This window comes from Thalassophryne amazonica, chromosome 6 (genome assembly GCF_902500255.1).
Source record: "Thalassophryne amazonica chromosome 6, fThaAma1.1, whole genome shotgun sequence".
Taxonomy (NCBI): domain Eukaryota; kingdom Metazoa; phylum Chordata; class Actinopteri; order Batrachoidiformes; family Batrachoididae; genus Thalassophryne; species Thalassophryne amazonica.
The window spans coordinates 69,325,911-69,397,999 of record NC_047108.1 but is presented as its reverse complement, the minus strand read 5'-3'; the positions used below and the strand labels follow the sequence as shown (position 1 = coordinate 69,397,999).

The window sequence follows — 72,089 nt, the reverse complement described above, 5'->3', positions numbered from 1 at the left end:
CATTTTTGATCAGGATATGTCATTCAAAGCGCATATTAAACAAATATGTAGGACTGCTTTTTTGCATTTACGCAATATCTCTAAAATCAGAAAGGTCTTGTCTCAGAGTGATGCTGAAAAACTAATTCATGCATTTATTTCCTCTAGGCTGGACTATTGTAATTCATTATTATCAGGTTGTCCTAAAAGTTCCCTAAAAAGCCTTCAGTTAATTCAAAATGCTGCAGCTAGAGTACTGACGGGGACTAGAAGGAGAGAGCATATCTCACCCATATTGGCCTCTCTTCATTGGCTTCCTGTTAATTCTAGAATAGAATTTAAAATTCTTCTTCTTACTTATAAGGTTTTGAATAATCAGGTCCCATCTTATCTTAGGGACCTCATAGTACCATATCACCCCAATAGAGCGCTTCGCTGTCAGACTGCAGGCTTACTTGTAGTTCCTAGGGTTTGTAAGAGTAGAATGGGAGGCAGAGCCTTCAGGTTTCAGGCTCCTCTTCTGTGGAACCAGCTCCCAATTCAGATCAGGGAGACAGACACCCTCTCTACTTTTAAGATTAGGCTTAAAACTTTCCTTTTTGCTAAAGCTTATAGTTAGGGCTGGATCAGGTGACCCTGAACCATCCCTTAGTTATGCTGCTATAGACGTAGACTGCTGGGGGGGTTCCCATGATGCACTGTTTCTTTCTCTTTTTGCTCTGTATGCACCACTCTGCATTTAATCATTAGTGATCGATCTCTGCTCCCCTCCACAGCATGTCTTTTTCCTGGTTCTCTCCCTCAGCCCCAACCAGTCCCAGCAGAAGACTGCCCCTCCCTGAGCCTGGTTCTGCTGGAGGTTTCTTCCTGTTAAAAGGGAGTTTTTCCTTCCCACTGTAGCCAAGTGCTTGCTCACAGGGGGTCGTTTTGACCGTTGGGGTTTTACATAATTATTGTATGGCCTTGCCTTACAATATAAAGCGCCTTGGGGCAACTGTTTGTTGTGATTTGGCGCTATATAAAAAAATTGATTGATTGATTGATATATTTTAATTTGTTTATGCCATTTCAAATGCAAGAAATACCAATAAATAAATAAATAAAAACTTCCAAAATTATCTTCCTTAAACCCAAAAGCAAATCTGTAAAACTTGATGTATATTAATTAAAAATATAAAAGCCAAGATGATGGGTTGCATAAGTAATGCTACACTTTGGTATGATACATGTAAATAATAATCAGTTTTATTGCCAGTTCTCTTCAGACAAGTCAGGGGATGGATACATGAACATTTCCAAGTCACTGAATATGTCTTGGACTTTATTTACATCAATTATAAAGAAATCAAACATCAAATCATCAAATCTAGGCTTTCATCTTAAATGTACTTTCTGGCAAATTTCAGCTGAACTTCCAGGTCTTCTTTTTAAGAAAATCCTCCTCTACACCACTTCATCAGGAAGCTGTATTTTATATTTTTAATTAATTCATATAAGTTGTAGAGCTTTGCTTTCAGGTTGAGTTTAAGGAAGATTTTATAATTTTTTTTTGTATTTAAAATGGCATAAACAAATTAAAATGTGTGAAATACCAGGTGTTCCAGTACTTTTGAAGGCAACTGAGAAACACTCAGGGGCATGTGTATTTTTAAGTGAAATGCATCATCCTGGTGTCACTCAGAGAGCAAAGTTAAGACATTTTTTTAAGTCCTTCCAGTCCTTTTTGGACTTATTAAACTAAAGATATTCTTCTAGATTGTGTTTCTTCAAATAACCAAACCAGCTGTCTTTACTTATCAGTAAAAGACTCAAATTCTAGATGTGTTTGTGTTGTTGAATGTAACTGCTGTGAAACAATCATTAAATAAAGTGCTACTGATGTAATTCACAGACTTTCTGTCACCGCTCTCACAACACAACAGCACTGTTGTGAAGCCCAGAGCTTTTATACAGAACAGAGGAGGAATAAAGTAGCTGTATTTCATTCAGCCCGAGCATCTTACATCTCATATAAGCCAACAGAGCATGAATCAGCTGCTGACTGGTAGACTGCTTCACCTAAAATCACCAGAGAAACACACATATATAAGACAACCCGAATTAAAGGAGAATTTTCGATTTTAACAACCTGGACCTCATTTCTGGCATAAAATACAGTCGTTTACTCACCTAGCAGTCAATTAGCACTGGTACCACAGTCTCTTATACAAAGAGACTGGTAGCGTGTTTTTGAAAACATGGCTGTGATTGGTCCATCTGATACGTCGGCCGCTATTGGCTATCACGCCACGCTCTGTGATTGGCTGTGGCGTAACCGCCGAAAATGTAAGTTGGTTTCACTCCTCCAGAGACTGTGGTACCAGTGCTACATTGTAAACAAAGGCTGCAGCCAATCAGAGAGCGGCGTGTCTCAGCCAATCAGCAAAATGGCAGAATCCTGACTAAAAGCCATGTCACCAAATAACCCGATACCGACTCCTTTGCATTGGCTGGAGGAGTGGAACCAACTTAGCAGTCAATATGTGTCACCGATTTCAAAATGGCTCCTTTCAACCAGACATGTCAATCATCTGGAGTGGCACCTAGGGTGTCCAATCAGATTTGGGGGGGGGGGGGGGGGGGGGAGAGTCCAGTACCACCTTCCTCTCCTCTCCCCTCTAGCTCTGCCCATGCCAGGAACTGTTCAATATTTGACATTTCCTCTTACACCGTGGACTCACTTCCTGTTTCAGTCTGAACTTGTCACTGAATTCCTGTGAGATCCCATGAGATCTCGTCTGTTGACAATCCAGGAAATATTCAACATGTGACATTTCCTTTTTTAAAAAAAAAAGAAAAAAAAAGAGACAAACAAAAAGTTACACAGAAACCTTACAAAGGATTAAATACAAGAGCAACAACAACATACCAAAGAACAGGTAAATAAAAAAAAAAAAAAAAAAACAGATCAAAACTAGGGGGGAATTATTTAAAAAACACATCTGACATTTCCTGTTTCATTGTGAACTCAAAATTTGGCACTTCCTCTTTCAGTCTCAACCTGCCACTGAATTCCTGCGAGATCCGATGAGCTCTCATCCATTCGCCCTATTGAGGTTTCAAATCCCGCAAAATCTCATAAAACTTCGGAGAGGTCACCGCTCTGCAAGATGTCAATAACATTGAGAACTGCATTGAAACACTCTGATAAGGCTGCATCACTGCACACGGACAACAGCATTAACATTGCAACATAAAACTCTTTGTATATTGTGCCTAAAACTCTCATGAATATGTTATCTGGGTTTTTAGACGTTGTTATTGTGTTTGTTTTATGTAAACATATGAGAAGCTCAGATTGTTTCTCTGTTATTTTCAATGGGAATTGCTGCGAGCTGCGATCGCTTCCCATTCATGTCATTGTGGGGGAAACTGAAGTTTGCTCTTTAACGTTCTGCTTATTGTCCTTTACAGCACTGTTTGACCTGTTTGTTCCAGAGGAATATATATAAAATGTCTGAAATTCGGTTTCTGTTTATGAGGCTCCATGCCGATTAAACACAGCAGACACAGATTATTTGAAATATTTGTTTTAGCAAGTTTTTAGGGTGTCATGCATGCAGTCTCTTATTAACGTGATGAAAAGCATAAAAAAATACATTTTGGTAGTATAATGTTCATTTGCAATTGTCGTCATGTGATTTCTCTATGTTGTTTAGACAGCAACTCTCTGGCGCGCAAGGGATTATAGGATATCTCAATAGGGCAAATGGTCAAACCAGGAAGTGTCGATCCAGAAAGTGTTCAACATTTGACATTTCCTGTTTCACTGTGGACTCAAAATCTGGCACTTCCTGTTTGGGACAAAGTGTACCGTGAGCAAGAGGTTAATTAAATTATTATGACAGGTGTGTATACGACAGCTTATCTTCGTCCATCACTCTGTTTCTGCCGAAGAAACCCTGATCCACACTTTTATCATATCCAGCTTAGACTACTGCAATAGCATCTTCTATGGTACATCTTCAGAAGTCCTCAATGAACTCCAGTACATTCAGGCTACTTGTTTGATCGCCCACACCTGCTCCCGTGATCACATCAACCCTGTTCTCAAGAATCTCCATTGACATCCTGTCCTGCAGCGGATCCACTTCAAAGTCCTTCTCCTCACATAAGCCCTTCACAATCAAGCCCCATCCTGCCTCACCGGCACACTCCACCATCGCACTCCTTCCCACCGCCTCCGTTCCTCTGATGCAAACCTCCTGTCAGTGCCACTCAGGACCAACAACAGACCTGGGATGATGGAACCTTTCCCATAGATGCCCCTCCCTGTGGAACTCTTTCCCCAAACAAATCTATGACTGTACCAACCGGTCCACTTTCAGGGCACAAGTCAAAACCCACCTTTTTCGAATTGCTTTTAAAGTGTGATTTTGTTTTGAGTGCTTTGCTTTTAAACTTCTAAAGTGTCTTTGAGCATTGTTAAAAGCACTTTATATAACAGCTGAGTGGATCCTTGTCATTTGATTGGTGCTTTGTATGTCACATGACATGGATTAATTCATCCCATTTGTGTTGCATTGCATTTAGAGTGCAGTTTGGTTCCATTTAGAGTGCAAATTTGCTTCCTTACGTTTGGTACCATTGCACTCTGCATACACACACACACACACACACACACACACACACACATGCACGCACGCACACACAAAACAAATCCATTGCGCTGTCTGGAGGCTGTTAGCAGGAAGTTAGAATGAAAAGCTGGACTAATTTCTGACGTGACATTTTTTTCACTGCACTGAGGATGTACACAGTCTTTTTTTTTGTAGTACACAATTGCACAAGCGGACCTGGTTGTGTGAGCGCGCGCGCACATGTGCGGGACAATGACACAAGCGAGACGACAATTTGACTGAGCTAACTGATGATACTAATTCTTGTAACACATATACACACACACACACACACAATATCACAATCGACTCCGCTGTAAGCCATCTGGATGCATGAAGAGCTGTGCAGATCCATCCATCCATCCATTTTCTTTCGCTTTATCCGGAGTCGGGTCGCAGGGGCAGCAGCTCAAGCAAAGCCGCCCAGACCTCCCGATCCACACACACCGCGCCACGACGAATCAGTTTTCTGTCACTTGCGCACAATTAAACTTGGCTCCAAGTGTCGTTCCACAGTTCCTGCTGAAGCTCCTCAGGACGCTCCTGCAGATGTTCCACCTGCTGTTGTAACCAATTAGCGGGAGAACGAGTCTGAACCAGAGCAGTGAGAGGAGACTCACGTGCAGCCAGACAGCTTTGCACCTCCTCCAGTCCGGTGGAGGAAGAAGCGTGCACACAATTAAACCCTGCTACACCACATTCAGTTTGATTGCGGACACCAAGTCGGCTAAAAGTCTAATTTCAGTGATCTTCAGCGTGCTCCTGCAGGTGTTCCACCTGTTGCATGCGCCTGATGTTTGGGAAAATGCACGAGATGAGAGCTGCATGAAGCCACACATCTGGCTCTGTCCGTCTCCTCCTCCTCCTCCTCTCTGCGCCACTCCATGGCACAGAGCCCAACTACGCATGCAGTCACAAAGTTCTTCTGAAAAACTGGAGTGATCTGAATTCGGTTGGATGAATATGGGTGTGTCTGTGGAGACAATTCACCTCATTCACAACATGACAGAACTTAACGATGCGCAGTTACGCGCAATAGCGCGGAACACTATTCTTGATTGTGCGTAATGGTTCCTGATAATTCTCCAGGAACCTGGGGTTCTGGCACCAGGCACAGCATTAATGGCATGAAGTAATGGCACCAGGAATTCTCCAGGTGCCATTAATCGTAACACGTGGTAAAGGGTTGCAGCAGTTCCTGAGGACACCTGACGCCTCTGCCCCGAATCATCACATTCGTGATCAGCGGCCAAGAATGTGTACTTCATCGCATTCGTGACTTGTCGTCGTTATGTGTAAACGCAGCATAAGGGAGCGCCCAGCCACCCTGCGGAGGAAACTCATCTCGGCCGCTTGTACTCGCGATCTCGTTCTTTCGGTCATGAGCCAAATCTCATGACCATAGGTGAGGATCAGAATGTAGATCGAACGGTAAATCGAGAGCTTTGCCCGCCTACTCAGCTCTCTCTTCACCACGACGGTCCGACACAGCGACCGCATCACTGCAGATGCTGCACCGATCCGTCTGTCGATCTCACGCTCCATCCGTCCCTCACTTGTGAACAAGACCCCGAGATACTTAAACTCCTCCACTTGAGGCAAGGACACCCCACTGACCTGAAGAGGGCAAAGCACCTTTTTCCGGTCGAGAACCATGGCCGCGGATTTGGAGGTGCTGATTTTCATCCCGGACACATCACACTCGGCTGCAAACCACCCCAGTGCACGCTGAAGTTCCTGATTTGATGAAGCCAACAGAACCACATCGTCTGCAAACAGCAGAGACGAGATTCTGTGGTTCCCAAACCAGACCCCTTCTACACCCTGGCTGCGCCTAGAAATTCTGTCCATAAAGATAATGAACAGAACCGGTGACAAAGGGCAGCCCTGGCGGAGGCCAACGTGCACTGGAAACAGGTTTGACTTACTACCGGCAATGCAAACCAAGCTCCTGCTGCAGTCGTACAGGGACCGGATAGCCCTTAGCAAAGGACCCCGGACCCCGTACTCCCGGAGCACCCCCCACAGGGTGCCCTGAGGAACATGGTCAAACGCCTTCTCCAGATCCACAAAGCACATGTGGACTGGTTGGGTGAACTCCCATGAACCCTCGAGCACCCGATGGAGCATGTAGCTGGTCCAGTGTGCCGTGACCAGGACGAAAACCACACTGCTCCTCCTGAATCCGAGGTTCGACTATCGGTCGAATTCTCCTCTCCAGTACTCTGGAATAGACCTTACCGGGGAGGCTGAGGAGTGTGATCCCCCTGTAGTTGGAACAAACCCTCCGGTCCCCCTTCTTAAACAAAGGGAACACCAGCCCGGTCTGCCAATCCAGAGGCACTGTCCCTGACCGCCATGCGTTGTTGCAGAGGCGTGTCAGCCAAGACAGTCCCACAACATCCAGAGACTTAAGGTACTCAGGACGGATTTCATTCACCCCAGGAGCCTTGCCACCAAGGAGCTTTCTAACCACCTTGATGACTTCGGCCTGGCTAATGGATGAGTCTGCCTCTGAGTCCCCAGTCTCTACTTCCTCTTCGGAAGACGTGATGATGGGATTGAGGAGATCCTCGAAGTATTCCTTCCACCGCCCGACAACATCCCCAGTCAGGGTCAACAGCTACCCACCCGCACCATAGACAGTGCTGGTGGAGAGCTGCTTCCGACTCCTGAGGCGTCGGATGGTTTGCCAGAATTTCTTCGAGGCCGACCGATAGTCCTCCTCCATGGCCTCCCCGAACTCCTCCCGAGTTTTTGCCTCCGCGACCGCACGTGCTGCGGCATGCTTGGCCTGCCTGTACCTGTCAGCTGCCTCCGGGGTTCCACCTACCAACAAAGACAAGTAGGACTCCTTCTTCAGCTTGACGGCATCCCTTACTTCCGGCATCCACCACCGGGTTTGGGGATTGCCACTGCGACAGGCACCAGAGACCTTGAGACCACAGCTACGAGAGGCCGCATCGACAATGGAGGTGGAGAACATGGTCCACGCGGACTCCATGTCTCCAACCTCCCCCGGGATCTGGGAGAAGCTCTCACGGAGGTGGGAGTTGAAGACCTTGCTGACAGGGGATTCCGCCAGTCATTCCCAGCAGACCCTCATGATACATTTGGGCCTGCCAGGTCTGACTGGCTTCCTCCCCTCCCAGTGGATCCAACTCACCACCAGGTGGTGATCGGTCGACATGTCAGCTCCTCTTCACTCGAGTGTCCAAGACATGTGGCCGAAGGTCAGATGATATGACTACAAAGTTGATCATCGACCTCCGACTCAGGGTGTCCTGGTGCCACATGCACTTATGGACATCCTTGTGCTCGAACATGGTGTTCGTGATGGACAAACTGTGACTAGCACAGAAGTCCAACAACTGAACACCACTCGGGTTCAGATCTGGGAGGCCATGCTTCCCGATCACCCCCCTCCAGGTCTCACTGTCGCCGCCCACGTGGGCATTGAAATTCCCCAGGAGAACAATGGAGTCCCCAGTCGGAGCACTATCTAGTACCCCTCCCAGGGACTCTAAGAAGGTTGGGTACTCTGCACTGCCGCTCGACCCATAGGCTGAGACAACAGTGAGAGCGTGACCTGTCCCAGACCCGAAGGTGTAGCGACGCGACCCTCTCGTTCACCGGAGTGAACTCCAACACATGGCGACTGAGCTGGGGAGCAATAAGCAATGCAACCCCAGCTCTCCGCCTCTCCCCGTGGGCAACGGCAGAAAAGTGGGGCGTCCAGCCCCTCTGCAGGAGTTGGGTACTAGAGCCCAAGCTGTGCATGGAGGTGAGCCCGACTACCTCTAATCGGTATCTCTCAACCTCCCGCACAAGCTCAGGCTCCTTCCCCCCCAGCGAGGTGACATTTCACTTCCCAACAGCCAGGGGCTGTGAGCGCGTACCGGGCGGCCGGGCCACCCGCCTTCGACCGCCACCCAATCCTCTCTGCACCCGACCCCCATGGCCCGCTCTGCAGGTGGTGAACCCACAGGAGGGCAGGCCCACGTCGCTATTTTGGGCTGAGCCCAGCTGGGCCCCATGGTCTAAGGCCCAACCACCAGGTGCTCGCGCGCGAGCCCCAAACCCAGGCCTGTCTTTGATTTTTTACTGGTCATGGGAGCTTCTGAATAAGCTCAAATGATAAGGATCTGTTTTTAGCCATTATATAAAACAAATAATGAATGTTTTTACATTCTTTCAATGGAAGGATTATTTACTTCGGTGAAAGCTGTAACGTACCATTCAACGAGGCGAAGCCGAGTTGAATGGTATGTTCCAGCTTTCACCTCATGAAATATTCATACCATTGAACTCATAAACATTCGTTTTTACTATACAGTTGTGCTCAAAAGTTTACGTACCCTGGCAGAATTTTGTTTTTGGGGGGGGGGGTGGCCATTTTTCAGAGAATATGAATGATAACACAAAAAACTTTTTTTCACTTGTGGTTAGTGGTTGGGTGAAGCCATTTATTGTCAAATAACTGTGTTTACTCTTTTTTAATCCTAATGACAACAGAAACCACCCAAATGACCCTGATCAAAAGTTTACATACCCCTGTTCTTAATACTGTGTATTGTCCCCTTTAACATCAATGACAGCTTGGAGTCTCTCGTGATAGTGATTGTGATAGATTGTGGACGAGGCTCTCTGATGGTAAAGCTGCCATTGAATATGTATTGGACTTTATTTACATCAATTACAAAGAAATACAAACAGTATAGCGCTCTATGGTAAATCTACATGGAGTAGGCAGTTCTGAAAACTGAGTGACTGTGCAAGAAGGAGAAGAGTGAGGAAAGCCACCAAGACACCCATTTCTCCAAACACAGCCACAGAAACCTGAAACTTCTTCTGGGTTGTCTGGCTGTCTTGGTGGCTTTCCTCACTCTTCTCCTTCTTGCACAGTCACTCAGTTTTTGAGAACTGTCTACTCCATACAGATTTACCATAGAGTATCATACGTTTGTATTTCTTCATAATTGATGTAAATAAAGTCCAAAACATCCCTTACCAAAAAACAGTACTGATAAGTATATAAAAAGTAAACTGGAAGTATACTTGAAACATACTTGCATGTACTACTTTTTGGTAAGGGATAGTCATTAACTTGGAAATGTTCATGTATTCATCCCGACTGGTCTGAATAAAACTCGGAATAAAACTGATTATTTACAGATATTGTACCAAAGTGGCCCATTACTTATGCGACCCATCATCTTGGCTTATATATTTTTTTAATTAATTTATATCAAGTGGTAGAGATGTGCTTTGAGTTTGAGTTTATGGAAGATAATTTTAGAATTTTTTTTATATTGAGAAGCCTGATTTGCTTTTTGTATTTGAAATGGCATAAACAAATTGAAATATGTGAAATATCAAGTGACCCAATACTTTTGGAGGGCACTGTAAGTACACCTCTTCTGGGCTATGTTATCAATATGGCAGCACAGCATGGTGGCCTCCATCAGGGGGACCACACCATTTACTGAAACCAATTATTGTTGCAGGTAATGAATAGGTTGTTATGTTTTGTTATAATACATTCATAACAACTGTGTAGTTTGGAATTTTGCTTCCTCTCCTTTTATTTGATATTATTAGCAGCGGAACAGTTCTCAGTCTCACTATATCTAAATTCTGGGTATGCTAGTGAAGCACAGGGCTAGCTGCTGGCGACCACACCGCTGGTGAATTAATGCCTTAGGTGCAGTTATTTCCAGCCAGTTGATTCTGCTCTTTTTCTGTCTGCCAAGGCACTGATGAGACCTGTAATAGATGCTGGCCCTGCACCCCAGAGGGCCGGACTGACCCCAGGATGCCCTGCTTTTTTAAGACTTAGCTATTCAATCACCCGAAGACCTGAGATGGACTGCTTTTTGATTTCAATTAAGGACTCTGTTTTTATTGCTCTTCTGTTTTTTTTTTTTTTTCTCATTCTATTTTCTGTTCCTTCTGTTTGTAAAGAAATTCTTGTACAATCTCTAAAAACCTTGTGTTAGAATAGCCTAAGCAGTGGGTCACCCCTCTGTGTCTGGTCTGCTTCAGGTTTCTTCCTCATTATCAACAGAGGGATTTTTTCTTACTACTGTCGCCTGTGTGCTTGCTGAGCAGGGTTGGTAAGGTTAGACCTTACTCATGTGAAGCACCTTGAGACAACATTGTTGTGATTTGGTGCTAAGTAAATAAAATATATTGAATATATTCCATTTTGACAATAAACATTATACATGCCTAAATTCTACATGCTGTGGCTTTAATAGACCACTCTGATTAAACTTTTTCAATTTCAATTTATTTTCATTTATATAGCACCAAATCACAACAGAGTTGCCTCAAAGTGCTTCACACTGTTAAGGTCTAACCAACTCCCAGAGCAACAGTGGTAAAAACCTCCCTCTGAGGAAGAAACCTCAAGCAGACCAGACTCAAAGGGGTGACCCTCTGCTTGGGCCATGCTACAATCATAAATTACAGAACAATTCATAGAACAATTCACGGAAGAATATACAAGAAATGCTATTGGTGCACAGGACAGGAGGATCGCCAACATGAATACAACTCCCATCTCTGGATGGAGCTGCACCTTAAACAGAGAGAAAAAATAGAATCGGGCATCAGAAAGACAAAAAAAAAAAAAAAATACTGTATAATTTGCCAGCATTAAACAACAAGAAAAACAGAAAAACACTAAGGTGATCGCCGGCCACTACAACTTCACTAAAAGACCCAGAATTTAGGTAAAGTTGAGGCCGCGGACCGCTCCAATTACTAATAAATGAATTAAAAGAGTAAAAAGCGTAAAACAAAACTGTACCAGTATGCTAGCCATATGAAAGGGAAAGTCTCCACAGAACCTGACTGTTTTATTGACGCAGGGAGATCATTCCACAGAACAGGGGCACGATAATAAATCAATCAATCAATCAATTTTATTTATATAGCGCCAAATCACAACAAACAGTTGCCCCAAGGCGCTTTATATTGTAAGGCAAGGCCATACAATAATTACGTAAAAACCCCAACGGTCAAAACAACCCCCTGTGAGCAAGCACTTCGCGACAGTGGGAAGGAAAAACTCCCTTTTAACAGGAAGAAACCTCCAGCAGAACCAGGCTCAGAGAGGGGCAGTCTTCTGCTGGGACTGGTTGGGGCTGAGGGAGAGAACCAGGAAAAAGACATGCTGTGGAGGGGAGCAGAGATCAATCACTAATGATTAAATGCAGAGTGATGCATACAGAGCAAAAAGAGAAAGAAACACTCAGTGCATCATGGGAACCCCCCAGCAGTCTAAGTCTATAGCAGCATAACTAAGGGATGGTTCAGGGTCACCTGATCCAGTCAGGGTGTCTGTCTCCCTGATCTGAATTGGGAGCTGGTTCCACAGGAGAGGAGCCTGAAAGCTGAAGGCTCTGCCTCCCATTCTACTCTTACAAACCCTAGGAACTACAAGTAAGCCTGCAGTCTGAGAGCGAAGCGCTCTATTGGGGTGATATGGTACTATGAGGTCCCTAAGATAAGAAGGGACCTGATTATTCAAAACCTTATAAGTAAGAAGAAGAATTTTAAATTCTATTCTAGAATTAACAGGAAGCCAATGAAGAGAGGCCAATATGGGTGAGATATGCTCTCTCCTTCTAGTCCCCGTTAGTACTCTAGCTGCAGCATTTTGAATTAACTGAAGGCTTTTTAGGGAACTTTTAGGACAACCTGATAATAATGAATTACAATAGTCCAGCCTAGAGGAAATAAATGCATGAATTAGTTTTTCAGCATCACTCTGAGACAAGACCTTTCTAATTTTAGAGATATTGCGTAAATGCAAAAAAGCAGTCCTACATATTTGTTTAATATGCGCATTGAATGACATATCCTGATCAAAAATGACTCCAAGATTTCTCACAGTATTACTAGAGGTCAGGGTAATGCCATCCAGAGTAAGGATCTGGTTAGACACCATGTTTCTAAGATTTGTGGGGCCAAGTACAATAACTTCAGTTTTATCTGAGTTTAAAAGCAGGAAATTAGAGGTCATCCATGTCTTTATGTCTGTAAGACAATCCTGCAGTTTAGCTAATTGGTGTGTGTCCTCTGGCTTCATGGATAGATAAAGCTGGGTATCATCTGCGTAACAATGAAAATTTAAGCAATGCCGTCTAATAATACTGCCTAAGGGAAGCATGTATAAAGTGAATAAACTTGGTCCTAGCACAGAACCTTGTGGAACTCCATAATTAACCTTAGTCTGTGAAGAAGATTCCCCATTTACATGAACAAATTGTAATCTATTAGATAAATATGATTCAAACCACCGCAGCACAGTGCCTTTAATACCTATGGCATGCTCTAATCTCTGTAATAAAATTTTATGGTCAACAGTATCAAAAGCAGCACTGAGGTCTAACAGAACAAGCACAGAGATGAGTCTACTGTCTGAGGCCATAAGAAGATCATTTGTAACCTTCACTAATGCTGTTTCTGTACTATGATGAATTCTAAAACCTGACTGAAACTCTTCAAATAAACCATTCTCTGCAGATGATCAGTTAACTGTTTTACAACTACCCTTTCAAGAATTTTTGAGAGAAAATGTAAGGTTGGAGATTGGCCTATAATTGGCTAAGATAGCTGGGTCAAGTGATGGCTTTTTAAGTAATGGTTTAATTACTGCCACCTTAAAAGCCTGTGGTACATAGCCAACTAATAAAGATAGATTGATCATATTTAAGATCGAAGCATTAAATAATGGTAGGGCTTCCTTGAGCAGCCTGGTAGGAATGGGCTCTAATAGACATGTTGATGTTTGGATGAAGTAACTAATGAAAAGAACTCAGACAGAACAATCGGAGAGAAAGAGTCTAACCAAATACCGGCATCACTGAAAGCAGCCAAAGATAACGATATGTCTTTGGGATGGTTATGAGTAATTTTTTCTCTAATAGTTAAAATTTTATTAGCAAAGAAAGTCATGAAGTCATTACTAGTTAAAGTTAAAGGAATACTTTTTCAATAGAGCTATGACTCTTTGTCAGCCTGGCTACAGTTCTGAAAAGAAACCTGGGGTTGTTCTTATTTTCTTCAATTAGTGATGAGTAGTAAGATGTCCTAGCTTTACGGAGGGCTTTTTTATAGAGCAACAGACTCTTTTTCCAGGCTAAGTGAAGATCTTCTAAATTAGTGAGACGCCATTTCCTCTCCAACTTACGGGTTATCTGCTTTAAGCTGCGAGTTTGTGAGTTATACCACAGAGTCAGGCACTTCTGATTTAAAGCTCTCTTTTTCAGAGGAGCTACAGCATCCAAAGTTGTCTTCAATGAGGATGTAAAACTATTGACGAGATACTCTATCTCACTTACAGAGTTTAGGTAGCTACTCTGCACTGTGTTGGTATATGGCATTAGAGAACATAAAGAAGGAATCATATCCTTAAACCTAGTTACAGTGCTTTCTGAAAGACTTCTAGTGTAATGAAACTTATTCCCCACTGCTGGGTAGTCCATCAGAGTAAATGTAAATGTTATTAAGAAATGATCAGACAGAAGTGAGTTTTCAGGGAATACTTATAAGTCTTCAATTTCCATACCATAAGTCAGAACAAGATCTAAGATATGATTAAAGTGGTGGGTGGCCTCATTTACATTTTGAGCAAAGCCAATTGAGTCTAATAATAGATTAAATGCAGTGTTGAGGCTGTCATTCTCAGCATCTGTGTGAATGTTAAAATCACCCACTATAATTATCTTATCTGAGCTAAGCACTAAGTCAGACAAAAGGTCTGAAAATTCACAGAGAAACTCACAGTAACGACCAGGTGGACGATAGATAATAACAGATAAAACTGGTTTTTGGTGACTTCCAATTTGGATGGACAAGACTAAGAGTCAAGCTTTCAAATGAATTAAAGCTCTGTCTGGGTTTTTGATTAATTAATAAGCTGGAATGGAAGATTTCTGCTAATCCTCCGCCTCGGCCCATGCTACGAGCATTCTGGCAGTTAGTGTGACTCGGGGGTGTTGACTCATTTAAACTAACATATTCATCCTGCTGTAACCAGGTTTCTGTAAGGCAGATAAATCAATATGTTGATCAATTATTATATCATTTACTAACAGGGACTTAGAAGAGAGAGACCTAATGTTTAATAGACCACATTTAACTGTTTTAGTCTGTGGTGCAGTTGAAGGTGCTATATTATTTTTTCTTTTTGAATTTTTATGCTTAAATAGATTTTTGCTGGTTATTGGTGGTCTGGGAGCAGGCACCGTCTCTACGGGGATGGGGTAATGAGGGGATGGCAGGGGGAGAGAAGCTGCAGAGAGGTGTGTAAGACTACAACTGGTCCCAACCCTGGATAGTCACGGTTTGGAGGATTTAAGAAAATTGGCCAGATTCCTAGAAATGAGAGCTGCTCCATCCAAAGTGGGATGGATGCCGTCTCTCCTAACAAGACCAGGTTTTCCCCAGAAGCTTTGCCAATTATCTATGAAGCCCACCTCATTTTTTGGACACCACTCAGACAGCCAGCAATTCAAGGAGAACATACGGCTAAACATGTCACTCCCGGTCCGATTGAGGAGGGGCCCAGAGAAAACTACAGAGTCCGACATTGTTTTTGCAAAGTTACACACCGATTCAATGTTAATTTTAGTGACCTCCGATTGGCGTAACCGGGTGTCATTACTGCCGACGTGAATTACAATCTTACCAAATTTACGCTTAGCCTTAGCCAGCAGTTTCAAATTTCCTTCAATGTCGCCTGCTCTGGCCCCCGGAAGACAACTGACTATGGTTGCTGGTGTCGCTAACTTCACATTTCTCAAAACAGAGTCGCCAATAACCAGAGTTTGATCCTCGGTGGGTGTGTCGCCAAGTGGGGAAAAACGGTTAGAAATGTGAACGGGTTGGTGGTGTACACGGGGCTTCTGTTTAGAACTACGCTTCCTCCTCACAGTCACCCAGTCGGCCTGCTTTCCCGGCTGCTCGGGATCTGCCAGAGGGAAACTAACGGCGGTTAAGCTACCTTGGTCCGCACCGACTACAGGGGCCTGGCTAGCTGTAGAATTTTCCACGGTGCGGAGCCGAGTCTCCAATTCGCCCAGCCTGGCCTCCAAAGCTACGAATAAGCTACACTTATTACAAGTACCATTACTGCTAAAGGAGGCCGAGGAATAACTAAACATTTCACACCCAGAGCAGAAAAGTGCGGGAGAGACAGGAGAAGCCGCCATGCTAAATCGGCTAAGAGCTAATAGCTGCGCTAAGCTAGCGGATTCCTAAAAACACACAGTGAGTAATGTGTAAATAATTTAGAAATGATTCAGCAGAGGGAGTGCTTTAGTTAAGGCACGTGAAGATTACACTGTGAAACAAATCGTTATCTAGTTAACTAGATCAATCTAACTGCGCAGATTAAATAGCTAACAGATACAGCAAAACACCGCTGTGCTCCAGAACAGGAAGTGAAACAATACCGCAGTGAGAGCCAACTACCAATAACAGATGAATTGATAAGAGAAAGCTCTGTGACCCGCAGACTTCTTATTCACCTTAGGGACACAAAGTATAGTCCTGCAGCCTGAGAACGTAAAGCCCGGGCTGGTATGTAAGGTTTAATTAGGTCAGCTAGGTAGGGAGGTGCCAGTCTGAGAATAATTTTATAGGTTAGTAGCAAAACCTTAAAATCTGATTTCACTGGGACAGGAAGACAGTGAAGGGATGCCAAAATGGGTGTAATGTGGTCGAACTTTCTGCTTCGTGTCAAAAGTCTGGCTGCAGCATTTTCAACCAACTGGAGACCCCTAATGTTAGACTGCGGTAAACCAGAAAACAGAACATTGCAGTAGTCCAGTCTAGAAGAGATAAATGCAAAAAGGGTCTCAGCATCAGCCAGACAGGATGGGACGAATCTTCGCTATATTTCACAGGTGGAAGAAAGCAGTCCTAGTAATATTTCTAATGTGGAAGCCAAAGGACAACAAAGGATCAAAAATTACCCCAAGGTTCATCACAGTGTGATGTATGACACACGAGCCGAGGCTGAGTGTTAACTGGTCAAATTGATGCTGATGTCTCACTGGACCAAGAACCATCATTTCAGTCTTATCAGAGTTTAAAAGTAGGAAGTTTCTAGACATCCAGCTTCTCACTGCTGCAAGGCAATCTTCTAAGGATTTTATGTGAACAAGATTACCAGCAGTTATCGGCATGTATAACTGAGTATCATCTGCATAGCAGTGAAAGGTAATCCCAAAACGCCGCAATATGTGCCCAAGGGGTGCTATATAAAGGGAGAAAAGCAGGGGGCCTAAGACAGACCCCTGTGGAACCCCAAATTTCATGTCATTAAGGTTAGAGGTAGTGTTACTGTACAAAACACAGTGAGAACGACTGGTCAAATATGACATCAGCCATGCAAGGGCACTCCCAGTAATCCCAAAATGATTTTCCAGCCTATCAAGTAGAATATGGTGATCCACTGTATCAAATGCAGCACTGAGATCTAACAGCAACAGAACCGTAGTGGTGTCCAAATCCAGTGTAAGCAGAAGATCATTCACCACTTTAGTGAGAGACGTCTCTGTGGAATATTTTCTAAAAGCAGACTGCAGTGGCTCAAAGAGATTATTCTCACTAAGACAGTCTACGAGCTGCCGTGAAACCACTTTTTCCAGAATTTTAGAGAAAAATGATAGATTTGATATCGGCCGATTGTTTGTCTATACACTAGGGTCAAGATTAGGTTTCTTAAGTAACACTATGTAACAAATTTTTATTTTGTTCCTGGATACACAGTGTGTTTTCCTAACCTGTTATGCCTTAAATAAATAGAAAATAGCTGTTATTCCACATAAACTTTGCTTCTGTGATCAGGCCAATGATATTTTGAAATTTGCCTGTTTTCAAGAATATTCTCGTTTCGCCTTCACTACTACCGAGTGGTCTTCTAGAATATTCTTTAACTACTAGAACTGTTCAGAATTATCTAGAAGTTTCAAGAAACTTTTAGAACTTTCTTGAAGTTAAAAAAATAAAATCAAAGTTTGTGCTGAATGTAGTCATTTTTCCATAGACTTCAGACATAAGCAGCTGAAATATAACAGAAGCCAGGAACAAAAGTTGTGTTACATAGTGTAATGGTTTAATCACTGCAGATTTGAAACATTTAGGAACAGATCCAGAAGTTAAAGAAAGATTAATAATTGCCAGCACAGTCGGCCCAAGAGTGGGCCACAGGTCCTTAAACAGTTTTGTTGGTATAGGATCAAATAAACAGGTTGTGCTTTTTGCTGACATTATGAGTTTTTTCAGCATGCCTAGTGAGATACTGTCAAATTCTGTAAATCTAGGTAATACCTCAGTCGTGGCGCCCACATCAATAGCAGGGTGTAGTGGCTGGATTAAGGCATGCCGCGATATGTTTAGTGATGTCTTCTATTTTCTTCCCAAAGTAATCCAGGAAATCTTGTGCTGTAAAAGCAGAGCGAACTACAGGTGGTTGTTCATGCAAAAGTGTTGCCACCGTGTCGAACAAGAACTTTGAGTTATGCTTGTTTTTGTTGATCAAATCGGAGTAGTAAGTCCGCTTTGTAGCCAATAATGCATGCTTATAGTCTAAGATAGCATCACGCCACGCAAGGTGAAATACTTCTAATTTTGAATGATGCCATTTCCGTTCTAGACCTCTCGCTTTATGCTTGAGGTCATGCAGATAATCATTGAACCAAGGTGACTGTGATTTGGGGGAGCACGGTTTTAACACAGGTGGTGCAATCATGTCGTGTAGTTTTAAGCACCGAGTTTAAACTATCCACAAGTCTGTCTACTGACTGGGTATTTGTCAAATGTGAAGCTAAGACATCAGGCAGCCTAGCTTCGAGTTCAGTCTTAGAGGAGTTGATGCATTGCCGTAATGTTGTTCCACTAAACACGGCAGCGAAACTGTAAAGTTAATAAGTGAGTGATCAGACACCACTGATGTAAGAGGCATGATGTCAATATTCATGACAGCAATACCACGCGCGAGAACCAGATCCAGGGTATTTCCACTAATGTGCGGCAAATCCCGAATGCATTGCCGAAATCCTAATGCAGCCACAATTTCTATAAATGATTTTCAGAGGGGATCAGAAGGCTGATTTATATGAATGTTAAAGTCACCAATGATCAGAATGTTATCTACACTAGTTGACAAGTTAGAGATAAACGTACCAAATTCATCTAAGAATTCAGAATATGGGCCAGGAGGCCTATATACAGTGACAAAGTAATACGACTGATTTTTATTCTTCTGACCTTGGCAATGTGTAATATCCTGAGCAGAGCGGAGAATCAGATGCTCAAACGAGTGATATTTGTAACCCCCAACAGCTAATAAGCTAAACCTAGATTTATAAATAAGAGCAACACCCCCGCCTTGCTTCGCATCACGAGGGACGTGACTAAACGTATATGCTGGTGGGCAGGCCTCATTTAAGGGGAGGACAGCTGTAGGTTTAAGCCAGGTTTCACATAGCCCAATCATATCTAAGTGATGATCAATTAGATCATTGATCAACAATGATTTTGAGGACAGTGATCTTATGTTAATGAGACCCAGTCTAAGGACCTCAGTGGGGTTGACAGTTGAACTGTTTGGGTTTAGGGGTGGTTCCAGAGTAGCATATATAAGATGCCTAGAAGTAGGTTTAGGTTTAAGACATTCCACATGCGTTTTAAGTAGCAGACACAAAATCTTTGCTATTGCTGGAATAACTACGGGGCCATCCTCAATTTCAACATCATCCAATATAGTAATGGGTATTACGTTTGGAAAGCATATCCCTCTATGATTTTTATGGACACGACTACGGAAGCAGGCCAGTCTCAACTTGTTGAAATTCCCTCGATGGCAAATAAACTGCACTATCACCACAGTGGATTTTCTGCACTAAATTCCCCGCTAAGCTAATGGCTTCCACACCCACATTTGCCTTGCAGGGTCCCTAATCACCTGCTCCGTGGCCTGCTGTAGATTCCTAATGTTACCCTCCCTGTAGAGCTCTATGTTCGCAGACAAGATGACGGTGCCTTCCCCAGTAGGGTGGTTGCCGTCCGGCATCAGCAAGCTACGGCGGCCCCTGAACGAAGGCCAGTTATCAATAAAGCTAAAGCCTTGCTGTCTACAAAACTGCGCCAGCCACCTATTTAACGATGTCAGCCTGCTAAATGCCTCATCAGTACCCCGGGAGGGGAGGGGACCAGAGACTATTATTCGATACCGACACATCTTTCTGGCAAGGTCATAAGTCCTCTCTATGTCCATTTTTGTGATCTCCGAGTGCTTCATCTTGATATCATTGGTGCCAACGTGAATAACTATATCTCGTCATGTTCCTTCGTCTGTCTTCCCTTCTGCAGCATCAGCACCCTAAGATGAGATGCATTGTCGGGAGCTCTGGCCCCAGGAATACATTTAACATCCGCCGGCGTCTGTAACCTGACTTTGCGGGTGACAGAATCCCCTATCACTAAAGTCCGGTGTTTCAGCCTGGAAACAGGAGTGGAAGTCACTTGTGGGCTCAGAGAATTCACATCTGGCAAATCCAAGGGGGAAAACTGATTCACAGTTCGCACTGGCGAGTGTGATCGGGGTGCCACAACCGGGCACCAAGCCCTACGGGGCTTCCTCCGCCTAGCCACAGTCCGAAAGCCTTCCTCCACAGCCGGCATTTCTAAGCTGATGCTAATGGCTTGCTAGCTGGCCCAACACTAACCTCATCTGGAGTGCCCGTAACATCTAACTCCACTGCGCTAAGAAGCTGCTGTAACTTACGGACACGGCTCTCTAAGAGAGCCACCCTATCTTCCAACATCACGCAGGATTCACGGAGGGTGTAAAGTATAATTAGTGTACTTTGTGCACTAAGAAATTCAAGAATGTAGCCAAGCAAACACGAGCTAAGGCTCTCCTAAGGCTCAAAGATGCAAATAAATGTATTAAAATTCACAACAGTTACACTGAAAAACTAACAGAAGTATTAAACAGGTAAAAAGCAGCAGCTATAAAATACACTAAACAGTTAATTAACAGGAGTGTAAAAAAATGAAATGAAAAAAATGATGACGGGGGTCCGAAATAGCTAACGCAAGCTAACCGCTAGCCGCTCCTAAGATTTTACACAGGAGTAAACTAATTACTTAAAATTCACAGCAGGCCAACTGAAAAACAAACAGAAGTATTAAACGGGTACAACGGGTTGGTAAGGTTAGTCCTTACTGGTGTAAAGTGCCTTGATTTGACTTTCTTATGATCTGGTACTATATAAATATAATTATAAGTGAATAGTATATTGATGTGTATGTCTGTGTGTCGACATGTAGTAGTGAATTTATATTTATGTAAATATGACTGATTAGAATTGTTGGACTTGTACTAGCAGGGGTGGGCGCTAATAAGCTTTGCTTCAGCCCACACCCTTTCGGACTCACTAGTTTTGTCTGTGTTTGTTTGTGGAATTGTTCATTTTTTTCTATTTGAATATTTTGTGTGCCGAATTAAAAAAACTTTTGTCACTTGTCAAACAGCTATAAAAAGTAACGGAGAGGGGAGGGGTCGACCTAGCTAGCGAATGCTAACCGCTAGCGATTCACAACAGGACTGTTGTTAAATAACGTTCAGAGTAGATACAATTAATAACCAGAAGAGTGCTCTCAACAGAAGTAAAAGAAGCGTATACAACCATGTCAAGTTCAGAGTAACATCACAGCAACAAACAATCCGTCAGAAGCAAGTTGCCAGATCTGTGAAAATCAGCAAGCCTTTAATCATTAGTTATTATCACTTACTAGCCCAGTGGGCACAATACGTTGAATCCACATTGAAACAACATACAGGGCAGACGAAACAACGTTGATTTTTGATTGTATTTGTAAGTTGAAACAACATCGTTTTGAACATTGTTCTCTGACATTGACTCACATATGTTCTTCACAGTGATCTGTTTCAATACAAAGCACAAGAAAAATCATTTTTCAACAATTTATTAATATCAATTGCATCAACAGTTTATTACACTCACAAGTTATGCATGGCCATATTTATGATAGTTATGGACAGAAAAAATTAATAATACATCATCATATTTAAGACTAAAACTGTTGACAATTTTAACACAAACACATTATGATAAATACATTTACTGAGACAATTCATATGAAAAAATATTCTGTTTTTTAATCACATACATTTGAAGACTCACTATGACATTAGTCAGATACGACAATGCAATTGAACACACACAACATTTTTGAGAGCATAATATATGATAGATACACCAAAATGAAGCAGTTTTGGAACAGATTCCATAATGTCGGATTAGCAGCCAGAGAGAGACCAGACGTCACAGTGCCTCTCTAATGTGACTGGCTGCCGCCCCCCCCCCCCCCCCAAAAAAAAACACAAATTTGCAAGATTCATAGCATCTATTAGAAAAAATGTTAGTTTCTCAAACCTGTAATCTGGGTCCGGAAAAAGTTCAGGATGGTCCTGTCTATACTTCTTTGATTCTGCTCGGATAGGACAGCTTCAGATTATAGCACAATTGTAGAAATGATGGTAGTACTAAATTTGTGGCATGTCCCTGGCAAGGCTGCCTTTGGCGGTTCCTGACTTGCCCTGGCTGCTGAAGCACTGCTAAAGATAAACAGGAGCCGTAGCGTACAACCAGCCGCTGACAATGGTTCTTACTCTATTCTTCCCTTGTTCCATTCCAGGGGTGTATGCAGTCAGTATTGATTAGGGCATTCCTCTGGTGCCTGGTTCCTTTGTCCTCACCATCGTTTGTCATTAGCACTCTTCAGCTGCAAGTTGAAAATTTCCATAGTTAGTCACAAGCAATTAAATATATTTTACTGTTCAGATACTGTATAATTTTAGTGACATGGTCATAATTGGTATATAACTAAACACCTTATTGGACAGGCCCTATATTTTTAACAAGCTGTTTATACTGCTTGCAGAATTTTCTGATGTTACTTATCAGCTAGGTATACCTCACTAGTAAAAATAGATCAAATAAAAAGTATGACTCCTATGTACCCACTGCTATTTGTTTAAGTTACCGTATTTCCATAAATTGAGCATATTTCATAATATACTGTGTAAAAAATAAAACAGAAAAACTTAAAGTGATGAGGATCTGACAAACAGAAAACAGATTAACTCACTTCTTCAAGTGACTTTACTGGAAGGCCCATTACTTCCAGGCACCACTTGTAATTGGTTCTAGCCCGCACTTCTGGTTTAGAGCTGGCAATTCTTCAGATGATCATCTCAGCAGTGTCCACATTGTTCTCCCTCCTGGTATGTCCGGGAACCGACACTTTCAGGGACGGTCCAAGGATGCAGTGCATCAACTTTCTCATTCAGCTTAATACTGTGAATGATGTCATTCTGTTTCTCCTGGAACACAAAATGTATATAGATCCATATGTTACAACGTTAATACAGAAGTTCTCACTTTACATTAAATCCTATGCTTCACAAATGATTAAGCCAATGCTGTTGACCTTTCATCATGAGCATGGACAAATCTGTGTAAAAATGCAGTGATGAAAGTGGGCCATGGGAGGACACACACACACACACACACACACACAAAACGTGAAATATCTTGGCAAGGGCGGCAGGCCTGACGCTCCTGGCAGGGGGTCTGGTGTTTGTCCCCCCCCCCCCAAAAAAATATAGAATCTCAAATGCATTCTGGTGCCTTCTCAGGTCTATTTACCCTGTCCCAAAAATGTCCAAAAATTCATTTTTTTGTTGGGACGTGAGTTTTTTCACCACAGATAAGGTGATAAACCTCAATAGTATAGCATATAAGTCCTTCTGTTTCAAGTGTATGGTACCATAGACATTACACGTACACACACACACACACAATGCAGATGCAACATTATGCAAGGGACATAGAAATTGAGTTTTTATATAAGGAATTCTAAAACAGATTTTTATTCTTGTTACAGATATTTTTCTTGTTGTATGTGAATTTTAGAATCTACTGGCATTGTACAATGTTATTTAACCATAATAATACAAACCTGTGGATTCACTACTCAGAGGATCGGACTGCTGGTGTGATTGAACTGCAGGCGGACACTCAACCGACTGGTCAGATGGAGGATTCATTGATTTAACAACTCTTATGACAGCAGGCACGGTTGCTGTTGGGGAAAAAAACAAAAAAACAAAACAGGCAATAATCCAAAAATATTATTCATGATCACATTTGTAAAGCACAAACAAACAAGCTGAAATATAGTCATACAAAATTTTCTATGGCGCTAACCAAAGTTACTACAGTCACTTGCCCAGTTCCGGATCATTGCCAGTTCCGGATCACTGCTGTAGTATTTGTGCTGTAGTAATCAGGGCAAATAAGCTAATACTTGGTACCAATGGAAAGACTGATGTTTTGTCTACAAACACCACAAGCTCAACCGGATCCAGCCATCCCTGTGATCAGCAGAGGAATCAAAACATCCTGGTGTGTGTGGTATGCATGCTTTTTCTGACTCACTCATTCCTGCAAGTTTGAAAGTAACGATCTGTAAGACGTCGCAAAGGTGAGTTAGCCATTCAGTGTTTTTGGTGCTAGAGTGGGAAAATACTGACTTACTTGGGTAGAAAATGTCAGTGTGTTATGTCTTACTGTTTAATTGCTGCACGCATTTATCTCTTACGCGAAAATTTGCCGGTTGCAGATCACTGAAGCAGCAGCCTCGTGTCTGTAGTTGTGAGTCATGTGGACTTTGGGGGTCATCTCAACATCACGAACGGGCATGAATGTGGGGGCTTTTACTTTTTAATTCGAGAGAAATCTCACCTCCACACTTCATTTTTTGCTTGTAAAAACATATAACGGTGCCTTCTGAAACTAAGTAAATTCTCATTTAATAAGTATAATTTATATCATTTTGTGTTCAAAACAATTCTTGGGCACAGTGTGTATCATCCTGCATGATAAGGGCTCCAGCCAGATGCCAGGAATGAACCCAAAGTGACACAGAGTGTTGTGATCCAGAACCGGCCAAAGTGATAAATTTTCTGGCAAATATTTGCACCACACATAATGTGGCTTCACACTTTAAGTTGAAGGGCTACACCATCCTGACTTCTTCAGCTAGATAACATCCAAATACCCAATACAACAATACACAATAAAGGACATTCAGTTGCATTATGGCTCCGTATAGCAGGACTTCAAAAAAGTGATCCGGAACTGGGCAACTGTCTGTATAAGTAACTAAATATTCACAGAGAAACAGTGCAAGACAGTTGTGGGAATGAAAAAAAATACAACCCCTGGCAAAAATTATGGAATCACCGGCCTCAGAGGATGTTCATTCAGTTGTTTAATATTGTAGAAAAAAGCAGATCACAGACATGACACAAAACTAAAGTCATTTCAAATGGCAACTTTCTGGCTTTAAGAAACACTATAAGAAATCAGGAAAAAAAATTGTGGCAGTCAGTAACCATTACTTTTTTAGACCAAGCAGAGGGAAAAAAAATATGGAATCACTCAATTCTGAGGAAAAAAATTATGGAATCATGAAAAACAAAAGAACGCGCCAACACATAACTAGTATTTTGTTGCACCACCTCTGGCTTTTATAACAGCTTGCAGTCTCTGAGGCACGGACTTAATGAGTGACAAACAGTACTCTTCATCAATCTGGCTCTAACTTTCTCTGATTGCTGTTGCCAGATCAGCTTTGCAGGTTGGAGCCTTGTCATGGACCATTTTCTTCAACTTCCACCAAAGATTTTCAATTGGATTAAGATCCAGACTATTTGCAGGCCATGACATTGACCCTATGTGTCTTTTTGCAAGGAATGTTTTCAGTTTTCGCTCTATGGCAAGATGCATTATCATCTTGAAAAATGATTTCATCATCCCCAAACATCCTTTCAATTGATGGGATAAGAAAAGTGTCCAAAATATCAACGTAAACTTGTGCATTTATTGATGATGTAATGACAGCCATCTCCCGTTAACCGTTACTGACTGCCACAATTTTTTTTCCCCAATTTCTTATAGTGTTTCTTAAAGCCAGAACGTTGCCATTTGAAATGACTTTAGTTTTGTGTCATGTCTGTGATCTGCTTTTTTTCTACAAAATTAAACAACTGAATGAACATCCTCCGAGGCCGGTGACTGCATAATTTTTGCCAGGGGTTGTATAATAGAATCATAAATTTATCATCATAAAGTCTCTTTCTGTGCACTGACATTGCTTAAACTTCAATTGCCTCAACACCTAATAAAAGACAGGGGTATATGTTTTAATCATGGTCATAAAAAGGTATGTACATTTTAAATTTAGCCTTTATTTCACCAAGTTAGTCCCACTGAGATCTATTTTACAAGGGAGACCTGGACAATTACAAAGTTACCAGTTCACCTAACCTGCATGTCTTGGATGTGGGATGCCTGTACCATGGAAATAGAGACCTGGAATGGACGTCACGTGACTAGTGGCGTGCCGCACGGCGGCCATTACTAAGGGTGGACAGAGCGCCTTGAGCCAGTTAAAGCATCTGTTAAACAGAAGCGAAATGTGGAGAATAAAGGCAGCCAGTGCTTCACCATCAACTGCACCAACTACAAAAACAAATTCTCGAATACTAAAATGAACTGTACACGAGCCTTAATGTAATTACGTAAAACAAATGTCTATTTTAAAGTCGTGATGTCGCAATTTAATATCGATATACTGAGATTATAACTCAGCTCCATAAGTTCTTTTCATTAAGCTGCGTTCACATGCATACAAATATGGAAACAAAAATGTTTAAATATATTTATGTATATATAGTTGCAGTGTTGTTTAATATGATATGTACATGGTGGTCACAGGAGGCATTTAAATTTTAACAGTGTGGTTGGAGGGGATGGAGGAGGTACTTTTTACCCTGACTGAGAGTCAAAAGTAATAAATTCTGAATGGCTTGTAATAAAATGTAGTAAAAATCATATACATGTTGTCGTCATTAAACTACTAGCAATAATATTACAGTGGAAAAAGCAGCAAGGTAAATGAGCACAACGGCAAGGCATACTTCAGATTTATATTTTAATACATAAGGATTGTTTATCCAGGCATGTATGGGTTCATTAGAGCTTTTAATCAGGCTGAATAGAAGTTACAATGCCTCATTCATAAAAATCCATCGAGAATTATGACGGAAAAAAAAACACATCGGCAAAGGCTATACGCCCAACCGTTGGGCAAATAAATATAATGTCCTACCTTATTCGACCAACCGTTGGGCAGATAAGTCATACATTGAACGTTACATGCACAACCGTTGGGCAGATAAATATGTCTTATCTTATTCGCCCAACCGTGATCGTGTATTTGACATTTTCTGTGCATCTAAACAACGTTTTTTTACACCACTTTTTAGGCTCTATTGCGGCATATGTTTGACATTTAATGGGCGCCGTCTTTAATTACTGTGAAAACACCGCAATGGATCAAAACAGACAAACTTCATAAGCATTTTGAACGGAAGCCTGTTAACGACGATGAAATAGTTGTTGAACAAAATGCTGCTTGTTGGCTGTAAGATGGTGTTAGTTTGACATTGTTTCCTGGGTACGATGAGCCAAACACAACCGCTTTAGATCACAGCTCCTCCGCAGGCTGCGAACCCTCCCGCAGCCGGTGAGAAAATATCCACCTTTTTTTCCTCCCGTGTTGAAACTGGAAGTGAGATTACAAGCGCGCTCATTGGTCGGTTGTGGTTGGGCGTATATGCTCGCGTATTTAGTTTACTGACCCAACGGTTGGGTGTATAGCCACTCTCAAAAACATCACAGTAAATAAACAGAATGGCATATTTTTCCCCAATTTTCCACATTTTACAGAAAACTTTTTTTTCCTACCAGGCATGTATGGGTTCATTAGAAAGAGCAATTAAAGGTCTTTAAAATAAGCCTACTTTTATTAAAATCTGTTAACAATTAGCGACAATAGAGCAAGAAAAGCAGCAGTTTGTCATAATTTCTCCAAATTTATGCATTTTACGTGCTTTTTTCCCACCCACACATGCACATTAGAAAGAGCTTTCAAAGGGCTTTAAAACAAGCCTACATTTATTAAAATCCGTTAAGAAATGACGACGCTAGTGTAAAAAAAGCGGCACATTTCCACCCTTAGTAATGGCGCCTTCGTGTCCTGAGCGACGCTAATAGATTGAAGCGCGCATGTCCATTCCAGGTCTATAATTCCATGGCCTGTACACCTTACTGACAACTTTAGGCTCCTGGCTTAATACCAAAATAGATAAAAAAAAAAAAAAAAACCGGACAAAATTTTAATTGGGCCTGTGCCTGCTCGAGGCTAACGTTAGCTCCGTGCTAGTCAAAAATGGGTTGGCTTGGTTCTCATTACTCAATGGCTGGCTCAATCAAGCTTCAAGCAAGTTGTTATTTCTGGCCAAAATGGATTTGTGCTCACATTAGGTGCCGTTACCTTTAAGTGTCTTAATATTCACAGCTTAATTTTCAAAATGGAAAGGCCCCGCTACGTTAAGCTGCTTTGTTCCTTCCTCCTCGTCTCATCCACGTAGACTTCTTTGTGACGAATCCCAGTCGACGAACCCACATTGTTAGTTTCCTCTCCTGCTTAGTGGTCTCTTAACCGTAAAACAGAGGCTGCAGGTGAATTAACTTGTTGAACACAAATTTACCAAACAACACACCGCAACAGAACACTGCAACCGGCAAAGTCGTCTTCTTCTACTCTTTCATTTAAACACGGTGCACTACTGTCACCAACTTTTTGGTGGGTAGCACTGCAAGCAAAAGCAGCTGCAAGGAAAACAAAGTAAGTTAATTTTATATAGATCTATGTAAACAAACCAATTTAAATATAAAATGAATCCATTTGAATTGTATCCTCTGATAATGTTGGTCAAATTTTACTTTAAAAAAAAAATAAAATAAAGCACTATCGTTTCAGACATTTTATATTACCCATTTATTAGTTTTGTCTCATGTTCAGCATGTTTGTTTAGAAACATGTTTGATAATGTTTAAATTACAAATGACCATGAAATTATTTCTCTGTGAACTGTTTTATTTTAATGTCAATGTCTGACTGCTCATACGTGTTGAAAACATTATTTTGTGAATCAATTTTTAATACGTACCTTTAATGTATTTTTCCTTATTTACAAAAATGTTAAAGATATTATGCTTTTATAAAATTTGGCAAAATGTATGTAACTCAGGTCTGTGGGACGTCTGGATAATAATATGTTTCTATGAAAAACCATATTTTTGGTAGCTGACAATCACAGTGTATAATGACTTAAATTATTTTGCAAAAATTGTTATTACAATTAACAGAGTGCATGTTTGTGCAAGTGCCCCAAGACATGTTTCTGAGTTAGCTCTGTCAGTTTATCACATTAATCATGAAATTTTATATTCAGTAGGCCTGAATCTCATCGGATCCGATTTGGATAGGCTCAGGGTTTATACTAAAACACGCCACTAAATATAGATCTACGAGGTCTGTTAGAAAAGTATCCGACCGTATTATTTTTTTAAAAAACCATATGGATTTGAATCACGTGTGATTACATCAGACATGCTTGAACCCTCGTGGGCATGCAAGAGTTTTTTTCACGCCTGTCAGTTACGTCATTCGCCTGTGGGCAGTCTTTGAGTGAGGAGTCGCCCACCCTCTCGTCGTTTTTTCATTGTTTAGGAATGGCTCAGAGACTACTGATTTGTTTGATAATTGAAATTTTCAAAAACTGTAAGGCACAACTGACTGGACACCATTCGATATATTCAGCTGGTTTTCGGTAAAAATTTTAACGGCTGATGAGAGATTTTGGTCTGGTAGTGTCGCTTTAAGGACGGCCCACAGCGCCTGACGGCGATCTGCGCTTCGAGGCGGCAGCGTCTCGCCGTTTCAAGTTGAAAACTTCGACATTTCAGGCTCTGTTGACCCAGTAAGTCGTCAGAGAACAGAGAACTTTCAGAAGAAGTCGGCATGAGGAGTTTATTTGGACATTCCATTGTTAACGGACATTTTGTAATGAAAGAACGTGCGGGCAGAGTCGCATGTCGGGCCGGACCCGACCGCGGGGGGTCGCAACAGGAAAAACACCTCCGCTGGAAACCTTAACGGGCAAGTTGGAACATGCCCAAGCTGTTAAACAATTTCTCAGTTACTCACTTGTTGAAAGCCATCAAAAGCCGCCTGAATTTTACAAATGGTTTTCAACACGGAGGTGTTTTTCCTGTCGCGGCGCACACAGATTCGCCGAGTCATCACAGAAACGACTCGGCGAATTTGCGCGCATGTCTTTCATTACAAAATGTCCTTAAACAGTGGAATGTCCGCATAACGTCCTCATGCCGGCCTCTTCTGAATCTTCTCTGTTCTCTCACGACGTCCTGGGTGAATTAAGCCTTAAATTAGGATGTTTTCAGGTCGAAACAGGCCGACGACGGCGCCTGGAAGCGCTGCGTGACGTCCCGCTCCGTGGGAAGTCCTTACAGCGACAGAAACACCCCATAATCTCTCATCAGCCGTTAAACTTTTCACCGAAAACCAGCTAAATTTCTCGAATAGTGTCCACTCGGATATTCCTCACAGGTCCAGAAAAATTTTTGATAAAGCAACGCGCGCCGTCTCGAGCAGCGTGTGAAACAAAGGAATTCAGCCGAGAGGGCGGGACCACATCTCACTCAAGGTCTGCCCACAGGGAAATGACGTCACCGACGCATGAAAAAACTCACACATGCGCACAAGGGCTCAAGCATGATTGGTGTAATCGCATGTCATTTAAATCCATATAGTTAAAAACATAAAAGTGTCGGTTTCTTATCTAATAGACCTCGTATACACAGTCTATTATAGTGTAGGCTGTTATGTTCTTTACTTTATTGTACTCATACCCGAGTGGAGGGTGGCTATTAAACTTACTGAGTAAACACTTATAACAAAATAAACAACCGGACACAAAACTCACGTCTTCTCTCAGGCTTTATTGAACATCAATCATCGAACGTTACACAGGGGAGAGTAATCAATCACCCTGGTGGTGATCGTAGGTAGGCAAACATAATAGAGCATCGAGTGCCTATTCTAAATCCACCACATCCCCCTTTTTCAAGCAGAGAACATGGCTGACAAGTGACAATATATTCATATATTCAACATATACGAGGTCTGTTAGAAAAGTATCTGACCTTTTTATTTTTTTCAAAAACCATATGGATTTGAATCACGTGTCATTGCATCAGCCAAGCTTGAACCTTCGTGCGCATGCGTGAGTTTTTTCACGCTTGTTGGTTGCGTCATTCGCCTGTGAGCAGGCTTTGTGTGAGCAGTGGTCCACCCCTCTCGTCGGATTTTTATTGCGAATAAACATCTGAACGATTTGGAGCTTTGCTACATCAATTTTTTCCAGAAACTGTGAGAGACCCCCAGGTGGACACCATTCGGAAAATTCAGATGGCTTTCAGGGACGATTTTATGGGGATTACACAGATTAAGGAGTGCTCCAGCCGGTTTAAAGACCGCCCACAGCTGCTGAGAGCGTGCCGCGTTCCGAGCGCCAATCGACAGGCTGAATCAACCAGATCATTTCCAACATGAAGGCTTTGTTGATCCAGGACGTCGTCTGACTTACACAAAAATGTCAGGAGACGTGGACATCAGTAGTTTCCACTGTTACAGGAGTTTTTTTCATGGAAAGAGAAGCGGAGAGATGCGCCACGGAGCCGCGAATGGCGCAGCACAAAACCACCTCTGTGTTGGTCTCACAGGACGGCTTTGAGATGGCTTTCAGACGGCTTTCTGTGGTTTTTCAGTCGTGTGACCATCCGAGAAATTGTGGATGAGCCTGGACATGCCAGAACATGTCCTGTGAGGCTTCATCACGGTGTTGCTTTGCGCCATGCGGCACCGCCGCGACGCGCGGAATTCCTCCGCTCCTCTTTCCATGACAAAAACTCCTGTAACAGTGGAATGTGCCGTTCATTTCCAAACTGGATGCTGTGTTTTATCCGGGACGTCCTCTGACTAGCACAGGAATTCCACGCGTCACGGCGGTGCCGCATGGCGCAAAGCAACGCCGTGATGAAGCCTCACAGGACATGTTCTGGCATGTCCAGGCTCGTCCACAATTTCTCGGATAGTCACACGACTGAAAGCCGTCTGAAAGCCCTCTCAAAGCCGTCCTGTGAGACCAACACGGAGGTGGTTTTGTGCCGTGCCATGAGCGGCACGGTGGCGCATCCGTCCGCTTTTCTTTCCATGAAAAAAACTCCTATAACAGTGGAATGTGCCGAAAAAGTACTGATGTCCACGTCTCCTGCCATTTTTGTATAAGCCAGACGACGTCCCGGATCAACAAAGCCTTCATGTTGGAAATGATCTGGTTGTTTCAGCCTGTCGATCGGTGCTCAGAGCGTGGCACACTCTCAGCAGCTGTGGGCGGTCTTTAAACCGGCTGGAGCACTCCTTAATCTGTGTAATCCCCATAAAATCGTCCCTGAAAGCCATCTGAATTTTCCGAACGGTGTCCACCTGGAGGTCTCTCAGTTTCTGAAAAAATTGATGCAGCAAAGCTCCAAATCATTCAGACATTTATTCGCAATAAAAATCAGACGAGAGGGGTGGACCACTGCTCACACAAAGCCTGCTCACAGGCGAATGACGCAACCGACAGGCGTGAAAAAACTCACGCATGCGCACGAAGGTTCAAGCTTGGCTGATGCAATGACACGTGATTCAAATTCATATGGTTTTTGAAAAAAATAAAAAAGTTGGATACTTTTCTAACAGACCTTGTACACTTCTAAACCATACTCATTCAGTATCATTCAATTCTTCTTATGGTAAATGTCCTTTAGCTTTAGAATTAATTAGAAACATTGCATACTGTAATCAAGGGTAACTCATTTTAAACAATCATCGGCCTCCAGTGAACCTTACTAGGCAATTGAACATTTCTGTGTATCCTGCAAGCAAAAACATCAAAGCATACAATACATGTGTAATACATGTGTCTCTGTGTCTTTCTCTTTTTTTGTTTCATTTCTTTTCTTTCTTTCTTTTCTTTATTTTTTTTTTTTAATTTTTTTTTTGGGGGGGGGGGACACGTGTAAGACTGAAATGTTACTCTTTTGATACCTCCATCACAAAATCCTTGTATCTGGTGGGGCACACCACTGCTCTACCATTTCTGGTGCGGCGCACAGAGGAGTCCTCTGCTTCAGCTGGAGGATCTTGCGGTGGCGGGTCAGCTGGCAGTCGTTGGGGTTGTGTGTCCTCTGAATGTTCATCAGGGTCTGGGTCTCTGAACAGACTCTGGTGGATCTTCCATAGGTGACGCCTATTCCTTCTGAAGATCTGTCCTGCCGGTGTCTGCACGGTGTAAGACCGTGGCTCACCTCTCTTGCGTAGCACTACAGCAGGTTCCCATCCACACTGTGTGCGCATGTGCACTGTGGAACCTTAGGCCAGCTCTGGAAGTGGCTTGGCGTGGCGGTTGTAGTAGTAGTGCTGGCGGGATTGCAGGTCCTGTAGTTGGGTGTGTATGTGCTGTGAGGTGGACTGCTGCAACACAGCACTGGAGCATGGAAGTGTGCTTCTCAGGACCCTTCCCATCAACATCTGTGCAGGAGATTCGCTCAGTCCTGTCACTGGTGTTTCTCAGCTACAGTAGTACAAGATGTGGATCTGTACCAGTTTGCAGTGCTTTTTTCAGGGCATGTTTCACAGTCTTTACAGTTCTTTCGGCAAGTCCATTGGACTGTGGGTAGCCCGGACTGGAGTGTGTCAGTGTGAACCCCCATGCTACAGCGAATGACTTCATTTCATAGCTGCCAAATGGCACATTGTCACTAACAATCTGTTTCGGGATACCGTGTCTGGCAAAAACAGACTTCATCTTCTGTATCACCGTGTGTGCTGATTTGTCTGGGATGTTAAACACTTCTGGAAACTTTGTCAGGTAATCAACTAACAAGGGATAGGACTGACCTCTTAGTTCGAAGATGTCTGTTCCTACCTTCATCCAAGGCAACTCAGGAATGTCATGCGCGATGAGTGGCTCCTTCTGATGTTGTGGCTGCAGCTGCTGGCATGGCCCACACTTTTCCATCATGAGCTCGATGTCACGTGTCATTCCAGGCCAGTAGAGGACTCTTCTTGCTTTGGCCATTGTTCGTTGAATCCCTTGGTGAGCTATGTGTAGCTTCTCTAAGATGACCTGTTTGAAGCTCTGAGGAATGATGATCTTGTCTCCTACCATCATGATGCCGTTCTCTGTGCTGATGTTGTCTCATTGGCCAGTACCTGTGCAGATATTTGTCCATGCTGCGTCTCTTTCTTGGCCAGCCCTTGTCCAATGTCTCGCGCAGAGCCTGCAGCACGGGATCTGCTGCCGTAGCTTCTTTCAGCTGACTGAGTGTCTCTGCGCTCAGCACATCTGTGGCTTGCAGGGCGTGCACAACCATCTCGTTGCACAGGTCGTCGATGTCGTCTGTCTCTCTATTTTCAGTTGCATGAGACAGCGTGTCTGCAATGTACATGTGTTTCCCGGGTGTGTAGGAGATGTTAAGATCATACCTTTGCAGTTGTAGCAGCATTCGCTGCAGTCGGGCTGGTGCTTTGCAAAGCTGCTTCTTCACGATGATCTCTAGCGGCTTGTGATCCGACTGCACTGCTACCGTCTTGCCGTATATGTACTGATGGAATTTCTTGGTTGCAAAGACTATCGCGAGTAACACTTTTTCTATCTGAGCATATCTTTGCTCAGTTTCAGTGAGTGCTCTGGAAGCATAGCATAGAGGGGAACTCCTTGAAGAAGACATGCTCCCAGTCCATCTTTCGATGAGTCTGCTTGTATGGTTAGTGGGAGCCTGTGATCATAAAACTTCAGCACAGGTGCTTTTATGAGGGTGACCTTCAAGCTCTCAAACGCAGCACTGTGATGCGCGCTCCACTGCCACACAGCATCTTTCCGCAGCAGCTGTCTCAGAGGTGCTGTGAGTGTAGCTTCGTGGGGTATGTACTGTGCCAAGTATTTTATCATACCAAGCAGTCGCTGCAGGCCAGACTTGTCAACTGGAGGTGGCATGTTGGTGATTGCTTTTATCTTGCCGTCATCAGGTCTCTGTCCCTCTGGGGTGATGATGTGACCCATGTACCTCACAGTGTTGACCTTGTACTGGATCTTGTTGCCGTTGAACCTCACATTGGCCTCTCATGCTCTCGGCATGACTTTGCTGAGGATTTCGTTGTGCTCTTTTTCTGATGATGCAGCGACGATCATGTTATCTGCAATCACGTGCACACCTGGGATGTCTCCAAAAGTCTCATGGTTCTTCTGCTGGAATACTTCGCTCGCCGACTTGATGCCGAAAGGGAGCCACAGGAAACGATATCGGCCCCATGGCGTGTTGAATGTACACAGCTTCGACGATGGTTCATCAAGCTTGATCTGCCAGTATCCGTCCTTTTCATCCAGAATGCTGAAGATGGTCTTTCCTGCCAGGTTACTCCGCACGTTTTCAGGAGTGGGGATGGAGTAGTGCTGCCGCTTTATCGCCATGTTTAGGTCCCGAGGGTCCAAACACACCCTTAATGCACTGTTCTTCTTTTCTGTCACTACTAAACTGTTCACCCACTCTGTTGGCTCTCTTTCAGGCGTTACCACTGAGCATTTTACCAGGTCTTGCAATGTCTCTTTCAGCTTGTCACGAATGGAGAGGGGAATATTCCTGCACCCATGGACCACTGGCGTGACTGATGGATCGGTGTGTATGTGATGGACGCCGGGGAACTCACCTAGCCCCTTGAAGATGTCTGGATGCATCTCTAGCAGCTCCTCTCTGGTAACTGCAGGCTTTGTGGCGACTGTCTCGATCCTCCTCACCAGCTGTAGATCTGAACTGCAGGGTGGCTTCTGTTTTGGCAGTTCGGCATTTCAGTGACACAACACCTCTTGGGATGAGACGAGCACCCCCAAACGCGACCAGCACAGTGGATGTAGGCTTGACTGGCGGTGGACTCGGCATCTTCTGCACGATTGACAAAGGCAACACGTTCGCCTCCGCCCCTGTGTCCAGCTTGAATTTTACTGCTGCACCACCAACTGTGGCATTTGTGTACCAGGCGTTGTCTTCAGCCTTGCTGCTTATGGCATGCACACCAGCACTTGCGATTGTACCTATGTATACGGAATCAAGCTCAGTCTCTATGTTGTGTGCTGTCTTTGTTTTGGCCTTGCTGCTGGTGCCGGCGCTGCTTGCACGACAAACTTTCGTGAATTGGTTAGCTTTCCCACAACTGTTGCACACTGCTCCGTATACTGGGCACTGATGTGGATCATGACTTCTCCCACACCTACGACAGTCTCCCGTTGCCCTTTTCTTCCCGATCTTACTGTTACTGGATCATTTCTGCCCTGTGCCCTTCTTGAAGTGTATGGCATCTACTTGGCTATCATGACTGTGAGCCGCAGTCGCTTGCATCGCCTGTATGTGTGTCTTGGCCGATTCCGTAGCCCTGCACAATTCTAAGGCTCGAGTCAACGTCAAGTCATTTTCCCGCAAAAGTCTTTCCTTGAGATGAGAGTTCTGTATGAGGTCTGTCCAAAAAGTAACGGACCTTTTTATTTTTTTCAAAAACTATATGGATTTGAATCATGTGTGATTGCATCAGCCAAGCTTGAACCTTCGTGCACATGCTTGAGTTTTTTCAAGCCTGTCGGTTGCGTCATTCGCCTGTGGGCAGGTTTTGAGTGAGCACTGGTCCAGCCCCCTCGTTGGATTTTTATTGTCAGGGAAATGGCAGAGCGACTGCTGCTTTGCTCCATGAAATTTTTTTCAGAAACTGTTAGAGACAGCCAGTTGGAAACCATTCGAAAGATTCAGCTGGCTTTCGGTGAAGATTCTGTCAGCATCACACGGATTAAGGAGTGTTAAAACCTTTTCAAAGATGGCCCACAGCAGTGGAGAGCGCGCGGCACACCGAGCGGCCATCGACAGGCTGGAATGATTAGATCATTTCCAAACTGAACGCTGTGTTGATCCGGGACATCCCTGACAATAAAAATCCAACGAGGGGGCTGGACCAGTGCTCACTCAAAACCTGCCCACAGGCGAATGACGCAACCGACAGGCATGAAAAAACTCACGCATGCGCACGAAGGTTCAAGCTTGGCTGATGCAATCACACGTGATTCAAATCCATATAGTTTTTGAAAAAAATAAAAAGGTCTGTTACTTTTTGGACAGACCTCGTATGCTAAACACCAACTTGTCCCCTATGCATGTCATTTTTACTGATTCCAAACTCGCAATCTTTACTCTTCTGTTTCAGCTCTGTGACGAATTTATCTACTGAAATACCTTCAGTCATCGGATGAGTCCAGAATTGGTGCCGCTCGAATACTAGGTTTTTCTGTGGGCTGCAGTAGTCCCGGAATGCCGTTAGCACGTCCTCCATTGTCTCATTCTCTTCATCCACCAGGCTAACGGTGAGTGTGTTGTACACTTCCAGCGCATCCTCGCCTACGGTGTGAAGAAGAATGGCAATTTTGACTTCTTCGTCCTTGTCCAGCAAACCTGTCGCAGTCATGTACAGTCGGAATCTCTGTTCCCATCGGTGCCAATTTTCAGACAGATTACTGGTCAGAAGAAGAGGTGACAGTGGCTTGAACTGCTCCATCGCTCTCGTGAGCTGCTAGCCGTTACCGCCTAACTATTCCAGTCAGAAACTCTTCTACAATTATTTCGGTCTAAGTGTCTCAGTTCCGCTATTCTGACACCATGTTATGTTCTTTACTTTATTATACTCATACCCGAGTGGAGGGTGGCTATTAAACTTACTGAGTAAACACTTATAATAACAAAATAAACGACCGGACACAAAACTCACGTCTTCTCTCAGGCTTTACTGAACATCAATCATCGAACGTTACACAGGGGAGAGTAATCAATCACCCTGGTGGTGATCGTAGGTAGGCAAGCATAATAGAGCATCGAATGCCTATTCTAAATCCACCACATAGGCATTGTTATTTTTGTTTTATTGCTATTTTTTTTTCTGCACTTAACACACACCAGAATGTAACCTGAAGTATCTATACATCCATTGACACATCCGGTACAGTAGGTGGCGGTATGGACCTAAGGTGATAGTTGCCACCCGCCAATCAAAGGAGGGAAGAAGAAGAAGTGGGGTCGGAAAATGACTGTAGAACATCTGGAATCAACGTTGATTCCAGATGTTGAGCCAACGTCGTGATTAGACGTAGAATATACATAGATATTGCGTTGCTCAACGTCACGACCTGACTCAACATGTTATCAACGTTGATTCAACGTCGGGTGTCCACTGGGAGGGCATTCCCTGGAAGTTACCATTACTTTTCATGGATGCCGAAACTCGAATTATGTCATTATCTGCATACTCCTTTGGTACAGTCTTTCATACTATGGTATTGTTGCACACTGTGGCTGTACACCATTCAGTAGCAGCACCTGCCACATCAGACCATCCATCAGACCTCCCACCCGAGGCCTTCTGAAGGCAGCGTGACATCAGCATGTGCTGGTTGCTTGAACAAAATAATCAAAGATGGCAAAATATATTCCCAGACAGCTGTATTTCTGTATTAATCTGCTTGAAAATTTTCTGTATATTTTATAAAATTAGTGAGAAATAAACACTTTTAAATTCACAATCCCTGTTTTTGTAACCAGATAATACCTCTAAAGTGATTTACAAGACTTAAAGAAATGTTAGCAAGTTAATTAGCAATACAGGAACATCACTGTGATATGTGTTTTATTGAAAAAAATCTATTCAACTTTGGTTTCTTCTAGCAGTCAAGCATGGAGCAAAAGCTCACAGTGACAGGATTTTCTTTGATGAGTGATAGTGGATATGGTTTGTATGCTCATTTGTTGCGTAACTGATAATAATAACATGATTTTATTCAAGGCCCTATGGTTTATCATCGGCCCTCTATCTCTGGTTCACAGCCCTCCATTTCATTTCATTAGTCTTGCCTCGGCCTGCTAATGAAATAGCAAGCTACTAACCAGAGACTGAGGGCCGATGATCAACCAAACACCCTCCAAAATCAAGTTATTGTATAATTAAGGTTAGAAGAACAAGGCTGTGCTAATCTCATGCTAATTTAGCAATGATAAGTTCTGCAGTAACATTATCCATTTTCTGTCATACATTGATAATAATAATAATAACATTTGAATTAGCAGATAACTGTAGCGGTAAGTCTTGATTAGTCTCGGGCTGCTAACAAAATAATAACAAATAAACTGGAACCATAAAAAGCTAACCATAGATGAAGGCCTGATGATAAACCACAGCGTCCCTCCAAAATCATGTTACTGTAGAATTCATCCAACTAATTTCTGTAAATTGAGCAAACTCAAAATGTTTGTGCAAGTTTGTGCAAACAGTTGGCTGAAATTCTAAGTTTTATACACATTTCTCACTTTTGTGTGTTTCTTCCTTTCCATACAGTGAGTAGCTACATTGATTAACTAACTGCTATTGTTACAGTGGCATAAAGTAATTCAAAATGTTTGTCACAATAAAGAATTAAAGGGATTTAGATGGGATACACAGTGCATCAGGAAAGTATTCACAGCTCTTCGCTTTTTCCAAATTTTATTAAGTTACAGTCTTATTCCAAAATAGATTAATTTTTTCCCTCAAAACTCTGCACACAATACCCCATGATGACAATGTGAATAAAGTTTTTTGTTTTTTTTTTAATTTTAGCAAATTTATTAAAAATAAAAAACTAACAAATGACATGTACATAAGTATTCACTTTGCCATGAAGCTCAAAATTGAGCTCAGGTGCATCCTGTTTCCACTGATCATCCTTGAGATGTTTCTACAGCTTAATTAGAGTCCACCTGGGGTAAATACAGTTGATTGGACATGATATGGAAAGACACACAGCTGTTTACATATAAGGCTCCACAGTTGACAGTGCATGCCAGAGCACAAACTAAGCATGAAATCAGGATGGTGCCCCGAGACAACAGGATTGTCTTGAGGCACAAATCTGAGGAGGGGCACAGAAACATTTCTGCTACTTTGAAGTTCACAAGGAGCACAGTGGCCTCCGTGATCCACAAATGGAAGAAGTTCAGATCCACCAGGACTTTTCCTAGAGCTGGCCACACCTCTAAAATGGAGTAATCTTGGGAGAAGGGCATTAGTCAGGAAGGTGACCAAGAACCTGATGGTCACTCTGTCACAGCTCCAGCATTCCTCTGTGTAGAGAGGAGAACCTTCCAGAAGGACAACCATTTCTGCAACAATCCACCAATCAGGCCTGTATGGTAGAGTGGCTAGACGGAAGCCACTCCTTAGTAAAAAGCACATGGCAGCCCATCTGGAGTTTTCCCAAAGGCACTTGAAGGACTCGCAGACCATGAGAAACAAAATTCTCTGGTCTCATGAGACAAAGATTGAACTCTTTGGTGTGAATGCCAGGTGTCATGTTTGGAGGAAACCAGACACCATCAATACAGTGATGCATGGTGGTGGCAGCATCATGCTGTGGAGATGTTTTTCAGCAGCAGGAACTGGGAGACTAGTCAGGATTGAGGGAAAGATGAATGCAGCAATGTTCAGAGACATCCTGGATGAAAACCTGCTCCAGAGCGCTCTTGACCACGGACTGGAGCACGATGGTTCATCTCTCATCAAATGAGTGGCTTCAGGACAACTCTGTGAATGTCCTTGTGTGACCCAGCCAGAGCCCAGACCTGAATCCAATGAAACATCTCTGGAGAGTCTGAAGATGGCTGTGCACCGACCCCCCCCCTTCCAACCTGATATAGCTTGAGAGGTGCTGCAAAGAGAAATGGACAAAACTGCCCAAAGATAGGTGCACCAAGCTTGTGGCATCATATTGAAGAAAATTTGAGCCCATAATTGCTGCCAAAGGTACATCAACAAAGTATTGAGCAAAGGCTGTGAATACTTATGTATGCATGATTTCTTAGTTTTTATTTTTTTTTAATTTCCAAAAGTTTTTTTTTAATTTCCAAAAAGTTAAAAAAAAAATCATGTTGTCATTATGGGGTGTTGTGAGTTGAATTTGGAGAGGGAAAATGAATTTACTCCATTTTGGAATAAGACTGTAACATAACAAAATGTGGAAAAGTGTAGCGCTGTGAATACTTTCCGGATGCAGAGCATCTGCTTTTGCTGCATATGGCGCTGAGTAAAACAAAAACAAAAACTTCTATCTTGACTTCTTCAAGCACTAAAATGTTCATCTAAAATCATTATCATACTGATTCAAAAAAGTTCTTCAAGATGTCCAATATCCAAATGGTGTAAGGTTTAACAGGTTGAGATGACACTGCCAGCAGTGTGTCACATCCCGACCCATTTGGGATGCAAATGATTCTTTCTCAAATGAAAATGTTCTTTAAAAAAGAGCAATAATATTAATAATAATACATTTACAAATACATATGTACACATTAAAACACACTGTACAGTGAGATGGGCCTGCATGTAGACATTTAAACATGAATGCAGCTCTGGTTTTGCTCTTTGTTTTGTGGTATAGAAAAGACGAAGTGTAGACCATTTTCATGACTGAGAGGGCAGCGTCTAAACAGTCCGAATCAAGACAAATGACATGAGTCACCTCTTCAATCTCTGACTTGGCATTTTGAGAATAACAGTGGCTACACAGGGAAAATAAATCCCAGATGATGCATTGAAAAGGAAAAAGGGGGTTGGAGCGGGCGGGGGGGAGTTACACAAAGAGCAAAACACCCAAACAGCAGGAGGGAGGAGATACACTCGCCATCTTGAGTTCTCCACAAGTAAAGGCATCGAGGACAGGGTGAACCCGTGTCTACTTGCACACGTTGACCCATTCTGTGACACGGCACTCCTCACACAGTACGTAGCAGCACCAGTGGAACTGGCAGTGGCAGCGCTCACTGCGCGTCTGTTTGAGGATGTTGTGTCCTCGCCCGCAGCACAGCGACCCACAGCTGTCTGTGCTGTAGCTGGTTTTGTTGCAGGTGCGCCCCTGTGTACCGGGAGAGTCGATGGACACATCGCGCTCGCAGAAGTCTGGGGACTTCTCAAAGTACACAAGCTCTCTAGACATGCTGCGGCGTCGACTTCCGCTCAGCATCCCCGTGCCGCTGTTGGCACTGTTTCCTGTTCGAGGGTTGAAAACCCCATTGTTCTTGTTCTGGGAGTTGACAAAGACAGCTGACAGGAACTTTTCTTTGAGTAGAGAACCCACGAGCCGGAACTCTGGAGACACATGCCAGCAGGTCTTAAACTGGCAGCTCCCTGAGGTGCCGTGGCATTTACATTTCCTCTTCATGTTGTCAGTCACAATCTGTGAAGAGAAGTTAAACAATATTAGAAATAACCCTTCATGGGTGTCAACCATTATGCAACTCTCTTCAAAACATTCTAGTCACCTGTCTTCCCACACGGTTATTATGCATCCTCATGCGAGCGTAAATGTCTCGTGGAGACCCTCGAGAGTTTAGCCAGTCCCGAGAAAAACGGTCCCCAAAGCGGACATCGTGGCTGCAGCCCCCCCACTCCCATGTCTCCTGCACTGAGCTCAACTCATCTGGTAAAGGTCTGAGGAGGGCGGCGGGGTGGGCGGAGTGCAGGTTAGCGGGCAGATCACCATGGTGACCGTTTAACTCTGTGGGTAATGACCGCGTTATACCGATGCCTACCCCACCCTTCTGGAGCGTCTGCAGCTGCAGCTGTGTGAGTTTGAGCCGGATCTTGTCATCGTCCTGGCGACGCTTGGCCTCACAGCCACACCCCCGCAGCTTGCCCATGCTGCAGGCTGAGGCCACAGAGTGTGCCACACCCGCTGCCAGCAAGGCCAGGGAGAAGGCGCTCTCACGAAAACCTTTGAGCACAAGAAATGATAAACCGTGTTAAGACAAATGAATGCCTACTCTAAGCAATCTTTTCCCTCACAACTACCCCTTCCTTCATACTAGCTTGCCTCGGCCTCTCACCCCTGTTGAGGATGGTGTTGTGGTGGGGCAGCTTGCTGTGGCCTTCCAGCGAAGAGCAGTTCCAGCGCTGGTCTCGGAGTTGATGCTGGCATTCGTGGATCGCCACTTGAATGCCCTGCAGAGCCGAGGCGGTCACATCGGGGCTTCGAGCACACATCCTCATCTGACGCTTGCTGAGGCCTGCCAGCCTCAGGCACACAGAGTTAGGAGTAAGTACTGGATCTCCTGCCACCTTCAGGCTGAGGATGTCATTACACAACACCCTGGAGAGGGGGAGAAAGAAAAAGTGGGAGTTCATCAGAGCTGGTCAGGGCTTCATTAGTCAGTGCCACAGCAGCATGTGGTAAGATTTGTAATATAATTAATGATACCTTTGAAACAGGCCAAACAGTAAATTTAAGAAGGATCCACTGTAAAAAACTGAGTTTGCAGAGGAGGAAAAAGTGGAGTTTGTTAAGTGCACAAGTGTTTATATTACTTCTACTCATGTGGTTTAAACCAGAAAAAAAAAAAAAAAAAAAACAAGCAAATGAGCAAAATCCCCAAAGCAGAATGTTATTTGCCAAACGAGGCTTTACACGCAGGGAAAAACTCTCAGAAGATTTTTTTATTGAATTATTAATGCTATACTTCAGACTTGTCAAACGCTAATAAATCACTGAAGCGTAAATCCAATATTCTGATATTGCGTGAAATCAGCCTGGAAATGAAAAGCAGATGACAGTTTTAACCGAAGAATCAAAATATTAAACTCATATACCCCCTCTTCCTAAAAAAAAAAAAAAAAAAAGAAAGAAATGTTTTTTTTTCCCTCAATTTCCCGATCCCCGTGTACCCACACCCCGCGCGTAACATCACTTACTTTATCACAGGTGACATAAGCGCGACTGCCAAAATCAGGAATTGGTCCCAACGGAATTTGTGTGGTAGCTCCATTTTGATAAGAGTCTTTCGCGACGTGACATTAAAACGCTGCTGGGTAAATTCGCGTGTTTGGTAAGAATCGAAGAAAGAATTGAGGATTATCGATGCACCGCCAAACGACCGAAGACTGAAGACGCTGGAACAGAGGAGCTCGGGGGCGAGAGTAAACGGGAGAGAAAGGGGGTGGGGGGTGGGGGAGAGGGGAGGGGAGATGCCTCCACAGGCGGCTGTTTGTAAAATTTTGAACAACATGAAAACCGATGGCTGTTGTAACTTCTGAGAATTTGCTCATTTTGTCCGAACTTAACGACGTCTCCAAACTTTTACGCACGGCCACCCCTCTCCAACACTTTTGCGCAGCGCTTCAGACGCATGACACGCACTTTTTAAACACTGTAACCTATATGACAAACTAATAAAACACTTTAATACATCTGTGGCTACTCCTCGGTCATGCGTGCGCAGAATGAGTGAGGATAATTAGTGTATTAAATGAAACATGAAGGCTGAAGGAAGATGTGGTTGATAAAGGGGTGAGGAGTTTAAATGATGATCCAGGGGGAGGGGAGAGCTGCTGGTTCCACTGTACGACAGGGAGGCAGCAGCAGGCAAGCGGCTCTGCCTGCAGACCCTCCAACAATACAGTTTCTTAGCCGTGCGCGCCCCCGTCACCTCACCACCCCCCTTCCCCCTCCATCAACGGGGCCGCTCTCTTCATTTAACGTTTGAAACAACCTTGTCACGAAAAGTCTTTATTTTAGATTAGAAAATTACGCACTGATGCAGCAACATTTTGTGATATATGCAATCAATCATTCTTCGAAAATGCGTTTTGCAAGATGATGTTCAGGCCCAAAGGTTGATCAGAACCGAATGCAACATTTTCAACGTGTATTTATCCCACAGTTTCATATACAACACAGTTACGTTCATCATAAAATTAAGTTAGTGACACCAGTTCATCTAATCTTCTTCCATTCTCTAAGGTGCAGCAATGAAAAGAGCATTAGCATTCTGCATCGGCGTGTATATCTAAGTGTCTTAAAAAGTGATTTGAAGTTGATTTGTATATAAAAGCCCCCCTTTATCCGGATTGAAGCTCTAATCTGCTTGGTGTCGCATGGCTGCTCCAGGAAACCCGTTTGAGCACCTTCATAAGCAGCAGACGGGAGTATAAACGCAGAATGGCTGGTCATTAAAGCCCCTTAACAAAAGCCCCACTTCCTTTTACTGTCATCTGGAGGAGAGAGCTTATTCAACAACCAGCTGCAATGACTAATGTGGAACATGCAAATTAGCAGATCAATGTCACATAACGAAACACTCACCCGGGGCCAATATGTGGAGAAGTTTGGGGACATTTCGAGTCTGGAGTGGGATGGAGATGCCGCAAAGTGGCTCAAGATGTGATTACACCGAGCTACATGTGCGTCGAGGGAGGTCTGCGGACCAGATGTTCGGACTGGTTCGATCGTACCCTTACTTTTTCCTCTGGGTGAACAAACGCATGAATGTCGAACAAGTAATAAATAAGAATAAAAAGAGTAATAATAATAATAATGATAATGACGATTATAATAATAATGATAACAGTGTGAGTAACTTCTAAACTTCACATTTCGTTGCGCACTCGTCAGCAGCCGCGCATTCAAAACTAATTTTGTCTTCTGGATAAACGCAAACATTGTCACTGATTAAAGCTGTAATAGCACTTGCGGCTGTAAAGAGATTAGTGCAAAAAAGGGCAAACAAATGTGCAGAAATGTCCTTGGCTGCGCTTTTTGAGCGCGCATTGGGAGAAAGGAGGAGGAGATGCGGTTAGGGAGTAGGCTAATCCAACCACGGGGCATAAAAGGCAGTTTTAGATGGTTTATATTCCGTTGGAAATGTATTGCACCGTTACAGCGGCTTCGGGACGCACCCACGGCAGCGTCTGCACCAGACGCGCGACCGCATCGGGGCCACAATTCCGCGCCCGAGACGATGTGGATAAGGATGCGCACGGCCGGTGGGAAAATTCTCAGCCGCTACACGTTCACTGGATTCTGTGATGACCGTGAGATTCCACAAGTAATATGCGCAACACTGTGGATTGCCCTATTTTATCCCTCTTCCTTTCTGTTTCCTTATTCATTGTGCGCCCTATGAAGAGCATTAACTATCCCTCCCTCCAATCCTATTGAGAAAGGGGCTCCGAAAAAAACAGAGAGAGATGAGAGCAGCAAATCCCTTTTTTATTCCCTTCGTAGCGCTCAATAAGAGAAGAATGTGTTGCTTATCGGTCACCGAGGGGATCAAGTCTTCGGGACTGTCCCACGCGTTCAATGCGCCGCGCGGAGCATCACTGAGAAGAGAGACAGAGTGACGAGCACTGCTGCAGCATCCCGCAGGACTCTTCACCTCATTTAACAACCTATAGTCTGTGCGCAACACTCACTTAAATCAATTACAGCTGCCTGCCTGGTGAGTATCATCACACTTTCAGGGTCTTCATTTGCATCTGGCACATTTTAAAGATTTTTTTCTCAGCATATTTGCATGATTTTTTTGGAGGAAAAAATGCTTTCAACAATAATCACAGTTGACTTGTGCTGCAGACGCGATGAGGAGTCTGGCTCTGCTGCTGGGGGTGAAAGCCGCCTGCATCCTGCTGGTGTCTTCGCTTTCCGGCACCGGGGCCGTCAACAACAGCGGCCGGTGGTGGTGAGTCGCGCACACGCACAGTGCATGTGCCGTGTTCATTCAGTGAGTGTAAATGGCGATTTAACGCTGCTTGAGCAGCGCAGAGTGCGCACCGTATACCGCTTTAATTGGACTAAGAAGAAGGTGCGTGCGTGCGCAAAATAATGTGTTCGTTTTGGCACCGCTCATAACTCTCGCAGAAGCTTTCTTTTAACCGGCGTTTCCGATGGATGTTGCAGAAAATGTCGTTTCATTTAAGGTTTACTTTGTTTCTTTAGTGGATTGTAAACGAATTACGTTTGTAAAATGTTAGACATTCACGTTTTATTTATAGTGGATCCCTCTCCCCGTCCTCTCTGTCATTTAGACAGTGTGGTTTGAACATGAGGCAACATTTGTCAGTCCAGTGTGGCATAAATTAAATTTGGGTTTATTTCAGAACTACTGCTATATCCAGAATCACGCGGATCCAATATTTTGAACATCCCAAACTCCTTCAATACTTTATGAAAATGACGCATACTGCAGGTTCGGGTGGACAAATTACACCACAGAATTAAAACAATATATAACTAATAAGGCTGATGGAATAATTTCAATAAAGAGGATATGTGGATATTTGTACAAAACAGTGCTCACGCATTTTCAAATATTTAAAACTTGCTAAAACACTAAAATGAGAAACACATTGTATAAAACACCACCACTATCCAAAAGTGAGGAGAGAGAGAGAGAGAGAGAGAGAGAGAATATTACTAAAGTTCCTAAATCTCACCGCTCATCTGGTTTGGTTTTTAACAGAAAAAAAAAAGATTTCCTCACCTTTCTGACTGTAATAATGGTGAACAGGAGACAGGAATTACATGAAACATGAATAAAAATGTTGACAGAGCTGATAGAAAACACCAGAGGAAAGGAAACCTGCTCCCTGTGTGCCATACAGGTCATATTTCATGTAAATAAATAAATAAATGTCTGACAGAATGGTCAAGTTAGGAATGGAAGCAATGGTGATGATGAATGTGATTGTGATGGGGTGAGATTCAAGGATTCAAGGATTCAAAAGGAGTTTATTGTCATGCACATAGGAACATGTTCCCTGCACAGTGAAATGTGTTTACTGCATTTTTACCCATCCTAATTGCCAGTTAGGAGCAAGAGGTCGCCTTTTTTGGCGCCCGGGGACCAGCTCCAGATGTATATCCCTGCCCTAGGTCACGAGCAGGGCTGAGCAAACCTGGAAGATGGAAGAGAAGGAAGACTTCTGGTGTGAGTTGGAATAGGTGGTGAACAGTATACACCCACTGAAGAAAGAGTGGCGATCAGAACAGCTTTCAGTGGTCATGTTAGTGAAGGACAGCACAATGGCTTAGTGGTTAGCACTGTTCCCTCACAGCAAGAATGGCATGTGTTCTATTCCCACCTGGTCCTTTCTGTGTGGAGTTTGCGTGGGTTCCCTCCAGTTGCTCCGCTTTCTTCCACTTGCAATGACACAGAGCTTAACTGGTGACTCTAAATTAACCATAGGTGCGAGTGTACGTGGCCCGTAAAAAAAAAAAAAAAAAAAAAAAATCTGTGAAATTGACAGTAAAATACCAGTGGTTGCCAGAATATCACTGCATAAAATACAGTAGAACACATGAAAAATTATAGTTGATTGACCTTATTTTTGTTACACACACCTGCTAAACACCTGTGCCAATAATTAAATAATAGAACATAATGGGACATATACATATATTGTTATATCTGAAATTATGTATGAAAGTTGCTATTTTTTTATATGTTAATATATGGTACTTATATGAGTACACTGTAAAACATTACAGCCACGTTTAGTTATGTCCACTTGCTACATCTCTTTAACATAAAGAGCTCTTGCAAGTTTTGGATGTTGAACTCAACTTTACAAGTTGAGTTGTAAAGTTAGGTTCACCATCCAAAACTTGCAAGAGCTCTTTATATTAAAGAGAGGCAGCAAGTGGGCATAACTAAACGTGGCTGCAACATTTTAGAGTGGAGAGACGTGCATGGACGTACACATTATATATGTAATTTACATAATTTGACCTTTTTTTGTATGGGTAGCCTATAGGCCTACTCTTTTGGATATTATGGTTATTTACTGTTGCCATGTCACAGTTCTTCACTATAAATTCCACATATTATGACAGTAAAACAAAGTTGTGTGCTGTTTCTTGATTTTGATAATTCAATATTTTTACTATAATATACTATTTTGAATGTTATCATCTATTACTCTTGCCATTTCACAGTTTCCCCCCAGTGTGATAGACTGGTATCCTGTCCAGGGTGCACCCCGCCTCTCAACCTGTGACTGCTGACAGGCTTCAGCACCCCACCCCCCACCCCCACCTCTTTCCTTAATTGGAAAATGAATGATTGTTGGTGAAGGGAACAAAGGTGATGGATAGGTAGTCTGTCAAAGAGAGGACAATGGAAGGGCAGACAGTGGTGGATTTTACAAAAAGGATGGAAGAGGTTGTGGTGAATTTGATTTTTAAGTTAAGAAGAAAAATGATTTCAGGGTGACATATACGTAAGAGTGGAAGAACATCCACACAGGTGTATTATGTTGTATGCATAAATTGTAGCCTGAAAGACATAAGACTGTAAGGTGGTGACAGGGAAGAGTGCTAGACAGCATCAGATGGTGGCTTAAACGATAACTTTGGAAATGAAGAAGAAGCGAGTGAGAGCTGAAGGATAAGATGGTGGAAGCTGAAGGAGAAAGACCAGTCATGTGAAATTCAGGGATGAGGTGAGACAGAGGTGGGGTGGTGGAGATGACTGGATTACTACTGCAGAAGAGGTGAGGGAGACAGCTGGGAAGGTACTGGGTGTGTGATCTGGACAAATAAAGAATGATGTGGAGACGTGTTGGTGGTGGTGGTGGTGAAATGAAATACAGAAAAGTATCAGGAAGAAGACATTGGTGAAAAAGCATTAGGATTGTAGGAGAGATGAAAGCAAGGAGCAATACAAGGAAATGTGCTATATGGTGGAGAAAGATGTGGCAAAGACTAAGGAAAGGCCATCTAATGAGCTATACATGAAGTTGAACACGTCATACAAGGAAGGACAAAAGACTTGTACTGATTGGCCAGACAGAGGGACAAAGCTGAAAAAGAGGTGCAGCAGGTTAGGGCAATAAAGGGTGATAAATCTGCTGACAGCCGAAGAGAATGTGTTGAGAAGGTGGAGGGAGTACTTTGAGTAACTGATGAATGAAGAAAATGAGAAGGAGATAAGGGTGGAGATGAAGTGAGGACAGCTATGAAGATATGACATGTTGTGGCTCACTCATCTTCAACTCTTTTCTCAGCCCACCGGAGAGTAGAGAGCAGGCTGAGGTGAGCTTGGAGAGTTGGAGGTATGCAATGGAGGGAAGGAGTATGAAAGCTGGTAGGAGCCAGACGGAGTAAATGTGCATAAATGAGAGAGAGGACAGCGTCAACTGCAAGGAGTAGAGGTGGTAAAGATGAGTTTAAATACTTGGGGTCAACTGTCCAGAGTCATGAAGAGTACAGGAAGGGTAGAACAGCTGGACAAGAGTGGCAAGAGTGATTTGGTGAAGGGTATCTGCAAGAGTGAAAAGTTTATGGAATGGTAGTAAAACGAGCTATGTTGCCGGGCTTGGAGGTGATAGTGCTGACAAAAAGACAGGAGGCAGAGCTCAAGATTGGCTGGTGTGAGAGAAGAAGATGCAGAAGTTAGGGTGACATGGAGATGGATGACCCCCTGTGATAACTCTAAAGGGAAAAGCCAAAATAATCATAAAATAATTTAATTTGGGTGCTTTGTGGTTAACTCTGTTGCTTCACAGCAAGTGGAGTTTGCATGTTTTCTCCATGTCTGCAGGGGTTTCCTCTCATGATCAAAAACATACTCTAAAAAATGTTTTTTTTCGCATGTTAAAATATAACGCAATGCTAAAATACCCACGGCCATATGAGCATAAAAATAGGAAAGGAAAATAGGAAAGGAAAAATTGGAAAAATAGGAATGTGATCTTTTGACCTCTTAAAATAGGTCAAGGTTAGCCATCTTTGAACTTGTCCAAGGTCTGTGTCCCAAGAAAGTTCCCTGTGAATTTGAAGACCCTGGCAGTAATAGGATTGGACTTATGCTGAGTACAGACAGACAGATGGACGGACAGATAGACAGATGGACACAAGGCCTTAGCAATACCCGATGGCCATATTTTGTCCTTGGTAATAAAGATGCAGAGGATATTTTTTACTAACTCCAATATAGAAATAGCCTTGCTTTAGTATCATTCCTCATTCTCTGAATAATGAATCGGCATAGTTATTAAATGGTTTATTGTTTTATCTGTGACCTTCAGTAATCAGAATGGTCTTTAATTTTTTTCAACAGGGGCACCAACAGCAAACTGTGAGTGAGGTTCAGGTGTCCTGTTGATGGACACATTGACAGGATGGACACATCATATTGTTTCATCCATCAGCCATTTTCATCTTTTAATGCAACGGCTAAAATAAACATGTAAATGAGATAGAATGATGTTTGTAATTTTATTCAAAATTAAAAATTCTGAATATTTTTGTAAAATGTACTTTCAAAAATCTTAAGCATGATAAAACAATCGTACAGGAGAGTTGCTGTAAAAATAATGAACGATCTTTAAATATCAAATAATTTATGATAATTTATGATATGCATTAAAGACTAAACAAAATTAATGACTGCGCTTTGACTTTAAAGCAAAATTCTTTTAGATGCACTACTTCATGGTTTCACAAAAACATCATGTTGATCAATTCATCATGCACTGATTATTATCTCCTGTTTGTTGTCTTTGTGGAATCATTTCATGGGCTATGAACACAGAAAAAATAATGAAGTTTTTAATGATAAGGATAATGAATTCTTGACTAAAATAAACAGCATTCCTTGCAAATTTTTACTCATATATTTGTGTATTTATGTAATGTAAAATGCATCCAGCAAGTATTCACAGCACTACACTTATTCTACATTTTTTAATGTTACAGCCTTATTCAAAAATGGGTAAAATGAACAGTTTTTCACAAAATTCTACTAAACACAATACCCCATAATTGCAATGTGATTTTTGTTTTGGTTTGTTTTGTTTTTTAGATTTTTTAAATAAAAAAAAACAACAACAAAGAAATCACGTGTACATAAGTATTCACACCCTTTGTAGGGAAGCGCAAAATTGAGCTCAGGTGCATCCTGTTTCCACTGATCATCCTCGAGATGCGTCTGCAGCTTAATTGAAGTCCACCTGGAGTAAATTCAGATGATTGGACATGATTTGGAAAGGCACACACCTGTCTACATATAAGGTCCCACAATTGACAGTGCATGTCAGAGCACAAACCAAATATGAAGTCAAAGGAATTGTCTGTAGACCCCAGAGACAAGATTATCTTGAGGCACAAATCTGGGGAAGGGTACAGAAACATTTCTGCTGCTTTGAAGGTCCCAATGAGCACAGTGGCCTCCATCATATGTAAATGGAAGAAGTTCAGATCCACCAGGACTTTTCCCAGAGCTGGTCGCCCTTCTAAACTGAGTGATCTGGGGAGAAGGGCCTTAGTCAGGGAGGTGACCAAGAACCTGATGGTCACTCTGTCAGAGCTCTAGCATTCCTTTGTGGAGAGAGAAGAACCTTCCAGAAGGACAACCATCTCTGCAGCAATCTACCAATCAGGCATGTATGGTAGAGTGACCAGACAGAAGCCACTCCTTCATAAAAGGCACATGGCAGCCCACTTAGAGTTTGCCAAAAGACACCCGAAGGACTCTCAGACCATGAGAAACAGAATTCTCTGATCTGATGAGACAAAGATTGAAATCTTTGGTGTGAATGCCAGGCATCATGTTTGGAGGAAATCAGGCACCATCCCTACAGTGAAGCATGGTGGTGGCAGCATCATGCTGTGGGGATGTTTTTCAACAGCAGGAACTGGGAGACGAGTCAGGATTCAGGGAAAGATGAATGCAGCAATGTCCAGAGACATCCTGGATGAAAACCTGCTCCAGAGCGCTCTTGATCTCAGACTGGGGTGATGGTTCATCTTTCAGCAGGACAATGACTCTAAGCAAACAGCCAAGATATCAAAGGAGTGGCTTCAGAACAACTCTGTGAATGTCCTTGAGTGGCCCAACCAGAGCCCAGATCTGACTCTGATTGAACATCTCTGGAGAGATCTGGAAATGGCTGTGCACCAACGCTCCCCATCCAATGTGATGGAGGTTGAGAGGTGCTACAAAGAGGAATGGGCAAAACTTCCCAACGATAGGTGCACCAAGCTTATGGCATCATATTCAAGAAGACTTGAGGCTGTAATTGCTGCCAAAGGTGCATCAACAAAGTATTGAGCAAAGGGTGTGAATACTTATGTGCATGTGATTTCTTAGCTTTTATTTTTAATAAATTTGCAAAAAATTCAATAAAACTTTATCATGTTGTTATTATTGGGTGTTGTGAGTAGAATTTTGAGGGAAAAATTAAAATTAAAATGAATTAACTGTAGGCTGTAATATAACTAAATGTGGAAATAGTGAAGAGCTGTGAACTTTCTGAATGCACTGCAAATTTGATATTTGGAGTTTTGCTGACATACTGAAATAAAAATATGTTTATCACATTTGTCTCTGAATAAATTAGTATGTCAGTAACAATTAAAACATTTGCACAACACTTGTTGAAAAATAAAATAAAATAATGTCTGGTCAAGGTCAAACTACACAGAAATGAAAAGTGTGTTCAAGTTCAAAATCTACATTTGGAATCAGAGACTTGGTGTCTCCCTGTGATTTTGGAACAGCAAGTTTCACTGTTTATACCAGTGAAAAGTTAAACATACAACACTTGTACCATGCCAAGATGCAGCTGTTCAAAAGTTTAGAGAGACTCGGAATGCTGCCAGCTCCTGCTCTCTGATTTCTTCTGTCCTTGTGCTGTGCCAGGGGTATTGTCAATGTAGCTTCCTCATCCAATCTCCTCACAAACTCCAAGAACGTGCAGTTGGTCCTGGACCCGAGCCTGGCCCTACTGAGCCGTCGCCAGCGTCGGCTTATTCGGCAGAATCCTGGCATTTTGCATGCCATCGCTGCTGGGCTGCACACTGCCATAAAGGAGTGCAAGTGGCAGTTCCGCAACCGCCGCTGGAACTGCCCGACCACCCACAGCCCGGCAACATTTGGCAAAATTGTCAATCGTGGTAAGTCCCTCTTGTTTGTCTCACTAGGCTGTATTTTGACAATTTTGTGCAGGGTGTAAGAGTCTCTTGTAAACATTACCCAATTATGGGCAAAAAAAAAGTTGTAAATCTCACATGAAAAAGCTGTATCAGAATCTTGAGGTAATTTTTGACGTTATCCCTTCAGGTTGCAGAGAGACAGCATTTGTATTTGCTATTACGAGTGCAGGCGTGACCCATGCTGTGGCTCGCTCCTGCTCAGAAGGAGCCATAGAGTCATGCACATGTGATTACCGCCGCCGTGGTCCAGGAGGCCCAGACTGGCACTGGGGGGGCTGCAGTGACAATGTGGACTTTGGCCGAATGTTCAGCCGAGAGTTTGTAGACTCCAGTGAGAAGGGCAGAGATCTGCGCTACCTCACCAATCTACACAACAATGAGGCTGGCAGAATGGTAAGGACTACTCAACGGTGCCATGAATCTGTCTGAAACTGAGCATTTACAAACTTTTCAATTTGTATCAAATTGTTGACATTACTGGTCGTTTTCTCTGCAGATTGTGTCATCTGAGATGCGTCAGGAGTGTAAGTGCCACGGCATGTCAGGCTCCTGCACTGTACGGACCTGTTGGATGCGCCTGCCCAGCTTTCGCATGGTAGGGGACTTCTTGAAGGACCGCTTTGATGGTGCATCCAGAGTTGTTTATGCCAGTAAGGGCAGCAATCGTGCCTCTCACCGAGCTGAGCCCCGTCATCTGGAGCCTGAAAACCCGGCTCACAAACCCCCTTCTTCCTTGGACTTGGTCTATTTTGAGAAATCACCAAACTTCTGCTCCTACAATGGCAAAACGGGCACTTTGGGAACATCTGGAAGAACGTGCAACAGCTCTTCTCCAGGCCTGGATGGATGTGAGTTGCTGTGCTGTGGACGTGGGTATAAAACCCAGACTGAGAATGTTACTGAACGGTGCCACTGCACGTTTCACTGGTGCTGTCATGTCAGTTGCCAGAACTGCACAAGTACACGAACATTTCACCAGTGTCTATGAGCACATGTGGACAACTAGGTATATATTCAGGCAGAAAAAAATAACTTTTTAGCACAGTAGGTAGTGGGATGAAAATGCTAATAGCACAAGAAATCTTAGATTAAAAACAATGTAAAGCCTCAGGACGGGAAAAGTGATACAGGGAACTAACTCTGGCCCCCCCCCCCCCCCCCCAAAAAAAAAAAAATCAATCAGCGTCATTGAATGAGGGAGATGGGGAATAGCACAACTATATGAACAGGGTATATAGGTAGGATGTGTGCTGCTCCATGCTTTTCCTTTGTAACGGTATTAAAAGGGTATTTAATCACTGTAGTTGTTCATCTCCAATGGGAACCATCTAAAAGTTGCAAGGGTGCCAATCAAAACAAACAAACAGAAATTGTGCCAGTGATAGCGGTAACCAGGTACGACTTGTATCTATATTTTTGAAAGCTTTTTAATTACACATTTTGTGGTCAAGAGAGCCACAAACGGTTGAAGTCTGTTTTTCATTGATGGGCCAGGCAGGTTTTCAGTACCACCTAAGGGGACTAAATAGCATTTACAACCCAGCCATAGCATACCATAAACAACACAAACTATCTATGATAACCATCCCAGAGTGCTATAGCTAAGTACGAGTCAATTCCTGCCTTGTGGAATGATGTCCCTGCAGAGATAAAACAGTCCAATTCCGAAGAGACAAGACTAAAGACACATCTATTCTCCCTGTCATATGGCTAGCATACCGGTGTAGTATGGAACTATGGTTCCTCTCCTTTTAATTCATATTATTAGCAACAGAACAGGTCTCTGCCTCACTGCATCTAAATTCTGGGTCTGTTAGTGAAGCACATGACAAGCTGCCAGTGACCACCTTCGCAATCTCTTTGCTTACCTGTTTCATTCATTTATTTCATTTATTTATATAGCACCAAATCACAACAAGACTGCCTCAAGGTGCTTCACACAAGTAAGGTCTAACCTTACCAACCCCCAGAGCAACAGTGGTAAGGAAAAACTCCCTCTGAGAAAGAAACCTCAAGCAGACCAGACTCAAAGGGGTGACCCTCTGCTTCAGGGCCTACATAGGACTTACTGCTAACTTCTTGATGTTTAATCCCTTTAGGTGGACTGTATTTATACATCAGTGTTTTTGTTTCTTTGCTAAAAAAAATACTTTTCTCACATCAAGTACGTTGACAGTCTGAGTTCCCACAACTTGCTGAAGTTTAATTAGATTTTTTCAGAGGTTTACCTCCATCCTACAACAGGATGGTACTGGTGTTATATAACTGGGATCACATCATCCCAAAATAACAGAAGCATAAACCTAACTAGACAAACATCAGTGAGGCAAATTTGAATGTATTATCAGCACACTGAATATTATGTATGCAGGTAGTTTGTCAAACCTGAAGAGTCAATATTTAATATAAGTGAAATAACGCATTATAAATGAAAAAAAAAATCCCTGTAGCATTCTGACACATGTAGAAATGTTAAAATGGTACGAAATCCCTCTTTAACGTGTGCACCATTACACTACTCCATTTTTAATTAAACGGTGTGATATTTCAAAGTAGGCTGTATGATAAAGGATTTTGTTTTCGAGAATATGAAGAAAGTCAAGCTGTACGTCAGCTAAGAGAACCAAAATGTAAATACTAAACTATATGAATATATTTATAATGGCGTTGGTTGGAAGCTCGATGATTTATGCACCTGAGCTGACAAATATGCTGTTGTTAGTGTCAAATCAGGAGATGTTTTGAGTTTTTCTTTTATCTATTTTGATGTAGCTGATTTTTTTTTATTTCTTACCCAGACATATTGTTCATGCACTGAATATTTACCTTCTCTCCATGAGTGTAAATATAAAATATTTATTTCTGAGGATTTTTATACAGTTATAGAGATGTAAGAGAATGCATTTTTTAGATTTTAATCAGAAGATTTAGGTTTCCAATGGTTTTGTATTGTATGATAGAACAATAAAGTCTATATTTTCAATTAAGTTGCTCTCCTACATGTGTGAAAAGACACTATTATGCTGATTGTATTCCGTGTGTTTGCGATAGTTTTGACAACCAACCAAGTGAACATATAAGCCTGTCCCTGGGTGTCCTGTGCTTAATCCTATTACCACCACCAAAGCTGCCTCTTTTTCTCCAGCTCACAAAACATTAATGCATCTGAGCTCTGAGCTTCCAAACACACACACACACACACACACACACACACACACACACACACACACACACACACACACACACACACACACACACACACACACACACACACACACACACACACACACACACCTACCTCATTTTACAGCTATATGTCTCATGTTGTATACAGTTTTACTGCATTGAGTGTTTTATTTCCATTTTCTTAGTGTTGGAAAGATGTAATAAAATAATGGATAAAAAAAATATGAAAATCTCATTGAAACCCTGGGAACGGCAGCAGTTTGTGAGACTCTGGGATCAACCACAGACAATGTGTTTTTCAAAGGTTCCAACTCCATATCAACATAAACCTTGTCCCTACAACAACCTCTAATCACAGCCAAAACTGGAAAGTTAAACTCTCACAGGCAGATATTTCAGAGCTGGTTTTGAATCCAAAAATATTTCGACACTCCCAGTGTTAAATCTTTGTTGTTGATCACATGTTGTTGAACATATCAGTGTTGATTAAACACACTACACAGTGCAATGTAATATGTCATCTGAAAGTGTCATTATAATCCCTGTCAACAACTTTTTATTTTTGGTTCCATCCGTCTATCCATCTGTGAACCTTACATAAAATTTCAAAATGATTATCCAGCAAACAATACTCATATACAAGCAATCCAGTAAATTGTGAAATCTATTGGAGTACTTATTGGCACCAAATATATATATATATATATAAAACCAGTGGTCAAACCAGGACCTTCTCATACAGTTGATCAGCAGCCAGACGCCATCGAATGTGAGCATTTGCCCACTCAAGTCGGTTATGACGATGGACTGCAGTCAGATCGAGACCCTGATGAGGATGATGAACATGCAGATGAGCTTCCCTGAGATGATTTCTAACAGTTTGTGCAGAAATTCTTTGGTTATGCAAACCGATTGTTGCAGCAGCTGTCCGGGTGGCTGGTCTCAGATGAGACTGGAGGTGAAAATGCTGGAAGTAGATGTCCTGGGATGGTGTGATTACATGTGGTCTGCGGTTGTGAAGTCTGTTAGATGTACTGCCAAATTCTCTGAAATGCCTTTGGAGACAGCTTCTGGTAGAGAAATAAACTTTCAATTCACAGGCAACAACTCTGGTGGACATTCCTTATGATCCCATATGTATGAGTTTGTATCTCATAATTACGCTGAACAAAAATATAAACGCAATATTTTTGTTTCAATTCACGGGCAACAGCTCTGGTGGACATTCCTGCAGTCAACATGCCAATTGCACACTCCATCAAAATTTGTGACATCTGTGGCATTGTGTTGTGTGATAAAACTGAACATTTAAGGGTGGCCTTTTATTGTGGCCAGCCTAAGGCACACCTGTGCAATAATTATGCTGTCTAAGCAGCATCTTCATGTACCACACCTGTGAGGTGGGATGGATTATCTCAGCAAAGGAGAAGTGCTCACTAACACAGATTTAGACAGATTTGTGAACAATATTTGAGAGAAACAGATCTTTTGTGTACATAGAAAATATACTTTGAGTTCAGCTCGTGAAAAATGGGAGCAAAAACACAAGTGTTGCATGTATATTTTTGTTCAGTACATATACAGTGGATCAAATAAGTATTTGGTAAGGATGATTCTGAGAAAGCCCAGAACACGGGAGGACCTGGTCAATGACCTGAAGAGAGCTGGAACCACAGTCGCAAAGGTTACATTTGTAACACACTACGCCGTCATGGTTTAAAATCCTACGGGGCACGCAAGGTCCCCCTGCTCAAGCCAGCACATGTCCAGTGGGTGACCAGGCCCTGCAATCAGAGAATGTGATTTTCTGAATTTTTTTTTTTTTTTTTTAGATTCTGTCTCTCACAGTTGAAGTGTATTGTATGTCCCGTCAGCTGCTCCCTTGTTTTATACTCGGGGTCGCCACAGCAAATCCGAGGTGGATCTGCATACTGATTTTTGGAAGAACATCTGGGAGGCATCACACAACACCAATGCCAAGTGGCTGGTGGACCTAAAAGCACACCACAGCCACTTCCCAGAACAAGAACCAATCAACATCATAAAGGCAGATATCCAACAACGAGTCTCAGGGATGAAGAGCTGGACAGCACCAGGGCCTTATATGAGCCACACCTACTGGCTGACGTGCGCCTCGCAGTACAAATAGGTGGGCTACTAACAGCAGGTACTCACCCAGACTGGTTAACACAGGGCAGGACAATCCCAATCAAGAATGACCCTCACAAGGGTATGACACCATCAAACGTCCGGCCAATAGGGCACCGCAGTCTTGTTTGAACCCTGCATGACATCGCAGGATTTGACCGCTTATGGGGACAATCACTCCCATTGTGCAACATATACACAGCATAACTTCACACACGAAAATGGTGTACGGTTTTGTTTCGGCTGCAGTCACTGAAGCAGTCATGAAAGGTGTTTTCTTCAGTTCCCAGTGGAGAAGGGAAGACAAGGTGAACGAGAGATGTCGTGCCGGTAAGTGTTAGCCTACACAGCTAACCAGAGTAGCTGCGTTCTCTCGCCTGCACAAGCACCTCGACACGTTTGAGCGCCAGTGTCGCCGACTGAACGGTCCCCCTAAAAATCAGCCCCCCCCCCCCCCCCCCCCCCCCCCCCCCGATGACGCAGTTCATGGATTAACACCTCGTTTCTGCTTCAAACTGCACTCCAGTCATCATCTATCTCAGCGACAGATACCTAAGCTTTTGTACAACAATCACTTCTACATAATCTCAGCATTATTTCATCACAAAAGGTGCAGAAGTGATCAGAGTGCCATGGCTAAACGAGCTGTTAGCTGATGTGTTCATTGCACGTGGGTCATTTCAGGCGTCAAGGAATTTTGCCTCCTTTCTGCTTAAAACAGCCTCGTTTTTGCTTAAAACTGACTTTAGAATGATTTAAGAGGTTTTACCTTTATTATCTGATGGTTAATAATCACATTAATCCATCTGGTTGCTTTGGGTGAAGAGACTCCATCTCAGACATGGTGCTGTGATCCGAAATGACGCATGTGCAGATGCAAAAGGCGGACCGTTTTTTAGAGGCGGACCGTTCAGTCTGCTACACCGGGTCATAAGCAAACCACAACACATATCCACTTTCCACCGCATCGTCACTTCTTCTTTGCATTTCCACTTTGTTTACATCCATCCCCTGCCATCCCCTCATTACCCCATCCCCGTAGAGACGGTGCCTGCTCCCAGACTACCAATAACCAGCAAAAATCTATTTAAGCATAAAAATTCAAAAAGAAAAAATAATATAGCACCTTCAACTGCACCACAGACTAAAACAGTTAAATGTGGTCTATTAAACATTAGGTCTCTCTCTTCTAAGTCCCTGTTGGTAAATGATATAATAATTGATCAACATATTGATTTATTCTGCCTAACAGAAACCTGGTTACAGCAGGATGAATATGTTAGTTTAAATGAGTCAACACCCCCGAGTCACACTAACTGTCAGAATGCTCGTAGAAGCTCGTTAGAAGATCTTCACTTAGCCTGGAAAAAGAGTCTGTTGCTCTATAAAAAAGCCCTCCGTAAAGCTAGGACATCTTTCTACTCATCACTAATTGAAGAAAATAAGAACAACCCCTTTTCAGCACTGTAGCCAGGCTGACAAAGAGTCAGAGCTCTATTGAGCTGAGTATTCCATTAACTTTAACTAGTAATGACTTCATGACTTTCTTTGCTAACAAAATTTTAACTATTAGAGAAAAAATTACTCATAACCATCCCAAAGACGTATCGTTATCTTTGGCTGCTTTCAGTGATGCCGGTATTTGGTTAGACTCTTTCTCTCCGATTGTTCTGTCTGAGTTATTCTCATTAGTTACTTCATCCAAACCATCAACATGTTTATTAGACCCCATTCCTACCAGGCTGCTCAAGGAAGCCCTACCATTATTTAATGCTTCGATCTTAAATATGATCAATCTATCTTTGTTAGTTGGCTATGTACCACAGGCTTTTAAGGTGGCAGTAATTAAACCATTACTTAAAAAGCCATCACTTGACCCAGCTATCTTAGCTAATTATAGGCCAATCTCCAACCTTCCTTTTCTCTCAAAAATTCTTGAAAGGGTAGTTGTAAAACAGCTAACTGATCATCTGCAGAGGAATGGTCTATTTGAAGAGTTTCAGTCAGGTTTTAGAATTCATCATAGTACAGAAACAGCATTAGTGAAGGTTACAAATGATCTTCTTATGGCCTCGGACAGTGGACTCATCTCCTGTGCTTGTTCTGTTAGACCTCAGTGCTGCTTTTGATACTGTTGACCATAAAATTTTATTACAGAGATTAGAGCATGCCATAGGTATTAAAGGCACTGCGCTGCGGTGGTTTGAATCATATTTGTCTAATAGATTACAATTTGTTCATGTAAATGGGGAATCTTCTTCACAGACTAAAGTTAATTATGGAGTTCCACAAGGTTCTGTGCTAGGACCAATTTTATTTACTTTATACATGCTTCCCTTAGGCAGTATTATTAGACAGTATTGCTTAAATTTTCATTGTTACGCAGATGATACCCAGCTTTATCTATCCATGAAGCCAGAGGACACACACCAATTAGCTAAACTGCAGGATTGTCTTACAGACATAAAGACATGGATGACCTCTAATTTCCTGCTTTTAAACTCAGATAAAACTGAAGTTATTGTACTTGGCCCCACAAATCTTAGAAACATGGTGTCTAACCAGATCCTTACTCTGGAAGGCATTACCCTGACCTCTAGTAATACTGTGAGAAATCTTGGAGTCATTTTTGATCAGGATATGTCATTCAAAGCGCATATTAAACAAATATGTAGGACTGCTTTTTTGCATTTACGCAATATCTCTAATATCAGAAAGGTCTTGTCTCAGAGTGATGCTGAAAAACTAATTCATGCATTTATTTCCTCTAGGCTGGACTATTGTAATTCATTATTATCAGGTTGTCCTAAAAGTTCCCTAAAAAGCCTTCAGTTAATTCAAAATGCTGCAGCTAGAGTACTGACGGGGACTAGAAGGAGAGAGCATATCTCACCCATATTGGCCTCTCTTCATTGGCTTCCTGTTAATTCTAGAATAGAATTTAAAATTCTTCTTCTTACTTATAAGGTTTTGAATAATCAGGTCCCATCTTATCTTAGGGACCTCGTAGTACCATATCACCCCAATAGAGCGCTTCGCTCTCAGACTGCAGGCTTACTTGTAGTTCCTAGGGTTTGTAAGAGTAGAATGGGAGGCAGAGCCTTCAGCTTTCAGGCTCCTCTCCTGTGGAACCAGCTCCCAATTCAGATCAGGGAGACAGACACCCTCTCTACTTTTAAGATTAGGCTTAAAACTTTCCTTTTTGCTAAAGCTTATAGTTAGGGCTGGATCAGGTGACCCTGAACCATCCCTTAGTTATGCTGCTATAGACGTAGACTGCTGGGGGGTTCCCATGATGCACTGTTTCTTTCTCTTTTTGCTCTGTATGCACCACTCTGCATTTAATCATTAGTGATCGATCTCTGCTCCCCTCCACAGCATGTCTTTTTCTTGGTTCTCTCCCTCAGCCCCAACCAGTCCCAGCAGAAGACTGCCCCTCCCTGAGCCTGGTTCTGCTGGAGGTTTCTTCCTGTTAAAAGGGAGTTTTTCCTTCCCACTGTAGCCAAGTGCTTGCTCACAGGGGGTCGTTTTGACCGTTGGGGTTTTACATAATTATTGTATGGCCTTGCCTTACAATATAAAGCGCCTTGGGGCAACTGTTTGTTGTGATTTGGCGCTATATAAAAAAAAATTGATTGATTGATTGATTGATATAATTTGCTCAAAAACTCAGAGAAAATGCTGTGCTTTTGCCCCCAGAAGTAGAGAAATTACGTCATATTTTACCCCTTTAGCGCCCGCCCTCAAACGAGACCGCGCTGCTCTATTACCTGCCACTCCACAACATGGAAGCTCCTATCAGGCATCATAGCGACCACGTTGAGTGGGCACATGAGTCAACACATGAGCACAGCTCAGAAGGGCACTGGAAACAATACCAGTGCTGTTGCCTCATAAGCAGGCGGCTGTGGGTTTAAATCCAGCCTGAAACCTTTGTCTGTGGTATTGCTGTAAACAATGTCAAAAACAATTACACATTTAAACAACATAATCTCTATCATGTTTAAAAAAAATACCTTTCTTAGGGTTCTACAGAAAGTAAAGTGTGAGTATCAGAAAGTCAGTACTATTAAAGAGTAAAGACTTTAACATTATCAAAAGTGTAACTTTAACTTGGAACTGGTTAGAAATATCTATATTTAGAAATAAAAATAATAACTTACAAGAAGCTTTAAAATGTACAGACACGAAAACACAAAAATTAAGCAATTAAACAATTTATAAAACAAAAGCAGCAACCACAGGCAAGTACAAGACAAAAATTAGCATCACAATCAAACAAGATCAAAGATAAATAGATTAAAACTATCTGCTAATTTATTATAACAAACAAGAAAAGGCGAGTATTTATTTTAACACTTTGCAAGTTCAAATAACACTGAGCATTTTGCCATGTGGACTGACAGAACCAAGCACAGCTCTGAATTTCGGTTTACAAGGTAAAATTGCATGATCACGATGTGCTGTTCTGTGTATGGACAAACTGAACACAAGCTGGAACACACTGATGGGTAAAGCTCTCAAAGAAAAGAAAGTATTTCCCTTCGGTTTCTCCCATGTTTTTTTACTCGGGGTCGCTCGCCACAGCGGAGTCGAGGCGGATCTGCATGTAGAGTTGGCACAAGTTTTACATCGGATCCCCTTCCTGACACAATTCCACATTACATGAAGAATGGGCAGGGGTGGCCTTGAACCAAGAACCTTCCTCAATAAAAGCAAGCAGACTTAACTGCTTGGCCACCGCCCCTACTGAAATATAGAATAGAAAAGAAAGAGTGTAAACGTCTGGATTATGGGCGATTAGGGGATAACAGAAGAAAAAAAAAATGAAAATACCTAAATTGAGGGAGTGTAAGAGAAACAGAAACATGAAATGTGGAGAGGAGAACACTGATAATTTGTCATAACAGAAAGGAACAAACATTATGTACAGGAAAAAAACAGTAGAAATAAAGTGATAGAAAAAAGAAGACGACACAGGACTGCAGGGTTGGAATCCACGAGAGTGAGGTGGGAGCGATGAGATTGTGGAGGCGATGCTGCTGGTGGGAGTGCTGAAGAGTCAGTGATAATTAGCTCAATTAGTGACAAAGGCAGTGTAATAAATACCGACTTAGTGTCTGGGTCCCTGCTGGTCTCTCCGTGCGCAGCCTGCGACGTGGCTCTGGCCTGACGGACAATTCATTAAACTGACAAAATACCCCACCGTCCAGGCGTGACGCAGCGAGTTAGCCCCCTACAGGCCCGGCTCATTGTTCTAATTGTCTGGGCTGGAGTCACTTTGTGGCCGCCTCCTTCACTCACCCCGCCTTCATGTCCTGTCTTCAGAAAACCCGTGGAGTTAATGCCCCTATACCTTACCCTGTAAGTAGGTGATCGGCAGGTTGAGAGAGTTAAAAAAAAAATAAAAAAGCAGTAAAAGTTTCTTGGGGTGGGGCGGCTGGTGGAGAAAGCAGCGGGATTAGCGATTGGAGGTTGCCTGGGAGTGCTGGGAGCACCACCGATCGGAATGTTGGAGAGATGAGTCCAGAAGCTCGGATGCGGGACAAAGTGAAAGTTAATAAGGAAAGATTGAAGGGGCTGGCGACAATGGGCCGCCACCCGAGTCGAGATGAAATTGCTTACGAGGATTATTGGGAGAGGGTGTGAGCATTGTCGGCTTTTGGTATGTGTGTGTGTTTGGTTGGGCATTTGTGTGTTTGCGCTGCTGTGTGCGTGTGCATGCAGGAGCAGGGGGAGTGCTGGATTGATGGCTGCCCCTCTGGTTGGGGAGTCAGGGACCAGGGGAGGCTAACCGGCTGTTCCCACAGTCTGTTCTGCTGCAGGCACCTTTGACACACGGGACTGCCAGGCGGCGAGCAGGACCACGACAAAAACAAAAACAACAGATCCTCTAGACAATGTGAGGAAAGTGTGACTAGGACAAGTGGTGGTCATAGAGTCAAATATGTCTCTCCATAGCACAAGTCTCAGGATAAGTCTGTGCTACATCCGGTACAACTTTGACACTTTGATGATAACTGTTTGTTTGTCAGTAGGGTATCAACAGTATAGATCACCGAGACATCCTAAGACAGGTTTGTGAATGTCTCACAAGAGTGTAGTCCCATATATGTCCTGAGGCCCTTTGGTGTTGATGCTTATCTCCAGATTCCGCTGTGTAAAGTGCATGAGAATCTACAACTCCCTCTGGATGGGATACGAGACCATCGCAGGTTATGCCCTGTTTACATTGGATATAAGATTTACAAGATCATGACATTTTGACAACTCTCACAAGTCTTGGTTGGTCTCTGTTGTGATCTGTTACTTGCATTTACACCAAGCTTGCATTGCGACTGAATTGTGCGAATGAAAAATATGTTATTATCCGCGATCATTGATGCAACCCCATGAAGAATCAGATGAGAGTTACGACCCATAGGATCAAGGTGAGAGTGAGCTGAGATGTGAGCATTTATCAAGACTGATTATAAGACAAATGTATCTGTTAACTGGTTGCACAACTTGTGCTAGTGTTTGAAACAGTTCCATACACTTCGACACGTGATGGAGACCGATGGGGAGTGATGGAGAGTGATGGCAACCAAGAGGGATCTTGTTTCAGACCATGGAGATGCCATTCTGAGCAGCCTGCTACCCCAGTGGGAGTCAATGAGAGTGACGGCGAGTAGTGGCCGTTTTTCGATTGCATGTAAACGGGGTGTTACTTCCCCAGCAAAGGAATTTGTCCACTTAAGGGTGGACTGGTATAATGCAGATGAAGTTTCTTGTCCAAGCACACAAACAGGTAGTTTGACTGGAAATCAAACACGGGTCTACATATTGGCTGAGTAGATCCCTTAGTGGGATAGGAGTTGGGCTATATGTTAAAGAGATAAAATAAAAAAAAATTGAGGAAAACAAAAAAAACTGCCTCAAAATTTAATGCAATTTTGCCTGACTTGAGGACCATCTGTCTGTAAAATTGAATCAAATCAATTGATTTACATTTTGAGACGTTGTAGCCACTATCAAACAGAAAAACAGACACCCACCTGTCAGTTTTTATTACATACTTCGAAATTCTCCAGATTCCATTTTTTTTCTGCAAGAATTAAATAATTTTATTTAAACAAAGATGAATGGAAACACTGAGGGGTGTCAACCCATGCAAAGCAACAGACCTAGGGATGTGAATCTCATCACTGACAACGATTCGATACGCATCTCGATACACTACCAGCGATACGATACTTCTTGCGATACATGATGATACATGATAATACGATGCGATACGATTCACCCCTGTTCCTGATTCGATGCGATTTGATATGTATTTGATGGCGATTCAATTCCTCACAATGCGATATGATGCGATTTGGTGCGATACGATGCATTCAACATGATGCAAATAAATTATACCAAAAATTTAAACAGAAAATAAGAAGCTGCAATTCAGTATGGTACTATGGTATTCTTCTGATTCTATTAGAAGCAGGGGACTTGTTTTACTCCTTATAAGCAACAAATTTACCAGATTCAACATTAAGGAACAGGAATCGGTTTCCTCATATTTGGAACCTGTTTAATCACAATGTTAGAACTTAAACAGTACAGTAAACAATAAGACAACATCACTGTCAATGAGTGACTTAAAGTGACATTTTCAATCGTGCAATGTCCACATTCCTGTCTGCCAGACAGATACTAAAATGAACTCTTCAGCAGGTAAGCTAATAAAATAGTGAGAAGCAGAAAGCATTAAGATTTTTAATATTATGAATAATACAAATAATAATAATAACCTTTCGCAATTAAGTCTTTTACAATTGCTTGTGCAAAGAAAGATGTAAACTATTATTTGGCAGTCATAGCTGCTGTAAACGGACCAGTCTCACCAAGTGTCTAACTCTCACTGAGTCATATTCAATGTCCATAAGACAAACAAAAGAATAAATAAAATTTATACTTTATAAATGCCATTCTCACTGCTAACACCCACTTTGGTTTATTTCATGTGGCTTTTTTCTGTTTTTTTTTTTTTTTTTTTCCCAGTTATATTAGTTGGTCCACATGTTTAGGAAGAAGCAGAACACTCGTTCAGAAGGAACACTTGTTGCAGGGATGGACAAGTAGCTCCTGGACAATTTTGAAAGCAGTGGAAGATCCACTTCTTCTTTCCACCAATGCAACACATTGCACATTGCCATTCTGAGCTAAACTATCCCCCCACCCTGTATTTTGCTACTTCCTACTTAACTCGCTCGCTCTCTCTGCCTCTGTAAGGTTTAGCAGTGCGGCATTCCTTACCTGCATCTTGTCATGCTTAAAAAAAAGCCAAACTATTTCCAAACGCCTGATTTTAAATGTTTTAGGTGCATCAAAAATTTCCTCTGAGTGTTTGCCGCTGCTGTCGTGGGGCTGCGTGTTTGTTAGAAATGTGCTTTCAAGCTTCTGTCCATGATGCATTCAAGGTCCATCGGAAAAAAATCGATGCAAGCAGGCAGCGAGCGATCCATCCGCGATTCAACCCATCAAATGAATCGATGCACACTGAATGAATCGATGCACTCGCATCGCGCACGTTTGTATCTAGATACCGATTCGTATCGATTAATCTCCACATCCCTAAACAGACCCTGACAGGGTCTCCAGATGGGTGCTGAAAGACTGTGCAGACCAGCTTGCTGGGATTCTCACCAAAATGTTCAATCGGTCCCTGAGACAGTCTATTGTCCTGTCATGCCTGAAGACCTCCACCATAGTCCCCCTACCCAGGAAGTCTCCCATAACCAGCCTCAATGACTACCGGCCTGTTGCACTCACACCGGTGGTGATGAAGTATTTTGAAAAACTGGTTAGAAGTCACATCATGTCATTCATATCCCCCACTTCAGGCCCATACCAATTTGGCCAACAGGGCCAACAGGTCAACAGAGGATGTCATAACTGCTGCCTTTCACACCATGCTGACCCACCTGGAGCAACAGGGTAACTACGCCCATCTTCTCTTTGTGGATTAATTTAGAAGATCTTCACTTAGCCTGGAAAAAGAGTCTGTTGCTCTATAAAAAAGCCCTCTGTAAAGCTAGGACATCTTTCTACTCATCACTAATTGAAGAAAATAAGAACAACCCCAAGTTTCTTTTCAGCACTGTAGCCAGGCTGACAAAGAGTCAGAGCTCTATTGAGCTGAGTATTCCATTAACTTTAACTAGTAATGACTTCATGACTTTCTTTGCTAACAAAATTTTAACTATTAGAGAAAAAATTACTCATAACCATCCCAAAGACGTATCGTTATCTTTGGCTGCTTTCAGTGATGCCGGTGTTTGGTTAGACTCTTTTTCTCCGATTGTTCTGTCTGAGTTATTTTCATTAGTTACTTCATCCAAACCATCAACATGTTTATTAGACCCCATTCCTACCAGGCTGCTCAAGGAAGCCCTACCATTATTTAATGCTTCGATCTTAAATATGATCAATCTATCTTTGTTAGTTGGCTATGTACCACAGGCTTTTAAGGTGGCAGTAATTAAACCATTACTTAAAAAGCCATCACTTGACCCAGCTATCTTAGCTAATTATAGGCCAATCTCCAACCTTCCTTTTCTCTCAAAAATTCTTGAAAGGGTAGTTGTAAAACAGCTAACTGATCATCTGCAGAGGAATGGTCTATTTGAAGAGTTTCAGTCAGGTTTTAGAATTCATCATAGTACAGAAACAGCATTAGTGAAGGTTACAAATGATCTTCTTATGGCCTCAGACAGTGGACTCATCTCTGTGCTTGTTCTGTTAGACCTCAGTGCTGCTTTTGATACTGTTGACCATAAAATTTTATTACAGAGATTAGAGCATGCCATAGGTATTAAAGGCACTGCGCTGCGGTGGTTTGAATCACATTTGTCTAATAGATTACAATTTGTTCATGTAAATGGGGAATCTTCTTCACAGACTAAAGTTAATTATGGAGTTCCACAAGGTTCTGTGCTAGGACCAATTTTATTCACTTTATACATACTTCCCTTAGGTAGTATTATTAGACGGTATTGCTTAAATTTTCATTGTTACGCAGATGATACCCAGCTTTATCTATCCATGAAGCCAGAGGACACACACCAATTAGCTAAACTGTTGTGTGGGCCGCTGAAGAGGAGGTACTGCTGGCCCACCACCACCAGAGGGCGCTGCCGCCGACGAGGGCTGCCAGGGTGACAGCTGTCACCCATTACTGGACACAGCTGACTGCACTCAGGACGGAGGTATATCAGCAGGACAGCGTCTCCACCTCAGTGCCGAGATATCGCCTTGAGATTAAGGTAACCTTCTCTGCAAGCTCATATTGAAGACTCTGATAAACCTTGGTAAACCTTTTCAGGACAGCTGACTACAGAAAGCTACTTGCTTGGATAAGTACTCACCTTTCCTGCTTCATTGTAACAAGAGGTGGAGGCGGCTTCTCCCCTCTCCGTCTACTGGGTGCTGTCGCATCCATACCTGTGTGTTTGTGCTCTTTCCCGCCAGCAGTACCGGATCCGACGAGCGGAGGCAGTGGCCACCTGGGAATTCGGGACTTGGCGGTTCCAGTACTTCTGGGGTTCGGTGGCAGAGGAAATCTGGGTGGTTCCGGTTCGACTAGGACGGACGCCTCCTACCTTCGAGCCTGCCCACACGACACCAGCAGATTTCGGCTTCAAACTCCAAATTATTAATTGTTGTATTGGTTGTGCTCTTTTCACAACAGTAAAACTTGTTATTCACCTTTCTCCATTGTCCGTTCATTGCGCCCCCTGTTGTGGGTCCGTGTACCTACACTTTCACAACATAAACTGCAGGATTGTCTTACAGACATAAAAACATGGATGACCTCTCATTTCCTGCTTTTAAACTCAGATAAAACTGAAGTTATTGTACTTGGCCCCACAAATCTTAGAAACATGGTGTCTAACCAGATCCTTACTCTGGATGGCATTACCCTGACCTCTAGTAATACTGTGAGAAATCTTGGAGTCATTTTTGATCAGGATATGTCATTCAAAGCGCATATTAAACAAATATGTAGGACTGCTTTTTTGCATTTACGCAATATCTCTAATATCAGAAAGGTCTTGTCTCAGAGTGATGCTGAAAAACTAATTCATGCATTTATTTCCTCTAGGCTGGACTATTGTAATTCATTATTATCAGGTTGTCCTAAAAGTTCCCTAAAAAGCCTTCAGTTAATTCAAAATGCTGCAGCTAGAGTACTGACGGGGACTAGAAGGAGAGAGCATATCTCACCCATATTGGCCTCTCTTCATTGGCTTCCTGTTAATTCTAGAATAGAATTTAAAATTCTTCTTCTTACTTATAAGGTTTTGAATAATCAGGTCCCATCTTATCTTAGGGACCTCGTAGTACCATATCACCCCAATAGAGCGCTTCGCTCTCAGACTGCAGGCTTACTTGTAGTTCCTAGGGTTTGTAAGAGTAGAATGGGAGGCAGAGCCTTCAGCTTTCAGGCTCCTCTCCTGTGGAACCAGCTCCCAATTCAGATCAGGGAGACAGACACCCTCTCTACTTTTAAGATTAGGCTTAAAACTTTCCTTTTTGCTAAAGCTTATAGTTAGGGCTGGATCAGGTGACCCTGAACCATCCCTTAGTTATGCTGCTATAGACGTAGACTGCTGGGGGGTTCCCATGATGCACTGTTTCTTTCTCTTTTTGCTCTGTATGCACCACTCTGCATTTAATCATTAGTGATCGATCTCTGCTCCCCTCCACAGCATGTCTTTTTCCTGGTTCTCTCCCTCAGCCCCAACCAGTCCCAGCAGAAGACTGCCCCTCCCTGAGCCTGGTTCTGCTGGAGGTTTCTTCCTGTTAAAAGGGAATTTTTCCTTCCCACTGTAGCCAAGTGCTTGCTCACAGGGGGTCGTTTTGACCGTTGGGGTTTTACATAATTATTGTATGGCCTTGCCTTACAATATAAAGCGCCTTGGGGCAACTGTTTGTTGTGATTTGGCGCTATATAAAAAAAAAATTGATTGATTGATTGATTGATTATAGTTCAGCACTGAACACCATCCTCCTCCATGGCCTCGTGAGGAAACTGCTGAACCTCAGTCTACCTCATTCCACATATTTGGATTAAGGACTTTCTGTCAGATCGCTCCTAGAGTCAGGATTGGCCCCCACATATCCCCACATTTCTTTTTGAAATTTGCGCTTTGAACACACCTTTTTCACTCTGTGACATTTTACGTTTCTTTTCTTTTCTTCCACAGACCTTTTACTTCTGCATGTGGTTTATTCAGGTTTATATTTGCACTGAAAAGCTTGCACCTTACCTTTCCTTGTACTTGTTACAATGATAGTAAAGAATCTGAATCAGAATCTGTAGTATTGTCTTTATAGGACCTTTAATTTGAGCCACACATTAACCCTTTTCAATCTGGCAAGTGATCATATTTGGGTTTGTAAGTTTTATAAACTGCACATAATAATTTGACAGTTGCCAATGGTGTTATTCAGGCAACAAGTCAAGTCAGTGGTTGACATGTTAGTAGTTCCCAAACTGGGTTGTTGTGTTCCTCTGCCCTACTCTCACCTATCAAATTTCAGATTAAGATCAGAGTGAAAACAGGGTGCAGAGATTTGTGAGTTGGGCCTCTAATCTTGAGTTGAAGTGAAATGAAATGTTTTCAAGCGACTATACCTGCAACTAATCATGTGATCACATGAGTTTAACTATTAAATCTGTGGGGAGAATTTTCAGATGGTGGATCATGATTTCACATCAAAGTTAAGCCCCATTTACACACAGACGGTAAGAGCTCCCGGAAGCGTCCCGAAGAGTTTTTGGCCGTCTTAAGGATCACATGCCGTTGTTAACGCCGGCACTAGGGGGCGTGGCTTAGTTCCGGCTTTACCGGGAATCATCGAAAAAATTATTCAACATGTCGAATAATTCCAGGAGCGCTCCCGGAGACCTCCCGTGACGACAGCGACAATGCGAACAACGGCGTTTGATACATTTTAATCGCCGTTTCATCCTGCCGCTTCCTGTAGTGCCGCAGTTCTCGTCGCACCACGATGACCAATCAGGGACTGAATATGTAGTGACATGGAGGTGTCTGGAGTTTGAAGATGTGAACATGTCCTGTATCTGGTAGCAGCCT

General features: G+C 42.7%; 2 protein-coding genes and 1 long non-coding RNA gene across 3 annotated transcripts; 1 reads left to right on the top strand and 2 right to left on the bottom strand.

The window, feature by feature from the left end:
- Nucleotides 1–21,473: 21,473 nt before the first annotated feature.
- LOC117511649 lies at nt 21,474–28,409 on the bottom strand. The gene is made up of 4 exons (XR_004561018.1): nt 28,155–28,409; nt 23,712–23,834; nt 22,839–23,073; nt 21,474–22,472 (listed from the first exon to the last, which is right to left on the bottom strand). It is a non-coding gene; the product is annotated as an uncharacterized LOC117511649 (long non-coding RNA).
- A 12,821-nt stretch (nt 28,410–41,230) lies between these two features.
- wnt10b (wingless-type MMTV integration site family, member 10b) lies at nt 41,231–43,760 on the bottom strand. The gene is made up of 4 exons (XM_034172415.1): nt 43,596–43,760; nt 42,734–42,996; nt 42,170–42,621; nt 41,231–42,084 (listed from the first exon to the last, which is right to left on the bottom strand). The coding sequence occupies exons 1-4, from the start codon at nt 43,667–43,669 to the stop codon at nt 41,584–41,586; spliced, it is 1,290 nt and encodes a 429-aa protein (XP_034028306.1). The 5' UTR covers nt 43,670–43,760; the 3' UTR covers nt 41,231–41,583.
- A 2,496-nt stretch (nt 43,761–46,256) lies between these two features.
- Nucleotides 46,257–56,603, top strand: wnt1 (wingless-type MMTV integration site family, member 1). Its single transcript, XM_034172416.1, has 4 exons — nt 46,257–46,360; nt 53,324–53,577; nt 53,744–54,009; nt 54,113–56,603. Exons 1-4 carry the CDS (start codon nt 46,260–46,262, stop codon nt 54,602–54,604), a joined length of 1,113 nt encoding a protein of 370 aa, XP_034028307.1. The 5' UTR covers nt 46,257–46,259; the 3' UTR covers nt 54,605–56,603.
- The last annotated feature ends 15,486 nt before the right edge of the window (nt 56,604–72,089 follow it).

Bases quoted from the DNA above. Each gene is read 5' to 3' on its own strand.
- wnt10b (XM_034172415.1), bottom strand. From the start codon at position 43,669: ATGGAGCTACCACACAAATTCCGTTGGGACCAATTCCTGATTTTGGCA. The intron at 42,997-43,595 runs GTAAGTGATGTT...CCCCCTCTCCAG, and splicing joins CTTATGTCACCTGTGATAAA to GGTGTTGTGTAATGACATCC. The intron at 42,622-42,733 runs GTGAGAGGCCGA...TTGTGCTCAAAG, and splicing joins CAACACCATCCTCAACAGGG to GTTTTCGTGAGAGCGCCTTC.
- wnt1 (XM_034172416.1), top strand. From the start codon at position 46,260: ATGAGGAGTCTGGCTCTGCTGCTGGGGGTGAAAGCCGCCTGCATCCTG. The intron at 53,578-53,743 runs GTAAGTCCCTCT...TTATCCCTTCAG, and splicing joins TGGCAAAATTGTCAATCGTG to GTTGCAGAGAGACAGCATTT. The intron at 54,010-54,112 runs GTAAGGACTACT...TTTTCTCTGCAG, and splicing joins ACAATGAGGCTGGCAGAATG to ATTGTGTCATCTGAGATGCG.